General features: G+C 32.4%; 2 protein-coding genes across 4 annotated transcripts; both read right to left on the bottom strand.

Moving 5' to 3' along the window:
• Positions 1-7,116: 7,116 nt before the first annotated feature.
• On the bottom strand, positions 7,117-13,550 carry LOC145102173 (aspartic proteinase oryzasin-1-like). 3 transcript variants are annotated; one of them, XM_079039550.1, is made up of 14 exons: positions 13,434-13,550; positions 12,172-12,552; positions 11,600-11,660; positions 11,093-11,187; positions 10,899-11,011; positions 10,094-10,262; positions 9,923-9,962; positions 9,768-9,832; positions 9,540-9,653; positions 9,165-9,226; positions 7,930-8,086; positions 7,710-7,835; positions 7,520-7,608; positions 7,117-7,346 (listed from the first exon to the last, which is right to left on the bottom strand). In XM_079039550.1, exons 2-14 carry the CDS (start codon positions 12,544-12,546, stop codon positions 7,262-7,264), a joined length of 1,551 nt encoding a protein of 516 aa, XP_078895676.1. In that variant the 5' UTR covers positions 12,547-12,552; positions 13,434-13,550; the 3' UTR covers positions 7,117-7,261. The 3 variants fall into 3 exon arrangements, with proteins under 3 accessions (XP_078895676.1, XP_078895674.1, XP_078895675.1); XM_079039548.1 differs by having other exon boundaries at positions 9,165-9,229; XM_079039549.1 differs by lacking the exon at positions 13,434-13,550 and adding an exon at positions 12,777-12,799 and having other exon boundaries at positions 9,165-9,229.
• Positions 13,551-35,448: 21,898 nt separating this feature from the next.
• Positions 35,449-37,572, bottom strand: LOC145102174 (WRKY transcription factor 6-like). The gene is made up of 4 exons (XM_079039551.1): positions 37,231-37,572; positions 37,016-37,108; positions 36,490-36,924; positions 35,449-36,336 (listed from the first exon to the last, which is right to left on the bottom strand). The coding sequence occupies exons 1-4, from the start codon at positions 37,474-37,476 to the stop codon at positions 35,545-35,547; spliced, it is 1,566 nt and encodes a 521-aa protein (XP_078895677.1). The 5' UTR covers positions 37,477-37,572; the 3' UTR covers positions 35,449-35,544.
• Between the last annotated feature and the right edge of the window lie 34,517 nt (positions 37,573-72,089).

The following is a 72,089-nucleotide window of genomic DNA, read 5'->3' on the forward strand; positions in this document are numbered from 1 at the left end:
TCGGGCAGAAATTCGGTATTTCAGATAATCGGCGGACAAGTTGGGACCAGGGAGGTCTCGGCTACTTGTGGGAAGCAGCCAGGAGCCAGCGCGATGCTTCAGGCAGTAGTTGTGATTTGAGGTTTCATGTGGGAGTGGGTAACTGGTTGATTGGTAAATGCTTAGTCACTCGCAATGGGATTAAATAATCTCATAGTGATTGATTTGACCTTGTTGCTCAGCTCTCGTATGAGTCTAACCGTTGCAGGGATGAATATTCTAGTCGACGGATTATCTGAGCCTTCTATCGAGTATAAGTGTTATGTAGTTGTATATGGTCAGTAGCTTTGTTCCCTTTCAAGCAACGATGTGATCGGGGGTTGGAAGCATTTTGTTTGGTACAAAACTCTATGTGGTTGGCATGGTGTCAATTCGGTGTGGGAAGTCTGACAGGGAGTCAGACCATTGAGACTTTAGATTCAGATTCAGACAAGGAAGGATTGGTTTTTATTCAAGTGATTGAGGATTCATTCTTCACCGGTCTTAAAGAACTATTCTAAGGATGGTTTCAGTAGCTTTGGTCAGGTCATTGTATGATCAGGGTTAGAAGTGTTATGTTTGGTATGTTATTCATTGAGAGTTGGCATGGAGTTGTTCCAGCATGGACGGTCTGTCGGGGAGTCAGACCATTATAGATTTCAGGTCTCAGAAAGTAGAAGTGGTTTGCAAGGTCTAAAGGTTTGATTGTTGTCTTCGAGAAGGAAGTTTCGGTTTAGGTTTTGGTTGACTTGGGAAGATTGTTTTATGCGCAGAGTTTTCAATTGTGTTCCTCAGGTTGTTTGTTTTGTTATGAGTGTTAGTAAGGAGCAAATTTGAGGACGACATCCGATTTAAGTGGGGGAGAGTTGTAATGCCCGGAATCTAGATGGTTAACTGTTGAAAATAAGCCAGATTCAAGTTGAACTCAGCTAGTTGGAGGAGCCAAATCGGCGTGATGACGATGAAGAATCGTGTGGATTTAATGGGCCAGCTCGACGAGTTGAGGAGCTTCAACTCGACGAGTATAAGTTGTTTTGGTCGCGAAGTTTAATGAGACAACTCGGCGAGTTGGCAGCTGCAGAGGAAACCCTAGTTTTAGGGTTCAAGCCATATAAATATGTCATTATGTCCCATGCCCTAGCCTCCTTAGCTCAGAAACCCTAAAACCTAACCCTTGCCATCCTTGTGTGTTCTTGACCTTATAAAGATCATTTTTGGTAGCATGGATCCTTGAAAAGAAGAAGAGGAAGTTAGTGAAGAAGAGTTAGTGAAGCTTGAGCTTGAATATCCGAAACATCAACATTATTTAGCACTAATTTGAGGTATAAAGTTCAGAACTTGCCTTGTATTTGCTTAGATCTCTTCTTGCGTTAGATTGTATGTTTGTATCCATGATTGGCTGGACATTGGGGGTATAGGACGTCCCAAGTGTTTATTCTTTCAGATCTATGATCTTCATGAGCTCTTTTGGCATAAAGTTGCCAACTTTATGGGTTTGAGGGCTTCATGCATCCATTAAGTCTTTCATTTAGCTCTTTTTGAGCTTTTGAGATCCTTCTAGTCATGTTTAAGCGAAAGGTGGAAACTTTACGTGGGTATCTAGCATTATGGGGTCAGATCTGCATTTTGGGGTACTGTCTTTGATGATTAAGTGCTTAATGGTTAAGCCCTCAATCTTTTGAGTCTAGGGTTTGGGTTTGGACCCCTTTAGGTGGTTCCTAGGGGTAAAGTTGGAAACTTTACCCTTCTAGATCTCATATTGGTTTGAGATCTGAGTTGTGGATTCGTTTAAGTCGATAATGATTAACTTAATGTTTTAAGATGTGAGTTTCGGGCGAACTCGGCGAGGTTATGGAAAAACTCGGCAAGTTGGCTCGACTTTTCTCGACTTCACGGATTGTTAAGTGAACTCAACGTTTTGAAGGATAAACTCGGCGAGTTGGGTCAACTCAGGCTGTTGACTTTGGCTTTTGACTTTAGCCTTTGACAAAGTTATCCTAAGGGGTATTTGAGGTAATCGGATTTGTAATCAAGAAAATTATGGGCTTAGGATAAGACCCATATGAGGTGGGCCCGACTTGGAAAATTGGGCCATTAGTAGGCTTTTATGGATCTAGTAGTTTTTGGCATTTTGGGCTTGAGTTGTTAATGGGCCATCAGGATGCAAAGTGTTTGGACTAGAAAGAATGATTGGGCTATAAGGCAAGGCCATGTATGGGGTTTAGGCCCAATTTGGAAAATTGGGTCATTTGTTGATTAGTGGGCTTTTGGGTCTTTCCGATTGTAGTTTGGGTCATAAATTTGGTCGAGGCTAGGTAGGGGTAAAATGGTCTTTTTACCCCAAGTATGAAGTTGTGGTTATGGATTGGAAACCAATTGTTAATTGGGTGTTGCTTTGATCTGATAGTTCGAAGGAGTCGTTAGGGCAGCAGCTAGGGATTTCTTTCGGTGTGCTTCAGCATTCAAGGTAAGTTTCCTTACCGGGTTAGCGGGTCGAAAGCACCAATACCGGCCCATGTATATATTATGTTGTTAGTATGCTAGTTGTCTTTGTGACTCTTGCATGTGCTCGTGCTTATATGTTTTCCGGGCTAAGGCCCGATGTCAGGCGGGGCCTGATGGATATTTGTATGCTATGTATCTCTATGATTATTGCATGTGTATGTGTTTATTTCATATATGTTATTGTACATTGGGCGGGCCCCGTTTTACCAAGTTCAGCTCGATGTCGGGCGGGGCCCACTATATGTTTATTGTATGTATGGTGTGTGGTATTTAGGGAACCCACTAACCTTCGCGCTTACGATTTTCAGTTATGTTTCAGCTACTCCAATTTTCAAATGAAAGAGCTCGGGATGATCGCAGCGCATACATCCGTGTTTTCCACAATATGTGATCTTTGAAAAATAACTCTGATAAATGGTTATTTGAAATGCTTTTTTCAATGTTTGAACAACGTTATAATAGTGTTTTAATTATAATAAAAATGAAATTTTAACCCTTCATTTTTGGGATGTTTCAAAGGCGAACGTATGATTGTACACACTTATCAGTAGTTTAATGATTTCAGATTTTGCGATACTTTTCCTTATAACTCTCTCTGGTTTTGAATTATGGTGTACAAATAAAAGAGTTTTTCCTTGAACATTTATTTATGAAAATGTGTAACGTTTCTATTTTTAAAATAAAAGTTTTTTCTAAAAATAGGGACGTTATAAAAAATACTATACATAATGGTGATATCAATGTTACATTTTTGACTAACTTTTTCTCTTATATCAATCCATGTATGTTTATATTCATTTTTCATATCAAATTAATAATTCATTGATTCTTAGTTATTTAGGGATCTTTTTTAACAGTGGGACTACTTAATGTTAAAAGCTTTGAGATTCGAATTTCACCATTCTCTTTGGAAGTGTTTTAATCTCAAAGGATTATCACTAGGTTATCAAGATGGTGGTTTTGGTTATCAGTTTCGATAACCATTTATACTAATTTAGAAATAACTTTTAGATTCACTTTATTGTCTTTGTCACCTAACTATTTTATATAATAACCACATTTTTAATTTTATTTATTATAGTTAGGAGTGTAAACGAGACGAGACAACTCACGAGAAGTTTGAACCTTATTCGGAAAATACTCAAAATCGACTCGATTTTAATCGAGTCAAGCTCGAACTCGAGCTACTTGAGTACCTTATCGAGTTGAGCTCGAGTAGTGAATTATTCAGCTCAGAAACCCCACTAGCTTAATTGAGTATTGATCATATTACATTTGTACCTTTAATTTATTTTTAAATTAGTAAAACATTTCAATATTTTTAGCTTTTAGACACCGGTTAAGGATTAAGAATTTAAGTTGCATTTCAAAAGTTTTGAGAATGTTTCTTATGATGTTTTGGATGTATTTAAAATGCATGAAATAGATGACTATGGTACATTGACATTAGATGTTTTATTTTGAATTTTTTTGTTATTTTGAACAATTTAAAAGCATGTGAAATGTTTTTAATTCTTTATGCTTTTAAATTATTGTTTTTCTAATTTTTTTTTTAATTTTAACCGAGTTGAATCGAGCTTGATAGTATCGAGTATTTCACGAGTCGAGTCTGAGTTTCAAATTTAGGTTCGAGGCGAGTCCGAATCAATCGTCGAGCTTGATTATTTTAGGCGAGTCGAGCTTCGAGCTTGGCAATACTCGACTCGTTTATATTGTAATCGAGTCGAGCTCGAACTCGAGCTACTTGAGTACCTTATCGAGTTGAGCTCGAGTAGTGAATTACTCAGCTCAGAAACCCCACTAGCTTAATTGAGTATTGATCATATTACATTTGTACCTTTAATTTATTTTTAAATTAGTAAAACATTTCAATATTTTTAGCTTTTAGACACCGGTTAAGGATTAAAAATTTAAGTTGCATTTCAAAAGTTTTGAGAATGTTTCTTTTGATGTTTTGGATGTATTTAAAATGCATGAAATAGATGACTGATGGTACATTGACATTAGATGTTTTATTTTGAATTTTTTTGTTATTTTGAACAATTTAAAAGCATGTGAAATGTTTTTAATTCTTTATGCTTTTAAATTATTGTTTTTATAATTTTTTTTTTAATTTTAACCGAGTTGAATCGAGCTTGATAGTATCGAGTATTTCACGAGTCGAGTCTGAGTTTCAAATTTAGGTTCGAGGCGAGTCCGAATCAATCGTCGAGCTCGATTATTTTAGGCGAGTCGAGCTTCGAGCTTGGCAATACTCGACTCGTTTATATTGTAATTATAGTTTGGAAAATTTTATTCGGTTGTCTAGCTTCGACAAAAAATAATACAAAAAACAATATACTTTTACTATTTATTTAACAATCCGTAGAGGCCCGCAAATATGGATGACATGATGTATATGTAAATTGAAAGAAATATTGAGATGGGTGTGGTGATGATGTCAAGGAATACAGTTATGGTCCTTGTCCGATATGTGTGTCATTCTAAGCCGGTCAACTAGGTTTGATAAGAATTTGATCGATGATCATCCACTAAAAAGGTTCTTTGGCTATCACAAAGAAGGTAGATGATATCTCCAAATAGGTGGACAATGGTAGTTTTGAGGTCGTATCGATGATGTAACGTATGTTTTACAAATTGATAAGGAGGAAAAAGAAAATGAAACTAGTTTTGAGATTCTTCGACATATCCTTGAGTCTTTAGTAATGGACTTGTATGATGATGTCCCTCAAGGTCAAGCCAAAGAGGGTCTCCTTTGATTGGTGGGGATAGGTACAAATTAAAGACAGATGAGGCTGCCAATTAAGTATGGGTTCCAGGACATGACCTAAGGGGTTCAAGTGGAGGATGGTACTTGTGGGAGGCGTTTGTCTCGAAAATGGGGCGGGGATCTGTGTGTTGAGCCAAAGGATATGGTAGAGATCAAGGAAAAGAGGGGTAAACACTAAGGTGCTTCATTGGTATTAAAGACTGAATCTACTTGAAAGGGTTGAGTTGATACTGGTTGACTATCCATTGCTTGCAGTTCTGGTTAGGAGGTATACACGTTTACATAGGGTTATTGAGATACGTTAGGAGGTATATACACTTTCACATATAGTTGGATGTATGTTTATCAAGGTGGAGATTGTTAGTTAAATCTGACAAGCATATTATAGTGTAGGGACTGTTCGTGTAAATAATAAAAAGATGACAAATTTGACCAAAAAATAGTCCAACGGTACAGTTTTCTTGTCAATCTCAGTATCTTGTAGTGCTCTGGTACACTCACCATTGACGAAGAGATTAGAAATCCAGTCTTGTCAATATTCTTTTCTTAGCAATTTCTTCCTAAGTTACTGTTTTTGCTTCCGCATTGGCACAACAGTACATTGGATGATTTCACATTTCCATAAGGATCCTCCAAGACTTGTTGTTTTCGTGGATATGTGAAAGCTAGCTATCACGCTACCATAATATCAACCTGTAACGAAAAACAAAATTCAACTTTGTAACCGGGTAAATGATTCAAATAGACAACTTTCAAGATGCAATATCCTTTCCTATTATTCATTTACAGCCTTTTGTGCCACAAAGAGAAAATGATTACGATTTGTGTGATCCTTGCCTTGAGACTGGTTTCAAGTTTAAACGTATTTTGTATATAGACTAGACTAGTAAAGTACTATCTGCCTTATTGGATGGATGAAATAAATATCAATCCCATCAAATTTTATATTTTGGTACATGAAACAAAAAAAATTCTCTATAGCTATTGTAATGAATGTAGCCACGTGAGTAATAATGAACTAATTATGCTCCCACACAAGGCCTTTAGAAAACATCACTAAAACCAGTCTAGTAAGAAACAAATAGAAGTTGAAGTTAATAATAGTTTGTTTGTGAAGTAAACACTAGCTGCTAAGCAAAAATTCCTAAGCAAGTGCAACTTCATATACTAATGTACTTAGAAGAAGATCACTTATGAAGCAATATAAGCAATGTGCAAGACTTTAGTTTGTTTGTGTCAAGTGGCACTTGGAGTTCCCCCAAACACTTCAGTAGGAAATCCTAAATAAAACATCCCAATGAAGTGTTCGGAGGATCTCGGAGGTACACTTGACCTTTTCCTTCATATATAATTACTTGATATGTTTGATGAATACACATGCCATAGGTTCAGTCATATATATATCGAAAATGACCGAGAGAAGTGTCCCAATGAGGAACATGGATACATCAATAGCTTGAACATGGTTGGGATTGTGTCTCCGTTAAGATCTTCATCTTTTCTATTTCTCATAAAGGGAAAAAATCAGAAATTGACTAGTTATGATGAGCAGGTGACTTGACACATTGGTATATGATACTCTATTCATCATATACCCCTTATGCATGACTAGGTTCAGTTTGTGACTTGCATATTGGTATACGATTCCATATAAGGATCAAATATACCTCAACCCAAATAAATAAAAAGCAAAATATGATATTGCAAGGTGAGTTTACAAACCAGGGAAAATATTTTTTCATTAAGTCACGTTTTTATTCATTTACCTTGATTAACATGTGGGGATGAGTACTTGTGGTAAAAATTGTAAAGAAGTAAAGTAGTGAAGGAAATATTTTTTAAGCTTACAACGCAAGACCAATGTATTTACATTAAAAGCTCTTTTCAGCACATTACTAAAATTAAACATTACACTTTGTGTTACAAGACAACCAAAGAAAATAAGTTCACTCAAACTCCCATTTATAATTACGCAGCTTCTGCAAATCCAACTCTTGCATTACCATAATCAAATATAGTGTGGTATCGACGCATAAACACATCACCCAATATCCTGTTGTGTCACGTAAATCAACCAAAACCCATCAAATTTGAGTTTGTTACACAAGGCAAGATTGAACTGGACAAGCTTTGTAGGGTTATTTAATAAAGTGTCAAAAAAAACTACAGTATCAATCCAATACATGTCAAACACAGTCAAACAGAAAAAAAAAAATGTACACGTACCAGAGCGGGCCACGGGGAGGAGGAATGTCCATTGGAATGAAACCACTAATACACTCTGCGGCAGCACCCTCGCCAACCTTAAGTATGTACTGTTTTTAGACAAAAAAAATTACAAGGGTATTTACGACATTTGATTAATAGTCAAACAATCAACTGAAAGATAAAAATAAAAATAGGGGATAATATATACATCATCGGGTGAAAGTTGAAATTCTTTGCTACCAATGGTAAATGAAATAGTAGGCAGAAAAGCAAGTTTTCCACAATCAACTGTTGACTCTTCCATTGCTTTTGCACGTGGAACCTGGTTACATAGCTGCAATGTGAAGTCATCATATGGAAATCAACAACAAGTTACTTACAATAAAGAATATTAAAACTAAAACAACAAAAAAGAAAATACTACTTACATCGCTGCCTAATTTAAAAACGTTGTTGCGTGTTAGGTTGTCAGCAAGTTGGTTATGCCACCATTGCACTATAATCTCACATGCCATGCATGTGCGATTTTCCTGAAGTCCAGATGATACACCATCGCTCATGTCTACCACACTCTTAATGCCAATACTGAAAATATCATACAACATTCTTACAATTATAGATAAACGAAAACTATAAAAATGAAATTATGTAAAGCGCCAAAAACGTAACTTTAAAATATAGTAAGGAACGAAAATCACAACTTATAAAATACTAACAATTTAACTTTAAAATAATGAAGTATGAAAACTGTTAGATCAAAATATTTTCAGGGAAAAAAATGTAAATATGAAAATCTAATGAATAATCGCTATAAATAGATGTTTATTTTGCATCTTGTATTATATGCTGGAAAAGTGGTAATGTGATCTGGATTTAGTCATTTTTGGTATAGAAAAAATGAAACCAAATGAACAATAACTCTCCACCACAAACTTGGTAATTAATATGGTATTAGTTATGAGCTATATATTACATGAGTTTATTTTTAAATAGATATTAAATATAAAAATTTAAACATTTGAAAATTTGAATTTATAAGGAAAATAAGAAAAATATTGAATTATTAAACTTGAAATGTTTTTTTTTCTCTCTTTTAAATTTAAATAAATAAACAATGAAAATAATTAGGCTTTAATTGTTATGTAGAATATAACAAAATAAAAATAAAAAAACAATAAAATGACATTCAAAAAATTAATTTAAAATAACCACAACTCAAAATCAATAAAAACATAACATACGAAAAAAAATATTTTAAGAGGGTGTTTGAGAATACTTTTTAAATGATTTTTGTCTTTTAACTTTTTCTAAAAAATTAAAAAGATGTTTGGAAGATGGAAAAGTTTTTTTCAAAATAACTTTTGGTAAAGAAGAAAAGAGTGAGTTTTCAAAAGTTGTGACTTTTTGTAACTTTTGAACTTTTAAAGCTAAATTTTATTCAAAAGTCAAAAAATACTATCCAAACACTTTTTGAAAACAATTTTTAGTTTTTGTTTTTTTAAAAAAACTTTTACAAAAAGAACTTTTGGACTTAAAAAGTAATCCCAAACACCCCCTAAAATAGAAGATAATAATTTGTGAATTTATGATTATGAAGAAGTAAAAAAGAGGAAAGGGTAGAATTGTGACATCAAAAAGCAAAACTAGGGTTTAGAAAGCTGACTTGACCCTGCGGCGAGGAGGGCAAATTCCATGACGGGCACATACAGACCTGGGTTGTGCAACCTGCTTTTGTAGGAAAATTACACGAGAGGCAAGAATTAAGAAACTAATGGTGTATTTGGCTTAGCTTTTCAGGAGGCAAAAGTCCTTTTTGGAAAAGTCACAAAAAGTCAGGTTTTCCTACTTTTCCAAAAAGTTCATTTTTACTTGTATCCAAATCCAAAAGTAGCTTTTAAAATGCATTTGGCAAACATCTTTTGCTTTCTATATTTTCCTAAAAGGACTTTTGGCTTCTAAAAAGCTAAGCCAAACACCCCCTAAAACATGTAATCGATCAATTTTGAATGTGAGAATGAATTAATGGGTTGTTGTTTACGCTTGCAGTAAGCATATCAAAGAGTTGGCCTCCGAAATGTTTAACCACTGACTTGCACTCCTCGTTTAGAATTCCAGCAGCATTAATCGCAAGATTTATCTGATCGATCACACTCTGAACCCACCCAATAATCAAACATGAAATAAGCATACAAAACATAAACAATCTTCCAATTGACACAAAATGTACAAATTCCAAATTTTTCAATAAAATAAAAATTGTAGAGACCGTGGGACCCGCAATCAATGAAGTTCCCGAATCTGCAATCGCCGAACATCCGCTCTTACAAAACTCTACAAGAAAACACAGCTAGTCATGTCATCCAAGAAGATCCAACATCCAATGTATAATTAATAATTATATAAGGTTCATTGGTTGCATACCGGTAGGTTTCCCACCAATAAGTACATCTCCCATATCAAACTATCAAAGCATTAAAATAAAAATTCAAAATACATACATAAATATATATTCTAGATATAGGCCAGTTTATCGATTTCTTTGATGATTATAGTTTTATTGTTTAGCAATCTTTAAGGATTAGATAAACATACCTGCCAATAACCCTTTTGTGTGACAGGAACATAGGTATGTGGTCCCTTGTAATGTTTTGGATCAACTCCACCAAAGACGATTTCGCCCCCTTCACCTTCCTTTGATTTTCGATTCAACCAAAATGAAAATACACGCTCCTTAACTAGATGTTGATCGATCATGTTGTACCTGTACAAAATATATATGGAATATTGATTATTGATAGATTATACAAAAATAAATAAATAAATAAAAATTGCATTTTCCTCCAATCTTCTAAGTGGCATTTTCATTTCAAGTAAATTGGAAAAAAATAGCAACATACTTTGGTTTATTTGTTTATTATATCATCTTAGTTTCATTTATTTCTATTAGAATATTGTACTTTTAATTCTTTTCATACTGGAAAATTACAGAAAAAAAAACACATTATATTCTTGGCAATTTTGGAGTTTGACCACTTGTACTTTATTTTTTCCGATAACACCATAGAATTTTCAAGAAACTTTTCCAATTTAACCATTTTAACATGATGTAACATGTCAACATGGTTAATTTGGAGAATTACCACATAATAAAATTACTAGTGAAACCTCATGTAATGTCAAAATCGTACATCATATAACAAGTCAGAATGGTGAATTGGAAAAATGTATGAAACTTTTATGTTCTATAAAAAAGACATGTGTTGGGGGTATTCTGGTCATTTCTTAGTTAGGTCAGTTATAGCAATAATTCTCATCAGATCTAGAATACAACATGTAAATAAAATATGTTGCTATTTCTTGCATTTAGTAAAAAAAAAAAGTTATAAAACAAACATACCAAACTGGGACAGCATTTCCAACAGAGATTTCTTTGAATCCAAGCCCTAAAATACCATCAAACCTACCAGCCAAAAATGTGACACCAGGCTCTCTTGTTGCCTCGATGAACATCTAGTCAGATAACAAGATTTTAATTAAACACTGTCAAATTCAACTTTGAAAAGTGACTTGAGGGCAAAGTTGTCAATTCACCTGATCCTCAACAACTAGATCACCAATTTGAACATTGTCTTCACTAAAGTATCCAGATATTGATCCGGTACCATATTGAATTGCAGCAGGTTTCCCTGTAAGAATGGCAACCAATATTCTCATTGCTTTGTTAGTATCCAAGGGTAATTTGGACATCTTACAAATAATCAAACACTTCCATCAAAATCATGTAATTGGTCAAATCTCACAACTTAATTTCATGAAACAAAGAGTTTGTTTTTTCCCCCTTTTTTCACATTCAGCATTGTCAAAGTGTGGATAAATGATGTTTAAAAGATATTTGAGTATTGCACACATGGAGAAAGAAAATGAAAGTAAAAAATAAACAAGGTTAAATTTGTAAAAAGTTACAACGTAATGGGAAAGCCTCTTTTTCTTGAATCTTTTATGTTATCCATTATATATATTCAAGTCATATATTAACTCAAAAAAAATAGCACGTGGGTTAACAATAATAAGAAAAAGGATATTGAGTAACTCACTAACCATTGACTTTGTAGGTTTGTGACCGACTTGACCTATATTTAGCATGGACAAAGCAAGATACCTGCAAGATTAGCATAATCTTTAACACATTAATTTGTACCTTTATATTCGTTCATGTCTTATGTAGCATATAGTTACTGCAAAAAAGTTATTCTTCCAGTAGCCCTGATGTCATATGTAAATCAGGTATAAAGTAGCATATAGTTACTACAAAAAGGTTATTCTTCCAGCAACCCATTATGTCATATGTAAATTAGGTACACAGTAACTAATAGTTACTGCAAAAAAGTTATTCTTCTAGCAATCACCTAATGTCATATGTAAATCAGGTACACAGTATTAGTAGATAGTTACTGCAAAAAAGTTATTCTTCCAGATATGTAAATCAGGTACACGGTGGCATATAGTTACTACAAAAAGGTTATTCTTCCGGTAACCCTTATGTCATACGTAAACTTGGTACAAGTAGCGGAGATAACTAACACAAGGGTCCAATCCACAAATTAAAGCATTGACTCATATCATCTAATATTTTAGACACGTTTAACATATAATTAGGATGACAAGCTTACCGAAAACAAGCATTTTGATGATGGGACCCACAAGTTGGCGCTACCGGTGTCAAAGATCACTGTAAATTTTTGAGGTGGGGTGCCGATGCCAATCTCACCAAAATATTGAGCATCCATATAGTTCTTTAGTGACACGATATCAGGATCTTGGGTCCCACCCATGTTGTTTACACTTTGTGTATACTTCCTAATTGAGTCTTTTAAATATTCACTTTCTTGAAAACCGAGTCTTGAAGCAATCCGATTGGTTTCATCGATTTTGACTTTTTTCAATCCGATTCTAATAAGTCCGTCGTTTGATGTGGAAAAGGCCGGAGTACACAAAAGGATTGAGAAGAGCATGAAAAGTGATATTGGTTTCCATTTACTTCCCATGTTGACCTACAAGTCAACAAAAACTTGAAACTTGAAATAAATAATATGAGCTTCAATTATGACATGTGTAACGATGAATGTAAATAAGAAAACATTATAAAATCGGATCGATGTGAACAAGATATCATTCACAAACTATTTGTGCTTTTCAGGGATGAATAAATGTTGAGATGTTTTAACACTTAAATCAATTCATAAAACTTGATACAATCCAAGTATCTAATAATCACCTCCAAAGCATAGATTTTTACTGCCTGTAGAGTCAAACTTTGACTTATCAGTGTCAAAAAAGTAAAAATCATATAGAATCTTTCACCATTTTTAAGCAAGATTCTTGTAGAAAGACCATTTATGTAGAACGAGACCCATTTGTCAACTGGTTTAAAACTTGAAATAAACGCTTCAAGGAGACAAAATCTGAGCAGGGTGTGGCGTTTTAAACTTGAAGTAAAAAAGAATATTCATTTAAACCAAAAACATAACAAAAATTCCATTTTTAATCACAACAATCAAAACAATGAATAATTCATAGCAATAATCGGCAAAAAAAACTCAAAACAAGATTACCATTTCTGATCTTTTTGTGGGATTTAACTCAAATTCATTTGCATGCAACCTCAAGAACTCTCAATTCTTTATTAAAAAAAATAGAATACTCATATAATGCAATAAATTTTCGTGACACATACAACTGAAAACCCCATAAAGAAATTGCTATTCTTACTTATTTATGGAAATCTAAACTCAAATTGATCCAAAGCAACCTCAAGAATCTTAATTTCTAATGAGAAAAACATACAACATTAACAAAATGTAAAGATTGAACTAATTTCACTAAATCTTAGTGTCTACGAAACCTGAAAAACGCAAGGAAGTTAGGGTCATACCGATGAGCTGATAATCGACTCGAAATTGATGAATTTTAGAGAAAAAATTAGAGTGAATGTATATATAACAGACGCAATGCACTTCGCATTTCAATTCTCCACCGATGGATTAATCGGTTGCGTGGCATCATCCATGTATGGCGTGTATATGCGTGTCGCTCTCAGAATATCTTTTGCGGTTTGCCTAAAACATACCTTGTAGTATCAAAAGAAACAAATCTAGCCCTTTTTGTTTTTTTTGCCTGAATTCTTAAACTTGATATTGTCTATTAGCCATTTAGCATATACCAGATTTTAAGCAAATACATAACTATAATTTTCAATTTAGATATCTTAAATAAAAATTAATCGAAAATATACGATAGAAGTAATTGATAGATATCAACTATATTCGGATTATGTAAATGAGTATGAAATTATTGTGTTTATGAGTTAATTATGTTGATTCATTTGATGCCCAAGAAAACAAAAGTACATTCATTTTATCATACTTTAATAGAATTAAAATAGAAGCTTTAAATTCTATTGAAAATAGTATAACAATCCAATGTTACATTTGTTGGCTAATTATTTTTACCATAAAAAATGTTTCATATTCAGTTTTTATATCAAAATAATAATTTAATGATTCTCGGTTATCCATTTTCTATAAAATTTATTAAAAGCTTTAAGTGTTGTTTTATCTTTTTAGTAACTTAACTTTGATAAGACCATTATTTTTCTTCAAATTCATACTGACAAATTTATTTTCTTATAAGGAAAAAATATATGACAGCAAAGTTATTTCTTTTATAATTACTATAATAAAAGTTTGATTTTTTAATTAATATATACAAATTTAATAATTTTGTAACTAAGTCGATAAAATAAATAAATATATATATATATATATATATATATATATATATATATATATATATATAATTTCTTTTTTACTTCAATCTTAGTTTCTTTGTTTCTTTTCTACTTCAATCAAATGAGAACGATATATTACCAAACGAATACGACAAGAGCAGATATGTTCAAGTTTATAACAAACAAGGTCAGATATGACAGTACATATAAACATAGGGGGTGTAAATATAAAAACTTTAATTAAAACCTTAAACTTAACGTGTGCATGCATAGACGCAATGAGTGGAGCGTGACCATCACGCACAAGAAAAGATCGTTCGATCATGCAATAAACGGTGATTAAATCAGGAAAAGAGGGGTAAAAGACAAAGAAAAGGGTGATAAGGTTACAATATCGTGACAGAAAACGACATGCGACTAAGTTATAACTGTATCTTACGTTTTTTGCTTACGTGTCAGTAAAGGAAGACATGTCATTCACTTGTCACGCAACACCCACAATTGCTTTGTCTTCAAAGGCTTTGCATTCTTTTTGGTTTTGTTTTGTTATCTTTTATTTATTTGTGTGCCTTCCACGCGTAAACTATTATTGCGTAAAATAATAATTTATTTAATCAACAAAATTATACAATATATTAAATTTCTCTTTGTTTAGCTACAGTTAACATGGATTACTTTTGGCAGAGATGATCCTTTGGTGTTGCAGTTATTTTCCATTTTTTAAGGGTTATTTTATGTCATTTCATATATTGTTTTGTATACGTGTTGTACTTAATTGTTATTATTAATAGTAAATATATTTCAAAGGCTTTGCATTCAATGAATCCGTTTAACAAAATAACCATCCACTTCAATCTTTTAAAGAAAGCATGTTGAGACGTAGAGTGGGAGAAGAGTAATTTTCAATGTGGAGTGGAAGAAGAACAATTTTCAATTTTCAATGTAGGACAATATATTTTTTTATTAATAGTAAATATATTTCAATAATAGGGCTTAATGCTTTAAGACTGCAAAATGGGCTAATGATTAGGCCCCGATTAATCCCTTATTAATCTCCAATTACTTTATAGGTGTTGTCGGACCAACTAAAAGACATCCTTAGCTACAATTAACATGGGTTACTTTTGGCAGAAATGATCCTTTGGTGTTGCACCTATTTTCCATTTTTTTTAAGGGTTATTTTATGTCATTTCATATATTGTTTTGTATACGTGTTGTACTTAATTGTTATTATTAATAGTAAATATGTTTCAAAGGCTTTGCATTCAATGAATCCGTTTAACAAAATAACCATCCACTTCAATCTTTTAAAGAAGGTCCGTTGAGACGTAGAGTGGAGAAGAGCAATTTTCAATGTGGAGTGGAAGAAGAGCAATTTTCAATTTTCAATGTAGGACAATATATTTTTTTATTAATAGTAAATATATTTCAATAATAGGGCTTAACGCTTTAAGACCGCAAAATGGGCTAATGATTAGGCCCCGATTAATCCCTTATTAATCTCCAATTACTTTATACGTGTTGTCGGACCAACTAAAAGACGTCTAACAATTAATCACTGTTGCAATAAAAACTATTTGAGGAATAAGTAGGTTTTATTAATCATATTAACCTATTTTGTTATGATATTAGTTGTATTTACTAATTTTTGATATAATATTAGTTAATGATGTGTCTCTTGAGCCTAAGACTGGTGGGTGTGGCATTCAGTTTTCGTTCTGTAAACTCGGTGTTCAACCGGGCCTAGGCCTCGACGTGCCGAGTTCGGCTCGACAACTCGGTGAGGATGAACCAATGAGAGAGAGTTGTTTTTCTTTTTTTCTTTTAACCCATTATTATTAAACCTCTTCTCAAAAATTACCCTCTTTCCAAAAGATACCTAATTTCAAAAATATAACCGTTTTTTTTTTTAAATTTCAAATTTTAAACTCTCAATCTTCAACTATAAATACCCTCATCCTTATTTACTTTTCACCATATTCAAATCTTCTTAATTCTATTCTCTTAACTTTCTTATTTTTTTATTTTTTTCTACACCTCATCACAAAAAATGGCTATTGTTTGGTCGACCGAAGAAGAGATCTTACTTACTCGTTAATGGATTGATGTAGCAGAAGATCCACACCACATTGACTACCATTCGACTACTTTTTGGAGTAGAGTCGTCGACATATACAACTGTTAAGCCCTTCAACCATGATGAAAAAAATCTAATCTACGCCAAATGGAGAAATGTACACAAACTCGCAACTTGGTTTACTATTGTGTTTCGTAGGGTGATGCATGGTGCCGGAAATGGTGAAAATGAAAATACTTTGCTAAAGAATGCTCTTGAGGCTTACCATGTTCAAAGTGACAAAGATTTCGAGCTTGTTGAGTTTTGGTACATTGTGAGGGAGCCCCAAATGGCGTGATATTTGAATTTCTAGTGTGATGTTTCTGAATTTCTAGTGTTCTTGTGATATTTTTAATTTCTATGTTTTTTTTTTTGAATTTCTAGTGTGATTTTTTTTTTCTAAATTTCTAGTGTGATTTTTTTTATTTCTATGTTTTTTAATGGAAATTAAGTTTTTTAAAAAAATAATATGTTTGTAATATTTATTATTTAAATTAATTAAAGATAATATATATTTAGCATGACAAGTATGGTAACCTGCGCCTAACAAATGACAAGTTTTGGCTAAAGTGTGACAGAAATGACATGACGCCTACGTGGACCGCGGCAAGTGTGACACCACACTCACCAGCCTAAGAAACAACGGGAAACGTCCAAAAGCGTATCTTTGAGACCTAGCGGTCGCCCAGCCAATACTAGCGCCAACTGTCAAGAGGTCGTGTTCCACATCAACAAGCTCTTGCTTTGTTTCGGCTTCAGCTGGGTTGCGCTCTACGCCAATGAACCCGTGTGGGTTTAGTCTTTCAACGGACATTATCGCATTGCGACAAAAGGCAACACCTCCAAGCGACACGAGTAAACCAATCACAAGCCCTGACCAAGAGAAGCGCACAATCCTCTATCATCGTCACTTTCTCTAGAACATTTTATAATATATGTATCAAAGAACTCACCTTCCACAAACATAGACTCATCACTCCCAAAACCCACACTTTATTTAGGTTTGGCAAGATAAGAGATCATGATAGATTTCCCTTTTAGTAAAACAAATAAATATAAATCAATTGTATAATTTACATATTAAGAGTAACCACTACATAAACAAATAACCAAAATCCTCTTTGATATTTATATCTTTAGAAGATGATTCGGATATATTTTAATTATTATCGTGCAATGAGTGAGATGGAAAACGGGCAACAAGCTGTGTCGCTAAGTCTTTTTGAATGGTAAAGCTAATTCTTTTAAAGATTATATCCGAAGATCTTGGGGATATAACATTACTATGCATGATTCGTTGTACTCTTTTAAGAAGCTCTACCGCATCCGGTGCGAGGAAACCAAACGTATCAAATGCAAATGGTATGAACACGTGTTGATTTTCCATGCACGATTTCTCATGTTTGGTGACTTTGCCTGTAGCTGCTTTTAAAGCAGCATGTCCCACCATGAAACCCCTAACCCTCAGGCCCATGAGATGGGATACCCATGTAAGATCCACACATGCGTGTTTCCCTCCGACCCATCCAAAAATCAAAATGTCAGCGGGTCTGAGGGTTGACCTTCCTTCTGTCGAGTCAGTCAAGAAATTAACAGGTGCCTCTTTCTTAGCAGAAACCTCGACACACATAAATATGTCAAACAAAACATCCCTAACCATATCGTGCCTGTATTTGAACCCTGAGAGTTCTTTACAGTGAACTGCATGCTCTCCAAAAGAGTCCAAACATGCCTTGCGACACACAAAACATATCTCGTCAACTGGGAATATGGAAATCATGAGTCGATATTTGATAATATTACGATACTCCACGAGAGACATGTGTTGGCCAAGCCCATCTATAGGGATAGCCAGAAGAAAATCTTGAGCATGTGGTGCACGTAAGCACTGAAAAACCGCTTTCTGTTGAGCCATCATGTCGAGATGCACTTCCATATCTTGGACAATTTTACGAAAAAGGGCACTCGCCAATGTATTCTGGGATTTAGGGGGGGGGGGGGGGGGCGGTGTCTTTAGTAGTAAAATTGTTAAGATCAAAATTTGGAAGCTTGTTGCGAAGGGATGCCAATGCACAATCATAATCAGAATCTATACCATGTATACCGCTATCCCGTAAGATGTAGTCTTACAATACTCAAGATTGAGCCCTTGATCCATACCATACCATGTATACCGCTTTACGCAACATTTTATCCCTTTCGGTAAAGCAAAAGTTTAAATGGTTATAAAACAAAGTTTGTTTTCTTTATGCTTTTAGGACAAAATCAGTAATCTTTGGTTATACTTTCATTTAAGAAATTTATTCACACACATAAGATGTAATACTTTTATAAATAGTACGAATAAGCAAAACATATATTTTATATATATTTAAATCAATTTATTAAATAGAAAAAATCACCTCCCTTTAACAATACCTAAATCCTAGGTTTTATTCTGTTAACATTATATTCAACCTTGGTTTCACATCTCCGCCTACGAGGGTCATTACAAAAAGCAATCTCATTATCCCCAACTGCGATATAATACTAATAGTACGGGCCATGGGCTTATTAGTATAAGTGGGCTCATTCCATTAGTCAAGTTCCACCCAATCGTGTTGGAAAAACAATATGTGGTGAAAGAGGTGGACAAAGAAAAGGTTATTTTTAAATGGCTCAAAAAATGTCGAACCGGTTTTCTTTTAACCGGTTCAACTAAAATCGAATCCTTGATTAGAAATAGGTTTTGATAAAAATTAGAAACCGTTTTTTCTAAAAAAAAAAAATGAACCAAACTGTTTTCTTAACACAATTTCACTTAAAAAAACCCCCAAAAAACTGAACTGAGGTTTTCAAGAAACTGAACCCAATTTAAAACCGGTATTTGTTCACATATGTGAACCCATAGATGGTATCAATGGACTATGGGGCTATCCACAATATACACAAGTTCACTAAACCATATGGTGTATGTATGTTGTCACGATATGTTTTGTGCATTACTTATTTAAATCAATAGTTGTGCTGAAGGAAAAAGAAAGTATGTGATTGGACTAATTGTTGAATTGAAGAAGGGAAATATTTATTTTGTTTGATTTGGAATCACTAAAAATATGTATACATGGATGTTCTAAATTCAAAATAGCTAGATGTACATAAAATTTTCAACTTTATTGAAGTGTTCTGAAAAACTATATGATGGAAGTTAAGTTTACATCTTAAAGTAAGAGAAGATGAGTATTCTATTACATGTGTAATTTCATGGTAAATAAACTATTATATTTCTTAAAATAAGAAAAAAAAAAACGTAAAGTACGATAAAAAGATATCGGGACTAAATGGAGTATAAGATTTTAAGGGGAAATTTTATATATATCATTCTAAACTTTAAGTATTACGTCAATACTCTTATAAAATTTAAAAATTGCGTATACGTCATTATAAAACTTTAATATTTACCTATATCCAAACTTACATTTTAATTAAAATTAAACTAATATAATATTAAAAAAGTTATTTAAAATTCCAAATCACAAATGGTGTTACAAAAATACCCTTCTAAATACAAAATTTAGATTAAACCATTTAATTAGGATTAGGGATTTGAAAAGCTTCAAATCGTTTTCTTTTACTTCCTCTTTTTTATCCTACCATGGCTTTTGTTTTTCTCCCTTTATTCCCTGCAACGTCGTTCTTCTTAGTGAGTGGACAGTCACGGTGGCTTCGTTGCAACATGCAGTCACATCGCCCTAGGTAGAAGAAGAGAGGAAGTTCTTTGGGCACTCGTTATTAGATAGAGAAGTATCTGAACTTGTTGAATAATATTAGCACACTGAAGTGATTGCTCTGGCCAAATCAATTTGGATCAAATTCAAATCGTTAGTTTAGAACTGATTTTAGTGTATATGTGTAAAGTTCATTAGAAGTTTATTGTTTTTGGATCTTTGAAAAAAAATTGTGATTATTTTGTATTTAGAAAATTAACATTTGAGCAATTCAAGATATTAACAATATTTGCAAAAGTTTCAATGTTTAATGATAGTGTATATTAAAGTTAAGTAACATGTCTGGACATTAAACATTATGACCAAATTTACGTTAATATCATAGCCTTATCAGATCCTACGTCCGTACACAAGAATGGGTAACTTCTAGTTGCTTCTAGTGGTGACCCTCTTCCTAATCTAATCTATGTAATAAAAAAACATGAAACGCAAATTAAGCATGATTAATTTAGACAATGTAATTTGTTGAAAATCTATATAAATATCGAGTCCAGTGGTGATTGGTGTCTAACCTAATTGATAGAAGTTGTAAAGGTTATCTTTGCACTTATTATGCTTTTAATATAGGTAAATAAATTATTGTGATTTAGGTTTTTGCTATTACAATTTACACATGATTGTAACAAGATACGACATTACATGTTCTCTTCAGAGTAAGAAGATGCGAACTGATTGCATTCATAGAGACGAGATACATGATGAAGAAGACGATAGACGCACATTGAAGGCGGCGCCATAACTGATTAAAGAGATATACGTAATCTAGCAAGGAATATTTTTTTTTCAGAATCTATGGATTTAATTTGTAAAGGGTATTTTGACAAACTCATATATAATTTCAAAACTTAGTGAAGTTCTTTAATATAATCCTAATTAAAAAATGATTTTGAATGTAAATGCAATTTGTATAGTTTAGATGGATATCTACGTAATTTTAAAGTTTATAAGAATATTAACGTAATACTTAAAGTTTAGAGGATATATATGAAATTTCCCTACTTTTAATTTTTAATGTATCATGTTGAATCTGATATTTTCTCCCGTTTGAAGTTGATAAACTAAATGACATTTTACTTTGTGGGTTTGAGTTATCTTCTGTTCAGGGCACACAAAGAAAGCATCATGACGTAAATACCTAATACTTTAAACACATATTTGTTAATTTCTATTGGCTCTACGTTTGAATACGAAGACATCAACATCTTATGTATTTTAATTTCTAATGGGGTAGCGCCCCACCTCTAGCTAAGGTCGTTATATGTCAAAACGATACATCATAATGAACGAATTAATCACATTATGTCGCCCTCCGATAATAGTTTGAGATTAGGGTTATTAACAAAAAGGATCACTTTTAAGTTTAGAATAAAGAGATTTCACCAATTATTTATTTATTTTTTTACCGAAATAACCTATTTTGTAGGAACGAAGCATCATGGATCAAAATATATAATACATTAGTTTATTTTATGTGGAAATTGGGTCGGTATGTTTAAAATTATTGTATAGACAAAAAAAAAATTTCAACAAAAGTTGCAATGTATTTTGGATTGTAACTATTCCTAAATTAATATAATAAGTAAAATAAACATAATATTTTAAAATAGATTTTTAAAAACTTTTTTGTATATAACATTGAAGTTTTATTGGTCAAATTACCAATTTTGTTTAAAATCAGTAACTTTAATCTTTTTCTATATTATACTAATAATAAAATAACATATAATTGTCTGTCGTGTTTAAAAATCAGTTCTCGCAAAATTATTTCATTTTGAATTTGAATTGAATTTTATTCTTTGAAAGTGTTAAAAGACAAACATTATATATTTTAAAATAAAGTTAGTTGTTTAAACTTTAAACACTAATAAGATTTATATGCTTAAAAAAACACGAAATACATAAATTTAAAATAGTAAAATAAAGATTATTTTGAGGATATATATATATATATATATATATATATATATATATATATATATATATATAAATGTGAAGTGATTCGTACACAAAAGTTTTTTGTCATACACAACAATTCATGTATTATATAGTTGTACAATACCACATTTTAAAGCATCAATTGTTATGTACAGATCAGCTCGCTATCGAAATTAAACTTCAAAAAAGACAACTTTTTTACGAAAATTTAATTATAGGTTGTTGGGATTTTGTGAGGTATAATATTTTGAAACATATCTTTTATAAATTTACTTATTTTTTTATTATTAATGCTTTTAAAATATCAATGTTTAATTATGATTTTTAAATTATTAACTTATTCTATTAACTAATACCATAAAGTATTCTATGTTTAATGAAAATTTGGATATATATCACAGATTGCAAGTTAGTTGTTAGAACAAGTAGAATTTGCGTTGGAGATCTGGATACCAACATGGATCGTGTGAACAATTTCCGAACTGATATTTCTATCATATGCTTGAGTTACAAGAAATTCAGTCCAATATAATCCAAGAGGACACTTACGATTCTAGGCATAGAAATCGTAAGCCAAATTGCTAGAAAGATTATGTGAGTGTTTAAAGAAAAACGAGAGCTAATTTTCGTGTGTCTCTTCTAAAAGGAAAATTCGTTTATATATAGTAAACGAGATTAGAGTTTCATTAGGGTTGGACCGTCATCAATTGTTTTGCAAGCAAGTTAGGGTAATCTGAATTTTAATGAGGATTTAGGGTTTCCAAAACTTATGAGTTTCGTTAGTTTTATCATAATCACCCTTAAGAATCTAAATTTCTCACTATGTTCCCATATGTAAAATTCAGAGAGGTTTTGGGGCACTGCCCCTCTACCCCGCCCAGGGCTCTGCCCCTTGGACCCCGCTAGGGGCGATGCCCCTAGACCCCGCCAAAGGAGTGCCGACCCTTTGGAAACCCCGGACCCAGGGGCGCTGCCCCCGAACCCCCGACTTATCGTCGAACCGGCTTATAATTTTATCTTATATATGCGTGCACTCCGCACAAACCCGTACATATATTAGAGTACAAATTATTAAGCCCTTTAGCTCACATGTTAGTTCTAGTTACATAAAATTACATGGTGACACTAAAATCACCAACTAGTTATCCGAAATTACTATATTAATTTTTTATGTAATAAAACTCTTATAATTCTGGTACATATGCGAAAAACAGAACCATACATTACACACAAAAACTCTAATATTAAATTTTTTATTATTTAATTTTGTTATCAAGAAATATTAAAGACAATCATTATGACATAGATAACAATTTTCAAATTAGGGTAAAGATTTTTGTTTTAAAGTTTGAACGACAATTGATTCAAAATAAGTGGATTTAATTGATATGGATATAATAAGATGCCTTAGAAGTGTGCCATGTGGCAAATAATGATACTAGAAAATAGACGGGCGGCATATTAATGTTTCGTTTATTAGAAGAGGTATATATATATATATATATATATATATATATATATATATATATATATGTATATATATATATCCCTTTCATTTATATCAAATACTTTTAAAAAATCTCATTATACACGTATTCAAAATGACCAATTTGAAATGTCTAATATTACTCATTTTTAAATCAAATGTTATATTTTAAGCCATTGTATCTTACTATCTTATCTACTTCTCATTTAGTATAGATCCTTAAGTTTTTTTTATACATTTCAATAAGAAAATTTTGGGATGACATGGATACATGGTTTGGGAACTAGACCTAAATTGTGAGTTCCTTGTTAGTAGTATTAGGTACTTTATTGATTATTGGAAGTTCCTATGTGAATGTGTAGCACAAGGTGTAAGTATATCACTATAAAATCAATGTTCTTATGTGACATGTTTAGTAATATAGAATTCCAACTAAGAAAAATTTGGTAGCTAGACATGTTAATGTCTTGTAGTTTATGTTCTTCTTGTGATCTTCAACAAGAAGATGTAAATTATGTGTTTTTGTTTTCTGATGTGGTGATTCCATCATAGATGTGAATTGCTATGTGGGTAGATCTTAGTTTTCATTCTCATGTTAATATTGTTGAGCTAGTGTCATGGGTGGAAACAATATGTATTATAAATGTGAAGAGGGAAGCCTTTGAGGTGGTTATACTATTGGCTTTATGAATATTATGGAGATACATAAATAATGTTGTTTTTCTATCAGAATCTAGTATTTGAGAAAGTTTTAGTTAGCTTGTTTGATTTGTTGTCTAATAGACATAGAAAAGCTAGAATTACTTGGTCATTATGGTTACAAAACTCAATTCTATATATCTGTTGTATCTATTTGGCCCTAGCAACTTGCTAATGGCTTTTTATATTAAAATTTTAGTTTAAAAAAATCAATAAAAAACTAAACATCTTTTTTTTCTTCCAAATTTCTTAATTGTTCTTCAGATTTCAGAATTGTTCTTGATATTTCAGAATATTTTATACGTCTAATATCACTCATTTTACAATTAAAATGTTACTTTTAAGACTCTATATGTATCTACTTCTCATTTGCTTTAAACTTTTTGATATGTTTCAATAAAAAAATAAATTATTTTCTTAAATTTTTGGAATTGTTCATTGTGTTTCGAACTTTTTCTTGAAATTACGAAGTAAAATGTTTTTTTATCCGGATTTTGAAATAGTCCACTGTAACAACTAATGGCGTGGTTATACCAAGAAACCTACCACATTAAGATGATTTGTCATTTTCTTTGTTGAATCCATCTTCATAAATGAACGTCATCTCCAAATCTTTAATCCAAACCAAATACTCTTGTATTTTTTTTTCAGCACTTAACAAAGACAATAATTTGTCAACAAATAAGAAAACATCAATTGCAATCGTACCAACACCATCATCATTGACACCATATCGAAGTGTTTTTCACAACATCTCAATTCAAATGATACCTTTTCTCTAACATCTCAACACATACTTGACATGAATATCATTGATTTTGTAGGACCTAAATACACAAAATATATGCTGGTATAATATACCAACATGCTCAAATGTCATGCAACTACAACAGAATTCATGCTCGGTCCTATTAATTTTATATTGAAAGTTTAATAAAATGTGTAGTTTAAACATTTAAAATAAGAATATATGATATTGTTTGTGATGTAATATATTATCAAAATCATCATCGACATCATCCTCCTCTTCATTTTGATTAAAAGTATTATACAGGTTCAGTTTATTCTTCTCCTAAACAATGGTAACAACATCAAACAAATTTTCAACATTTTTGCTGATTTGAAAACAAGATATGACTGAATGTTTAATTTTCTTCTGTACCAAACGAAATAGAATGTGTATAGTGCTTATATGCATTGACTCCAATACTCAAATGTGAAGACATCCTACGATACTTATCATTGTCCTTAAGATCAAATACACTTTGGTTGTGTATCTGCTTTTCCATAGCCCCTTTAAAAGCAATCTTGAAATTGACCAAATTACTACCATCAATATTATAAGTTTGGAATGGAGCAATTGAACTCTCATAACATGAAGTTGTTCACATTAATCCTGCCATTGCTATGTGTTCAAAATATACATGAATATGAAAGTGTCTTAATTAAAACATATGAATAACCATTTGTTATCCTTCAACTTTAATTCGTTAATGAACATGTTTCATCATATCCTCCCTCAAGATGAACTTGATCAAGCTTGGAGTTCTATATAAGGGAATTGAATTTCCTCTTAAATTTAGCACTGTTATATCATCCCAACATACCTAAATAATTAAAAATTAAGGTTAAATATTTTTTAAAAATTCTAAATAGAATTATGTAACATAAAATGTGATTCATATAAGAAAACATTCATTTATATACATAGATCAAACAGAAAAATGGTAATTTAATACCTTATTTTGTTGCTTCGATGTAACATGCCATATATATAGACGATGATTGGACTAATCAAATACATTTTCAATCGCTTTCTTCATCGTTGCATCCTAATATGGTAACACTAAAACATGTTTCTTAAAAGCTCAACTTAAAGATTCTAATAATCACACATAATATTCCATATCCTCATGAATTAAAAGTCCAACTCCAAAAGTAACATATCTCTTATGATTATCAGTCCCCCGTAAATGGAACAAACAAAATATCATACATAAAACATACACAATAGACAAAATTATGAAAAATGTGTAAAGAGAGTATAAAATAACTCAATCAAATAACATTGCATATCCGTTTTGAAAGTAGGATCAAATGAAAGAATGTCACCAAACTCTTTATAATGTAGCTTTCAAGTTTTATCCCCCAAAAATATAGCTTCCAGCCTCTTGACATTAGTTTTATACTCAAAATAAAAGTTACTAACATGCTTCATTTTATCTTTCATATTATCAATTAGATATTTTGCATCAGTGCCACCAATATGATAATGCAAGTCACATGCAAATTTTTTGAAATCATTGACATAACCATAATGGTAATTGTAACCTCAATATAATCCATCAACTAGCCTACATGCTATGATACACTTATATTCTGACTTGACATCTTAAATATGGAATTTGTTTGTATATATAATCAAATTTGTTTAGTGAGATACAAATGAATATTCTCCCTCGTGTAAAGTTGATGATCATGTCTCTTATCTACATCATAAAGTTTAAATTATGTTGGATCGATTATGATTCTACACTTAATACCAACATGACATCTATAATGATGCATATTAACTCTTTTTTTTGACATATTGTTAGAACCCAAAGTATCAACAGAGCAGTGTTTGGATCCCTTTGATGATTACATACAAAATATATCAATGTTGTGTAACCATTGATATTCTTCAGAGTTGATTTCCTAACATTAAAACCACTTTCAACCATGTAATAATAATACTTAGCCTTGAGATGTTCATAAGATGGATATGTAGCCCACAAAATAGGTCTTACCATCTGGAATTAGGGTATCCAATGAATATGGCCACCAGGAGATTGATATTGGTTACTACTAGATGATTTATCAATAATATTATTACTGAATAATACAATACACAAAATACCCAAAACATAGTGAATACTAGAATTAACAACAATTGATATTAGATAATAGTTAAACAAATAGATGACATGTACCCTTTGGAGTATGTGGACGTTTACAATCACTAAAAGGATCCTCTTCAGCTGTATGTGAAACGTCCCCATATACTAGTAAAATTTTTATTTTTTAAAACACCCAAAAGCGAACAACTGATTGTTTCCAACACCAAGAAATGTAAAAAATATTCTCAAACATCAGAGTAAATCAAGTAAAAAGTGTGGAACAATTTTCAGGGGATGCTGAGCGGTCATGTCGGACCCTTCCCTTTGGAACCAGACATACCAGAAACATTTAAACCACAAAACCGTGAGCACAAAGCTTATGGAGTTCCCCAAAATACCTCATACCATACATAACATAACAGATCTATCTCAACCCCAAGTGAATGCTATGGGCCAAATCATAGTCTTATCATCACTTTCTACTATGGCCCAAATCATGTTCTTTATTTGTACAATAAGTAAAAAATACTAATAATTGTGTTAACTTATACAAGTTAAAATCTTTGAAAATCATGAGTGCTTCTTTCTTGTTCTATAAAAAACACGAATCCAAAATGAAGGTTTGTATATTCTTAATCATTTTTCTCTCCATATTAATCTACAAACTCTAGCAATATGATCTAGATATGTAAACCATCTATAATAAGTATAATTAAGTATCATTAATGAGAAAACTCTTGATTTGTAGTAACTAATTAGTTGAAAATTAATATATAACTTAAAAACTCCTTAATTGTAATGATTAATTAGTTGAAAGTTGAAAAGTTAGAGTTTCAAATCAATAAGTATATATATATATATATATATATATATATATATATATATACACACACACACACACAGAGAGAGAGAGAGAGAGTTAGGTTCATATATATTCTATAATTATTGTGTGAACTTATGACTCGTTCTCACCCAATCATTTGATAAGGGTACGATGGTAATTTGACATATGAATTAATTAATTAATTTTAAATAGTGATCCTATATTTACGTTAATTGAGATTAAAAAGGGATTTGATTTCAAAACTACCAAATATAAAATAAGCCTAATTTTGGAGGTTCAATTGCGGTAAATTGATTCATGCATATTACTCATCATAGTCTTTCCATCTCGTCTTCGTCCTCATCACTATCGCTGATGTTTCAAACCTCTTCGTCTCCAACTCCAATGACCAGAGATACGTCTATTTCCTAACAGATAACCTCCAGAAAGCAATCTTCACCACCAGTAAAGGTCCGCCATTAGCACCTTCTGTTTTGGTCACCATCCTACATTCTCTAGGTATGTTTTTTACATACGATTTTATTCATCTTCTTTCTTTCTCCCATCTTCATCTACGATGAATCCAAAATCTAATCGATTAAACCTTGAGTTTTTTTACTGTATTGTTCCATAGAAAAGCCCTAAAACCATAGTTATTCTAATGTCTCCTACTTCACTTTTAATATCTTTTTTTTTATTCCAATAAAGAAAAGCTTGGAGCTTGATTAGGTGTTTGTTTTAACTGTGTCAATTTCAAGAATCTTGGATTTTCTTGTTAATATGATGAAGGTGTGACATAAAAGAGTTATTCCTAGGTGTTTGCTTTATTGGTATTTAACAGAGAAATGATTGACTAAGGATTAAGTATGGTTTTTTTAATCTGACATTTGTGGTTGATTATATATTTGGTTTTGAATTGCTTAAGTGTCATATTATTTAAGAGTGAACCAAATTGGTTTATTATAAAGTTTCATTCTTAAAGAATGGTATATATATGTAATAATCAATATTCATATAATAAAAAAACACATGCTTAAAGCATGCTTACTTTTGTATAATATAACAGTGGATTATGAAAACTGGTTCCATGCTTATTTATGTTTAATATCAATTGTAGAATACAGATTTATGAAATTGATTATACAATAAGATATATAAAAATGGATTCTTAACTACTTTGTTTTACTTTTGTAGTTGCAGATGTAACACAAGAAACACCACAACAAGCATCAATAGATTTACAAGCAGAACCTCTATAACAACTGTCATTGAAAGAATTGTTTAAACAAGAAGAACAACAAATAAAAATTCAAGGGGAATAAAACTTGTGTTTTGAAAACAGTAATTTTGTTTGTTTTTGTTTTATTTAATGTATTTGGTTTTTGAAACTAATAGAATGATAGATGTTGATAACCTTTATATAATATTATTTCTGAAAATGAAAATATGAAATTGGTATGATTTAAAATTCATTCTTGAAGCATAATAATTTGATTTTTGTACATTCATTCTTGAAGAACCTTAGATGTGATAACATGGTTATTAGAATAAATATAACCAAAGATATATTCTTCCAAAATAAGCATAACCATACACATGCTTGAAGAATGTGATATGTATATAAATATAAAGAATAGAAATAGTGTTCATATTTTCATAGAATGCTTTGTCAAATTCTATTTTTTTTTTATTTTTTATATTATTCTCTTAAGAATATGTCAACTTTGCAATAATAATAATTGTTACTTTGATGCAAATTACTATTATTAACAAATATGCATGCATATTCTTTAAGAATATTAATTCTCAAACAATCATTTGATTACATTCATATTCTTTTAAGAATGAAAGGACACGTTCAATGATCTTAAAGTGCTTTTATTTAAAAAAAAAATTGTTAGCTTATATGAAATTATTAAAAATATAAATCCCTAAATAATAACAACTTCCTTACTTTGTGCTGAATAAGAATGTCTATAATGCCCTCAGGAACAAGTATAAAGCAATGTTACTATGTGATGTATGACACGGTAACTACGGTATACCACATCAATCTTATTCATTAAGAATTATAATCCGACGGTCCAAATCTAGTCATACATTCACACAATAACTGTAATTCATATTTAATCCTAACCCTATATATATATATATATATATATATATATATATATATATATATATATATATATATATATATATATATATATTAGGTGAATGCCCGCGCGTTGCGCAGAAATACCTATATAGTGGAAGTCTTTACAAATATATGATTTTTTGAATATAACAATAACGTTGTTGTTAAATTTGATATAATAATTTGCATATACTAAATTGATATAATATATTGATTATTTTGAATTATATGATCATATATACATTTATTATAATTTCATAATCTCAATCGTTTGAGTGACTTCTACCCACGACTTACACATGAATAAAATTAAATATAATATATGATTTGATGTTATTTATAGTTGTTTTTATTGTTAATTAATTTTTTAAAATTTATTTGCTTAATGTTTTAATTTCTATCATTATAATTATTTAAAACATCAAACAATGTTTTTTATTTTAAAGCTAACAATATAATCATTTATATAGAGTTGTTTTTAACTATTGTTATTGTAAGTTATTTTAAGCTACTTATTTGGAAACTTTTAACGATTATAAAAATATATTTAAGAAATATTTTAGTTAAATTGAAATTACAATTTAGTTTTTGCTTTTATCACTACAATTTATCACTTTTAACTATTTACAAAATATTCTTTAGTTTTTTTAAATGGATCTGAAATTTATATTTGAGTTGACATTGTAATGCGCAGAAACACCTATATAGTTGAAGTCTTTACAAATATATATTTTTTAAAATATATATAACACTAACGTTGTTGTTAAATTTGATATAATAATTCGTATATTAATTTGATATAATATATTGATTATTTTCAATTATATGATAATATATAAATCTATTATAGCGTTATAATCTCAATCGTTTGAATGACTTCTACTCGCGAGTTACACATCAATAAAATTAAATATTATATATGGTTTAATATTATTTATAGTTGTTATTTTTAACTAATTTTTTAAAATTTATTTGCTTGATGTTTTAATTTCTATTATTATAATTATTTAAAACATCAAACATTATTTTTTGATTTTAAAGGTAACAATATAATCATTTATATAGAGTTATTTTTAACTATTGTTATTATAAGTTATTTTAAGCTACTTATTTGAAAAGTTTTAACGATTATATAAATATATTTAGGAAATATTTTAGCTAAACTAATATTACAATTTAGTTTTTGCATTTATCACTATAATTTATCACTTCTAACTATTTACAAAATATTATTTGGTTTTTTTAGTGGAACTGAACATTATATTTAAGTTGACACTGTAATGTTATATTTAAATTAACAATTTAAGTATTTTGTCTAAACTGTTCAAAAATTACAACTTTAAAATGATAATGGTTTACATGCAACAACATTTTAAATCTAATAAATTAAGTATAATATGTTAAAATTTAAAGACATAATTTTATAAATAGAAGTAAAGATATTATTTTAAAATTGAAATTTACTCTATTTATGATTACACTTTAGCTTTGATATCTATTTAACATTATTAACCAACTTACAATCATTATTAGAAATACACTATAATTTATCATTTTTAACTATTTATAAAATAATCTTTGGGTTGTTTAAGTTAAATAAAATTTATATTTAAGTTGAGCCTATAATGTTATATTTTAATTAATAATTTAAGTATTTTATACAAATTGTTCAAAAATTATACCTTTAAAATGATAATGGTTTACATCCAACAATATATTAAAACTAATAAATTAAGTATAATATGTTAAAAGTTAAAAAGCATAATTTTATAAGTAGAATTAAAGATATTATTTTAATATTGAAATTTAGTTTATATATGAATACACTTTAGATTTGATATTTATTTAACCTAATTACCAAATTATAATTATTATTATAAAGAAATTGAAAAGTCATGGGAGTTTCAAATGAATGTGGTGAAAGAAAAAAAGAATGGGGGTTTCAAATGCATGAGATTCAAGAAAAAATGCTAGGTTTATAAGTATGTATGATATATATATATATATATATATATATATATATATATATATATGTGTATATATCATACTATACAATACTTAGAGACATTTTTTCTATCACAATAATCATTTAAAACTTCTATGTCTTTTCATATTTCTTTCTAATAATGATTCCATAATATCTATTAAAACCTACATAACTTTTCACTAGCATCTAATTAACAACTATCACTCAATAGTTTTTTAACTTATGGTACTTAATGGTTCTTATGACACCAATTGATTAACATTGAGATATATATAGTTCACAATGATAGATTTTTATTAGAATGGTTTAAAGAGTTGTGTGAGTGGTTGAAAGGTAGATTAGAAACTCCATACAAAAAGATTGTTGATTTTATGATCCAAAAATAATATGATTCAAAAAATGTATAAACAGAAAATATTATGATCATTAATATTCTTCTTATTTAAAATTTTATAATTGTTAAACATTAAAAACTCAAACTTATATTTAGTTTAAAAAATCAAAAAGATAAAAAAAATCAAAAAAATCCCTACTATCTTCAAGTATGTAGTAAAGATATTAAAAAAAAGTAAATCACACAATTCGTCCCTGGTCCAAATGTTAAACTGCACGTTCTGTCCCTATTTTCAAAAATTAACTTGAAACGTCCCTGTATTATCTTTTTTCACTCGGGTTGTCCCTATGGACATGAAATGACTATTTTGCCCTTAATAATTTCTTTTTTAAATTTTCTTTTGTTAATTTATAATTTTTAGATTAAAAAAACAAAAAGAAAAAAATCACTACCCAAGAATACCCTAACTCCTTCCTTGATTTCCTTCTGCCCATTCCTTTCCCTCTTTGTCATTTGCCTCCATCCCCGTTCAAAACCCTAGACCCACATGCATCTCCGTTTGAAATACGAGAATCTGAGGTACAGAGAGGTGCAAGCGACGATGATTCAGTTGATGGTGAACACTAGATGGTTCGACGATGGCGGTACATTTCGAAGACATGATCATCTTCTTCGAGTTTGCTTCTCATTTGGGAGTTGAAGCCATGTCCATGATTGCTCTACATTTTAAAGCAGACCGCCTGAAGTTAATCCCAACCCTCTCTTTCTCGATTCTAGTTCACTACAGATCAAGATTAGAGAACTACCTCTTTAATTTGGACTTTATTTATCTCAGTGAAGTGAAGTGAGACAATGAATTGCAGGTTATGGTGTAATAAATTATCGAACAAGAGACAATGGTGATGGTGATTGCAGAGTTGGTGGTTCCACTGGAGACTGTAGTGATGAGGCGGCGTTGGTGGTTCCACCGAAGGCTGTAATGATGACGATCCTCCATATCCTGAAATTGTCTACAACTCTGTCACCAGAGATTGCGATTACATCTGGTAGTTATAGTGGTTGGAAAATGGTATTATTCATTTGCTATAGATGTACCTGCGAGGTATGGAGTATCACTTTAGAGGGTGGTGGTATACGAAGGTGGTATTTTGGTGGTGATGATGGTGGGTCGAGATTCTACAAGTGGTGTTTGAAGTGATCATAGGTGGGTTTTACGGAGGAGGTTGTTGGAGGTGATGTTGCTGGTTAGGTGGTTAATGGAGGTTCATGATTAGTTTTTGGCTAGTGTCTGTACAAGAGGGTGGCGATGTGAAGTAGGTGGTGGTTTGTGGTTCTTTTCCGGCACATGTATCATAAGGAGGAGGTGAAATGGGTGCCTCGATGGACGGAGGGTGGTGGTCTTGAGCTTTGAACCAGGGAGTGGAGTGGAGTGAAATGAGGGTAGATTTTCCGATGGCGGCTCAGATTTCTGGTGATCTTGGTGGTGGTTAAGTGTTCTTCAATAAGAGAGAGAGAGAGAAAGAGAAAGAGAGAGCGAAAGAGAGAGAGAGAGAGAGAGAGAGAGAGAGAAAGAGAGAAAAGAAAGAAAGAAAGAGAGGGAGAGAGAGAGAGAGAGACATAGAGAGATTAGGTGGACCTATAATTTTATTTAAATATTTTTAATAATTAAAAATAATAAAAAATGATAAAAATAAATTAAAAATAAAATTGCAAATGGCATTATAATCATTTTATGTCTCGCAAAGGATTAATCGTATAAATTTAAACTAATGAGTGATGAAACGTACAAAGTTTAATTAAATAAGAGATGATCCGACTTAGTTTTTGAAAATAAGGACTGAACGTGCAATTTAGCATTTGGACTGGGGACAAATCATGTAATTTACTCTAAAAAAACAAAAATAATAAAAAAAAAAATTAAAAACATTAAAACCGAGCATACATCTATTTAAAAATTTTGATTTTTCTTAATAAAAAACAAAAAAATAATAATAATAAAACAAAAAAAACAAAATAAATGAAAGAGAAAAAAACTAATTTAAATGATGTTCCATGGACGTTTATCACACATTATTATTCCCTCCGGTCCGTATTACGTTTCATGCACATGTGTAGTGTGCGAACGCGTCACGACCAAGTAAATGAGTTTGATGTGTCCTTGACAAAATACTTGCTATAGAACAGTTATCGCGGTTCCTACCAAATTTTGGATTACTATCGGATATATATATATATATATATATATATATATATATATATATATATATATATATATATATATATATATATATGAGCTGTAAATAGACGAAAACAACTAATTACGTGTCAAACGAACCAACCAACCAATTTGGCCGAAGTTGTTGACTCCCATATCTTTAAACCTTTTGTTTTTCGTAAAAAGAACATGTGACCATTGAACTTCTTCCAAGTCGTTTTTGTTTCTTGTGGTGTTTTTCAACTTGGGGTCCTTCAACTTTGGCCTATACAATCAATGAAGAAAAGGGACCTTTTATTTCTCCTATAACAAGTCCCTTTTTCCAAGTCCAAACATTAGTTATCCAATTACGAATAACACTTTTAATTCCAACTTGGTGTCATTTAAAATAAGTTGAGCGACATTTCTGACCGTCACTGACCAACCATTCACATAGCTAACTTACCAAAAATAATTTGTAAAAATGCATGAGAAGAAAAAGAAAGATGATCTCAAAACTCGAACTTCATTAAAAACCTAACTTGTGAACTTTCACTTCAATACTATTTATAAACATCCATGCATGTAGCAAAGTAGTGTTATTCACCTATGACCTATCACATTACTTATTATGCAGTCCATAAATAAGATGTTTTGTTTTGATGAGATCTAGCTTTTCTTTATATATATTCCTGATCAATTTCCATTCGTGCATTGTTTTACATAAATGCATGAATATATAAACGATAAATATTAATGTTTTTACGTGGAAAAAGTAAAACAATAACGTTATTACAAAATCATAAAAAAGGGTAATTAACATTAATAAGTACTTGTACATATCCCGAAAAAATTGTAACTAAAAGAAGAAAAGAATTTTTTTTTCAACTATGCAATGTTCAATTCCCATAGTGATTGCTATCCTTGTGATTGTTGGTGGTGGTGTGCGATGTAGTAGTGGTGGTAGTGGTATTGCCACCACTCATGATAGAGGAGATTGCCGCCGCTAGAGCAGCCGTGAAGTTTGGATCGGCGGTGATGGCTGCAGTAGCAGCACTAAGAGAATCACTAAACGATGTGTTCACTTGTCCCTTGAATTGTGGTGGTGTCACATGGTGAGCTCGTAGTTGATTAGACTCCATATCATGCGATAACTGAAGACCAGAGAATCTTGATTGGTTATAAACCCCAACATCACCATTTCCAGGGATCGATTGTAACGGAATTGCCATTCCTGGTTGGAAATTTTGCGATGACATATGGTGTGGAACTTGAAATTGATTCGAATTATTAATTCTTTGGTATTGATTCGGGTTATGTGTTAGGTCTAAAGTAATGGTTGGAAATGGTGCAGATGCAGATATGGTCGCTATACTTGATGCATTTGGTAGAATCGATCGAGCTAACACATTTTGATTCATCAAACCATCGGCACTAGATATTGAACCGGAAAGTAACATGCTAGCTGCCGCCGATGTGGTGGAGGCCATGGCCAACGCTGCTGGTGGTAGAGGGTGGTTGTGGGTGCCTTCATAGGTGGTTATTAAAATCGTCTGATCGTCAACACATCTTTGAACTTGCTTTCTCACCGGACAACCAACCGCCATTGTACAACGATAGTATGCACGTGGACATGGGTTCCCTTTCGCCATTTTTTGTCCGTACTTTCTCCATTGACAACCATCGGTGATCTAGAATGATATCATTAAGAACTTGATTAATTATCATGAAAATTCAAAAACTTGAAAACATTAGAGAATCTCATTGAAATGGGTTCAGGGTTCAAAAACATTGAAAGGAAACCCTAATTCCGAAAAGAATATAAATTTGGATCTAATTATTACCATAGGTGCTTCTGATCGAGCTCGTACGGATACACGAGCTTTTCGCATGGTGGGGTCATTAGCTTGCTCGATGTTCTTGGTGGTGTTCAATTTAGGGATCTTGTTAGAAACCCAAGTGTCTGAATCTGGGGTGTTCTCTCGACCTGTTCTCTTTCCATTTTTTGATAATTCGATTGCGTTCAAAGTGGAGCCTGATTGAGTTCTTTCTTCTGATGATGAAGAATCATGAGAAGTTGGAGGTAAATGATTGAGTTGTTGAGGAACTGGTTTTTGATCTTGAAGAACGATTTGTTTTGATGAATTTTGTTGTTTTTGTATTTCGTTTGCGATATGCATTTGCAAAGCCGTGTAGTTATTGCTAACTTGTGATAACATCCCTCTTAACCTTTGATTCTCCGTGTTCATTTTCTCTAGCTCAACTTGTAATATTGTTAACTGAAAGTCAATTCAAGAAAATTAAATTAGAGAGAATATGTAGAAAAAAATATATTTTTTTTAAGATCTCAATTCATTTGGTGATCCATACCTTGTTCTTAGCTTGTTTATCATCACCGGATGATGAAACTCCATCATCCACAGATGATTGATCACTATTAGTCGTATGCAGATGCAAACCTGTCTATAATCACGAATCAAAGTTACATAATTAGATCAAAGATTTCAATAAAACTTATATATGTTATATAATGGAAGCTTTTCATGAATACAAACAAATAGATCGATCAAAGAATTTACACTTACGTTTACATCTAATTCAGTCGCATGAGAAATATTCTCTTTCTTGACAACAATCTGATCATCATTTGACTTGGACGTAGAGAAGAAGTCGACCTCACTCAAGACTTTCCGATTAGAATTCTTCTCATCGGTCATCTTCGGAGACACGCCGGAAAACATGGCAGGCTTCACCGGAAAATTCCAACGTGGAGATAACAATTCAAGAGGCTCAGAAGTATCCAGGGTTAATCCCCATCCAGCTTTGCCCATATAAAATCAAGAAACAAAAGGTGAATTCCAGAGAGAGATAAAGGGTACGTGTTTATGTGAATGTAATTGGTTTCTGCAAGTGTTTGAATGGTGGAAGGAAGAAGGATATAAATAAAGAAAACAAGAGAAGGTTAAAGACCAAAAGTTTGACTTTTTCGTTTTCTTATTTAGAGTGTGTGACTGTGTGTCTCTGTGGGACCCAAAAGAGAGCAAGTCTTTGGCAAAGCTGACGACCACGTTTACAGATCTCAATTGTGGACTTTTGACTCCTTCCCCATCAGCTTCCGGTAGCTGGTAAACGCTCTCTTTAATTTTTTTTTTTCTTTTTTTCTATTAATTATTTTTCTTATTTATTTATATTTATTTGAAAATGTAAAAATGGAAACCTCTTTTGTAAACACTCTTCCCATTTATACACCAAATATTTCTTGTATGTGATTATCTATCCACGTATTGTAAGTATAACAATTATTTTTTAAAAGATTTTTATGATGAAATTTACGTCTGTTATGATCCTTGTGAGTAAATTTGTTGTCTAATGTGTACGCAATAAGATTGTATTCTAGAACTTAAATAACAAATTCATAACAGTTGTTTTATATATAGAATATAACATTTATTAAACAACTTTGAATAAATTTATTAAATATAAAATAAAGTCATTGTACATCTAGTTTCATTAACAAAAACCAATTGGTCATTTGTTTTATTTTACATTAAGTATCATTTATTTGTAAAAATACATCAAGTAGGATAATGTGAGTTTAATTACTTAAAAGCAATTGTACTTTCTGTCGAGTTAGCATCATACATTTATATAATGACACTTAATTAGGATGGGCGAAATATATTTTGGCAAGAGATAAGAAAAAATAATAATTAAAAAAAAAAAGACCCGTCAATATCTAACTCCATGATTAGCTTCCAAACTTCAAGGTAAACCCTTCTTGTTATCGAGACAAGAAAAGAACATATATACCTTAATTTAATTAATCTTTCTATGTGACATTAACTAGGTGATAGACATATATCAACACGGGATCGAAGATATTGATTTTAGAATTAGGTTTCTAAAAACCATAACTTCCATTGCTTATAAATTGTAGTTATACTACACAATTATGTTAAAAAAAACAATTTTGATGGTAGGTTAATCTTTTAGATTTGGTGGGTGTTTAGATAATCAATGGAAATCATACCAAAAAAAACCATTTCAAAATACGTGTCACCAATGTTTTAATAATCGGTTACCAATGTTTTAAAAATCGGTTTTTTAGTTGAACCGATATGGTGACCGGTTTACGGTTTAACCGGTTTCTATAGTTTTTATGTTTTTTTTTTCTATTTTCCTACACATACATACATATATAAACCATGAATTTGATGTCTACAAATTCAAACATTAAAAATACACATAAAAATAAGTTGTAGATGAATCCAAATACATTAAAATAACACATAATCATAAGTTTAGTGTTTTACATCAATCCATATACGTCAAAAAGAAAATAAAGTATAATGCTGTAACAAAATATAGTTTTAAATGAATACAAACACATCAAAAAACTTTATAATATTTATCATATGTTTTTATTTAGAGAAAACTAAATAGATATGAAAAAATAAACACCAAAGTTTATTATGTAAATTGTTCTTTTTCATGTGTGTTTATTCGGTTTAACCGGTTCAACCAGTTTATTTTGACCGGTTCAACCGGTTTTTTCTAAGAACCGGCCAATTCAATCCGGTTCAGAAATCAATGCAAAACCGATGATAGTTGAACTGCTCCCTCCCCCGATTCCCGGTCCAACCGGTTTGACCGGTCGGTTCAAACCGGTTTTTAAAACATTGCGTGTCATCGCAAACATCATTCATGACAAATTCTTATAACAATTTTATATTTCTATCATGCATCAGCATATTTGATGTTTAACATTGGTTAGGCGAATTTAACAGAATAATCCTCCATTTTGTTAAGTGTATGTTAGATGGACCATGCAGACTTAGATTATGCCTCGGTCTAAGTATCAGAGTCAGATGAGTGTTACGATACTTGAAGGATACTTTCGAGGTTGTGTTATGCTTTAGAAGAAAATGGATAGTCTTGGAAGGTTTTGCTAATGTTGATTCGGGGGTTGTATGGATTTGGGAAAGAGCATAACCAGGTATGTAATCACAATCGAAGGTACATCAGTCAATTAGATATCTAGGTTACAAAACAGTGTTGCTCTTTTAACCATAGAAACAGGATACATGGTGATTATAGAATCAAGCAAAGAGTTTATATAGTTGAAGAACTTCCTATTTTAACTTGGGATGCAACATGCGACTGTGTATTGCATTGTGACAATCAGAGTGCAATCTACTTGGCAAAGAATCAGGTATTTCACATTTAGATGAAACACATTCATATGAGCTACCACATTATCTGAGAACTGATAAATGATGGGACTCTTAATATGGGGAAAATCTTTGGTACGAAGAATCCAACAATTATGTTTACCAACGTGGTGACTATAAAAAGGTTAAAGTTGTGCATGTCTTCAACTGACCTTCCAGGAACTTGAATAAAAAGAATGAAATAGATAGAGATGGAGGTTATATGGTTCTATTTTGGATGATATCGGATATGTTCATCATCCTAACAATCAGATTGTAATCCACTTGGCAAAGAATCTGGTATTTCACATTTAGACGAAACACATTCATATCAGGTACCATGTTATCTGAGAACTGATAAATGATGAAACTCTCAATATGAAGAAAATCCATGGTACGAAAAATTCCACAAACATGTTTACCAACGTGGTAACTATAAGAAAGTTGAACGTTGTTTAAGCAACAAGCAGTCATCAGTGCTCAAGTAGCAAGGCTCAGTCCGAAATTTTATCAGCTCACTTCAACTGACAAAAGTTGGCTCGGTTTTCTTGGAGAGCAAGTTTGAGTCACAAGGTTAGTTTGCCAGATTATTCAAACTTTCAGGATTAGCCTTTATTGATACTTGTAGGTCAACTGACTAATATTTATATTCATGAATTCATGATGCATAGTATCGAATCCTTATAATTTTACGGCAGAATCAATAAAACTATATCTTGTGTTTGCCGTGGAAATAGCCAATCATCCCGATCATGTGAACCATATACTTTGTCATAGATTTTTGAGGGTTACAGACTTAGAGTAGGCTTTGGTCCTTTAGGTTAAAAGTTCCTAAAGATCTAATTTAATCATCCTACAAAAGTTTATAAAAGTACATATACAAAAATAATAAATGATTACACCAAATTACTAATCTATATATCGTTATAACATGCTAGGATTTGGCCACACATACCCTTGTTTCGTTGTTCTGGCTTTTGCAAGTTTTCTGAAGCTGATGCTTGTTTTCTGGAGAGTTTTCCATTGAGGAAATAAAAAAAATAAAAAAATGCAGTATGGTCGTGTGGTGGGGATAAGTCTCCCGGACCGGATGGTTTCACTTCTAAATTTCTCAAAAAATACTAGGATTTATTAAAAGATGATATCGTGATGATGGTTAAATACTTTGAAGTAGAAAACAAGCTTACTAATGGATGCAACTCTTTGTTTATTTCTCTGGCCGCCAAGTCCAAAGACCCAATTCACTTCGGGGATGTCAGACTTATAAGCTTGATTGGATCCCTATACAAAATCATCGCAGGAAGGAATATTCTCGAGGGTCTGATGGTGGTCAATGAGCTCTGCTCCTGGGCAAAAGCGAAGGGAAGAAAGATGCTCCTTTTCAAGGAGGATTTTAACAAAGCATTTGATTATGTGAATTAGGTATTTCTTGACTCAATTATGGAACAAAAGTGTTTTGGGAATAAATAGCAAAATTGGATTCGTAATTGTTTGGAATCGGGAAGAGCATCGGTAATTATCAATGGAAGCCCGACAAGTGAATTATCAATGGCAAAAGGGGTGAGACAAGGCGAACCACTTTCCCCATTCCTCTTCATCATTGCGATGGAAGGGTTACACTTGGCGATGAAGACAACAATTGAAAAAGGATTTTTTTGACAGGATAAATTTCCCAAACTCTAACATTTGTTTGTCTCATCTATTTTATGCAAACGAGACATTATTCATTGGAGAATGGTCGAGGCGTAACATTGCTAATTTGGCAAGGATCTTGAGATGCTTTTATGTTTCGTCCGGTTTGAAAGTTAACTTTAGCAATTGTAAAGTGTTTGGAGTTGGAGCGTCCCCTAGTGAAGTATCAAATTTGTCTGCTCCCCTTGGTTGTGACCTATCATCTCTCCCGTTCACTTACCTCGACATTCATGTGGGAGAAAACATGAACTTGAAGAGTGCTTGGAGGCCGATTATTGAAAAATTCAATTCCAAACTCTCGTCTTGGAAAGCAAAATTGCTTAGCTTTGGAGGTAGAGTAACTCTAGCAAAGACGGTTCTTGGTAACTCCCACTTATTTTATGTCAATCTTTGTTGCTCCTAAAGTAGTCATTAATACCCTAGAGAAAATTAGAAGGAGATTTATTTGTAGTAGTAAACTCGAAAGAAAAAGTATTAGTTGGGCTGCATGGGAAACACTTATAGCTCCAAAAGGGGTAGGTGGTATTGGACTAGGTTCCATCAAAGGCCTCAACATTTCTTTGTTAGCCAAGTGGATGTGGCGCTTGAAATCAGATCATTCTGTCATGTAGGCGAAAGTCATTCGGTGTATTCATGGCTTAGATGGAAGACATTGGTCTAGTTTTTCCAATAGATCTAGCACTCGTGTTTGGAGGAATATAGTCAGAATTCATCCTTCTCCAAAGAATTTCAATATTGACTCTAATGAAATTATACACTGGGACTCAATAAAATGCCGTTGGGCTTTCGGTTTCGTGATCAACAATCGCTTCTCTGTGAACTCGTTACGTGAACGGATCGAATTAGCGGGTCACGTAGTTAGCGATGAACCATTCGAGTGGTGTAAGGAGGTACTGTTTAAGATTCTATGCTTCATATGACGAGTGAATATGGGTAGAATCCCATCATCAGTTGAGTACAAACTTAGGGGGGTAACAGTTACATCGATAACATGTGGCTCATGTAACCTTGTGGAGGAGTCAAGCGACCACATTTTTCTCTTATGCCCATTAGTGAAGGTTGTTATGGACTCGATCCTATCTTGGTGTGAAATCTCGCACGGTGGTTTTAAATTGGTGAAGGATATGCTACTTTACGTATCGCGATGGTCTCGATGCAAAAAGAAAAGAAGTTTGTTGAATGTGATCTTATGTGGGATTTTGTGGTGTATTTGGATTGATAGAAACAAAAGGGTTTTCAAAAACATACCATTCGTTCCGGCGAATACTGTGAAAAGAATAAAGTCGACAACATTCATTTGGTGCAAACATAAGGGGTCGTTTAAAAACATTGACCGAAGAGTTTGGAATTTATGTCATTTTCTTTGCTTGTAATTTCTCTTGTTTTACCTTTTCTTGTTTTGTACTTTTTCCCCTCGCATCCTCTTGAGGTGAGTGTTTTAATATATTTGCTGTTTAAAAAAAAATGAAAAGAATAAATAATAAATGTGAAAAGTAGATAAAAAAAAATTCCTATAAACATAAAATCTCAGTATCTTAATTGTAAAATATATGTGAATGGCCAGTATTACAACAAATGCTTTAAATTAGTCGTCGGCATGTAATTAAGTGTACATGTTGGTTTTCAAAATCAGTCGTTCATTGTATTGAATCTGCCGTCTATTAAAGAAAGGAATGGACTTTAGTAACGATATCGTTTTCACTAGTTAGGCATGCAATAAATATTGTGGACGCTCATATAACAATTGAAATAGTATCTCCTCTAAAGCGTAATTGTGCTTTCTTTTTTCATGAGCCCGTGACATTTAGAACGTTTAAGCAGAAACGTGATTTACAAGAAACACGAACTCACGATTATAGGAATTTGAGACATGTGATCCCACGTACATGTATTACTAAAATGATACGTAAAAGAAATCTATTGTATGTTAGGTTTTGTTTCGTATGAATTTTGTAACTTTTGTCTAGAAAAAGAAAATATCGATCAAAAGTTTGTCAAACTTGTATACCGGGTGTGATGGACTTTTGATACAAGTGGAAAAGTGTGTGCATGAAGAAGACATGTTGGTTATATACGTCAAATCAATGAACAAATTCATTTGTTTTGATTATAAAGCAAATAAAATAATTCAACCTTTAATAAAGGCCGACATGCATATTCCTTTTTTCATCTTACTACTTAATTAGCATATGGTTTTTGATTTTTCTCTAAAGAAAAACTTTAAAATAACGAAGTTTTATAAACACAAACCAAAACAGTTTGTTGTTATTGCTATCCATATGTCCGATTACAAATTTAAGTTATTGCGTATTGTCTTGTATATTTGATTACAACTTTACATTAAAAAGGACCTAAAAGTGTTCATAGCATATTATATTAGTAAACCTAGGCGAGAGTGTGTCTTATATATATATATATATATATATATATATATATATATATATATATATATATATATATATATATATATATATATATATATATATATATATATATATATATAATATATATATATATATATATATATATATATATATATATATATATATATATATTATATATATATATATATATATATATATATATATATATATATATATATATATATGTGTTGTCATGTTTTCATTGGTTCAAATATGTGTTGCCCTAATCATTCATTTTTCATATAACTCTTCCCTATATATATATATATATATATATATATATATATATATATATATATATATATATATATAAATGAAGCATTTTTCCTTTCACCATATTCATTTGAAACTCCCATTACTTTTCAATTTATTTTTAATAATGATTATAAATTGGTTAATAAGGTAAAATAAATATAAAACCTAAAGTGTAATCATATATAAACTAAATTTCAATATTAAAAGAATATATTTTCTTCTACTTATAAAGATATGCTTTTAACTTTTAGCATATTATACTTAATTTATTAGGCCTGATATGTTGTTGTATGTAAACCATTATCATTTTAAAGCTACAACTTTTGAACAATTTGTATAAAATACTTAAATTGTTAATTTAAATATAATCTTACATGATCAACTTAAATATAAATTTTAGTTCAACTTAAACAACCCAAAGAATATTTTGTGAATAGTTAAACGTGATAAATTATAGTGTATTTCTAATAATGATTATAAATTGGTTAATAAGGTTAAATAAGTATCAAACCTAAAGTGTAATCGTAAATAAACTAAATTTCAATATTAAAATAATATTTTTACTTCTACTTATAAAATTATGTCTTTAACGTTTAACATATTATACTTAATTTATTATATTTAATATATTGTTGTATGTAAATCATTATCAGCTTAAAGCTACAACTTTTGAACTATTTGAAAAAAATACTTAAATTGTTAATTTAAATATAACATTACAGGGTCAACTTCAATATAAATTTCAGTTTCACTTAAAAAACCCAAAGAATATTTTATGAATAGTTAAAAGTGATAAATTGTAGTGCTAAATACAAAAACTAAATTGTAATATCAATTTAACTAAAATATTTTTAAAGATATTTTTATAATCGTTAAAAGTTTTCAAATAAGTAGCTTAAAATAACTTACAATAACAATATTTAAATACAACTAGATAAATGATTATATTGTTACCTTTAAAATAAATAAAAAAACTGCTTGATATTTTAAATAATTACAATGATAGAAATTAAAACATCAAACAAATAAATTTTAAAAAATTAATTAACAATAACAACAACTATAAATAACTTCAAACCATATATTATATTTAATTTTATTCACTAGTAACCCGCGGGTAGAGGTCATTCAAAAGATTAAGATTATGTAGTTTTAATAGATGTATATATTATCATATAATTTAAAATAGTCAATATATTATATCAACTTAGTATACAAATTATTATATCAAATTCAACAATATTATTGTTATATTTAAAAAAAACATATATTTGTAAAGATTTCAGCTATATACATGCTTCTGCGCAACGCACGGGCATTCGCCTAGTATTTTATAAAGCAATCATTTTTCCTTGAACCTTATGCATTTGAAACTCCCAAGGCTATTCAACTTATATTTTTACTCAAATCATATTCATTTGAAACCTCCTATTTAAATGATTATCACTCAAAAGTCTCTTAATAATTATTAACTATTCAAAAGTTTTATAACTTATATAATATGTTTAATAACCAATTAATGGATAGTCACTATAAAAGGCCAATCTCTTGGAGTAGAAACACAAATACAAATCACATACAAAATTCACAAACAAAACAAGCTTAAATGTTTTTGTGTTGGTTTGAGGGCTTTGGACCATTTTCGAGCCATGTTATTATGTTAAAGTTTTTAATTTGTAAGTTTGTTATATACTAATCCTTATATATATATATATATATATATATATATATATATATATATATATATATATATATATATATAGGGAAAAGTTCAATAGAGAACCATAATTATGGGTTCTTCAAGGAACCAAATCTTTTTTTCCATTTCTAGAGCTTATTCTTTATCGAAAAAAAATCAAAAAATATCTAAATTCATATATTAACATTGTAATTGTGAAAAATATTTTTCGGATTCACCGTGTGAATCCGGATTCACGTTGTGAATTTTCGAAGATTTACATTGTGAATTTGACGTAAAAAAATTGAATTTTATATCATTGGAAAAAGAATAAAAAGTTATGAACTTCTGTATTTTTAGTTTTTTTTTTATAAAAAATAAGTTCTAAAAGTTGAAAAAAAGATTGGTTCCTTGGTTAATTATGGGTCTCTATTAAACCTCACCCAATATATATATATATATATATATATATATATATATATATATATATATATATATATATATATATATATATATATATATATATATATATTTCTTGGTTTGAGTATTCTTTTAAGACAATCATTGTTGTCATGGTTGAAATTTAAATGTAAATTAGATTAGATTAATATTATCAATCATACGTTATGGAATGCGATATAAATAGTATTTTATTAGAAATTATATATATGTTTGTATATTTGTGTTGCTTCAAAGAAATAATTAATTAAAATCATGGATATGTCATATTATCAATGTAAGTCTCTTTTAAAATGCAAATTGTCTATCTTATCACTTTGTATCTTAGTATATGTTTAACATTTTAGTTATAATAGTAAGTGCTTTTTAAAACTTTTCTTTCACTTAATAATAATAATAATAAATGGTAAATTAGAAAAATCATGGATATTTTATATTATCCATGAAAATCTCTTTTGAAATGTAAATTGTCAATCTTATCACTTTATTATTAGTATATATTTCATATTTGAGTAATAATATTTAGTGTTTCTTAAAAATCTTCTTTAAATTATTAATAATAATAAGTGGTTTAAGTTAATAAACAATATTTTTAAATGATAATAATATTAAATAAATATCAATCCTTAAGTGTAATCATATATAAACTAAATTCAATAATAAGATAATATCTTTACTTTTATTTATAAAGTTATGTCTTTAACTTTTAACATATTTATTAATTTTAAAATGTTATTGTATGTAAACCATTATTATTTTAAAGCTACAACTTTTGAACAGTTTGTATAAAATACTTAAATTGTTAATTTAAATATAACATTGCATTGTCAACTTAAATAAAAAATTTAGTTAAACTTACACAACGCAAAAATTATTTTGTAAATAGTTAAAAGTGACAAATTGTAGCGTCTTTCTAATAATGATTATAAGTTGGTTAATAAAATTAAATAAAGACAAAACTGCACAAATGGTCCTTGTGGTTTGTCAAAAATTGCCACTTTGGTCCAAAAAGGTTTGGACTGGCACCAGAGGTCCAAACTTTTCAGTTTTTTGCAAGTTTGGTCCAATTTACTATTAACTTTTTCATAATGACGATTTTGCCCTTATTTTTTTCTTTTTCATTTTTTTTATTATTTAAAGATTTTTTCAGATTAAAAGAAAAATGAAAATTTTCCTTTTCTATTTAATTTATATAATTTTTATAACAGAAAAAATAGAAAATAAAAATGCAATATCTCTCTCCCCCCTCTCTCTCTCTCTCTCTCTCTCTCTCTTTCTTTCGCTCTCTCTCTCTCTCTCTCTCTCGGGTGAAACTTGCCTAAGTCTCCGGTCATCAAAGAGGAGGCAATTTCCCTTCATTGTCGATTAGCAAACCCCAAACCCCTCTTTCGATTTATGTGATCCCTTTTGATATCTACAACCCTGTAGATGACCAAAGCGGAGATGAAGGCCACCGAAAAAGGCACAACCATCATCCTCTTTATTTTTCCTTTCTTTCCACTCATCGATACCTGCCAAACACCCAACGATCGACTGCTAATACGGGTGGATCCTTCTGATTTGTTGGTCGTCATCGATGAGGAGTAAAACCACAAAGGAATTCATCGGAGACCGGTTGTCCCCCTCACTCTTTCTCACTATTTCTGACTCGGAAACCATCATCTCCACATGCCTCCTGCTGTGTTTCCCCGAATTAGGTTCACCCTCTCCATCTCTTCAACATAAACAATAAAGATGGAGATGAGTAGAAAGAAATGGGAATGGAGCAGTTTTTGTACCACCATTTCTCCAGCGAACCCTAACCTTAACGCCTCCACCACCGTTTGGAAACCCTAACCCTAGCGTCGTCAAACCCTAAACCACCGATTGGAGTAACGAATCTAGGGTTTCTGTAATTCGTAGATCGTTTTCGCCATCGAAGAAGGATAGAGACGAAGAGAGAAGAAGGCGAAGCTAGGTTTCTGAAAACGAAAAGTCTTGAGCTAAGGTTTCTTAATGCAACGGCAGCGGCGAAGTCGACAATCCTCGATTTGTGTTGAACACATATTCATCCCAAGTTGTCGCCCTCTATCTCTTCCTCTCTCTCTCTCTCTGTGATGGCTTCGTTTACATGTTGCCTGAAAAAAAATGCTATGCTGGCGGTGGTGTTAAACTGGTTGTGATGGTGCTCGGCTAGTGGCAATGGTTTCCGAGGAGTGGTGTTAGCCGATGGTGGTTATGTTATATTCCTTTTTATAAAAAAAATCAGAGAAGTAGAGAGAGAGAAAGAGAGAGAGAGAGAGAGAGAGAGAGAGAGAGGGGGGGAGATAGGAAGAGAAAATGGGTTGAAGTTTTCTTTTACATTTTTATTTTAATATATTTAAATAAATAAATAAACATAAAAAAATAAAGTAAGGGCAAAATGGTCATTATAAAAAAGTTCAAAGCAAATTGGACCAAAGTGGCAACAAAATCAAAATTTTGGACCACTGGTGCTAGTCGAAACATTTTTGGACCAAAGTAGCAATTTTCGACATACCACAGGGACCATTTGTGCAGTTTTGTCTTAAATAAATATGAAACCTAAAGTGTAATCATAAATAATATAAATTTTAATCTTAAAATAATATCTTTACTTCTACTTATAAAGTTATATCTTTAATTTTTAACATATTATACTTAATTTATTAGATTTAATATGTTGGTATATGTAACCATTATCAGTTTAAAGCTACAACTTTTGAACAGTTTGGATAAAAATACTTAAATTGTTAATTTAAATATAATATTAAATGGTCAACTTTAATATAAATTTCAGTTTCACTTAAAAATATCAAATAGTATTTTGTGAATAGTTAAAAGTGATAAATTGTAGTGTTAAATGCAAAAACTAAATTGTAATCTCAATTTAACTAAAATATTTCCTAAAGATATTTTTATAATCATTAAAATTTTCAAATAAATAGCTTAAAATAACTTATAATAACAATAGTTAAAACTAACTTTATATAAAACGGTATATTATTATCTTTAAAAACAAAAAAAATAATTTTTTATGTTTTAAATAATTACAATGATAGTAATTAAAACATTAAACAAATGAATTTTAAAAAATTAGTTAAAAATAACAAATAATATTAAACCATATATATATATTTTCATTTATGAGTAACCCGTGGGTAGAGATCATTCAAACGATAGAAATTATGTAGCTTTAATAGATGTATATATTATAATATAATTCAAAATAATCAATATATTATATCAATTTCGTATACGAATTATTATATCAAATTTTAAAACAATGTTAATGTTATATTTAAGAAAAAATATATTTGTAAAGATTTAACTATATAGATGTTTCAGCGCAACGCGCGGGCATTCGTCTAGTATATATATAAAAGAATGATCATTTGAGAACTCATAGTTTCCCGAAAACCTAAGAACTAAAAGTGGACCTTTGGATTAAAAAAATTAAGGGCTAAGATCTTTTATGACAGTTTTGTAAATAAATGGGAAAAAACATAGGAGGGTATCTCAAAAGAATAACATAAGGACATTTTAGGGATTTAGAAATTATCCCCCAAATAAACATATGATATCCCTAATTAGCATCTTTCTATCGCTCATTCCCTTTTCTCGATTTTTCACTGACTCCATCGACCTCCTCCCTAATTCCATCGGCAACTCACTCCGTCTCCAACGCCCACCCCTGCCTGTATCAACGACCAGCACAATCTATGATTCGTTTTTGTCGATCATCTCGACTCCATTGAAGATGCAGCCTTTTCTCATTCATCCATACGTCTGTAGAAGACCACTCATACATCGACCTACCATTCTCTTCACCGAAGAACCTCCAGCCTCCCTTTCCTCTCTGTCAACCATTGATAATTCATCATTAATCAAAAAAAAATCGATTAAGCTCATGGATCGCAAATACACACCTAGCTGGGAATCGATTTCTTCAAAATCGATTGTCGATAGAGCTTTGGTATCGATATTCTAGTCATGATATCAAGAATTTAAGGCTTAAATCATTAAAGGTAATCTAAAATCGATTCATTTATGGATTTTTCTCTCATTTATTGAGTCAACCAGTCACATACCCTGCGGTCTATTTTTCTCTTCTTTACTTCTTCCTCTTAGTTTCTGTCTCTTATTTGATTCTGTTTATGGCTGATTTATAGGTCTTGATGGATAGCTATAACCACTTTCTGGAATGTATGAAGAGGAGCAGTTATGTAAGCCCTAAAGTTTCTTATGAAACAGCAACTGCTTTGCAGGTACGGTTAGATGATTTTTTAATAAATTCAACTATATATCTAAGAAACTAATATCTCACACTTTGATAAAACTATTACAAAAAAAGATTTGTTAATTCCTTGTATTTCTTCTTGCATTTGCTGATTTGCTCTTGATATTAATCTTGATGCTCCAAAATTAGAGTTCCTATAAGATTAAATGCCTCATCAAAGTATAACAGTCATTTTCTTTTGGATTTTGGTCATTTTACATTAAGGAAATAGTTGCATTTTATTTAATCTTTGTGATATTTTCTGTTACATCATTGATTTCTGATTTCAAATTTTTTTGAGTTTTGGTCTCATTAATTTAAGGTATGTGTTCACATACCTTAAATTAGAGTAACAGAGGATGCAAAAAGTTGTGCTACCACAGAGCTCTAAATCTTTTGTTGGCAATTGGTACCTTACACTCACAGATTTCCTACACAATTCACCAAGTTTCGCCTGCAATTCTCTAAATCACAAACAAGTAAAGCTTTGACGTAATCTGAATACATTTTTTAGGCAAATCTCTGGAATTCCATCCATCTAGGTCTAATTAATCGGTATCCACAGTTCCTCATATTCTATGTTATGCATCTTTCCTATTTAATTCTTGATTGGTGTGTATTTATTTAAATTTGTTTTTTTACTCATTTTTCATCAGGTGAAGCTTTTGCCTCACAATCTGAGTACGCAAAGGCACTTGAAGCTGCACTAAGCATATCGCCCTTACATAGTGTATATTTGTTCTATTTTCCTAGTTATATATATATATATATATATATATATATATATATATATGTATGTATTCTCTATTGCTTCAAGATATCAACATTTTAGAGCCTATGTTTTTGATAATTTATTCAGATAAACTATGTAATCATATTGGCCTACTCAATTACATTTTTCCGGACCTGTTTTACCTTTGGAAATATAGTAGTTGGTGACTTGTTTCTTTGCTTTAATGAGTTTATCTGCTGTTTATGGTCAAAAATTCTTTTGTGCAAGTATTTATTGAACATCTGGATCATAATAAGTGGAAGCAGAAAATCATTATAAGAATCAGATATCGTTACTAAATGATCAAATAAACATGAATCAAAAAAATATTTTGGTTTTGGAAGGTAAAATAACCCTGATGTTTCTTGTTATTTTTTCCATTATGAAATCATGTTTTTTTTTTGTTTCTTTCATCAAGAAGATATTGTTGAATCTTTAATTTTCATAATACATTAGGAAACAAAGAAAATGAGGATCATGTTGTTGCTACAGGTGTTGTAAAGGTATGTCAACATTCAATGTTTTGTTGGTAATCAAGAATTGTTTTTCACTAGGTTTTATTAAAGAGTTCATTGATATGTGTTATTTTTCATCTAAATTTTTATAGTGAAGATATCCTAAAATCAATGAAGACTTCCAATCCAATGACCTGTGAATTACTCCGATATGTTCAAAGGTAGAGAATGAGAGAATGTGATGTTCAAAAATTGAAGATTTTTAAGGTATGTTAGTTTCTTAAATTTTGATATGAATTCTTCTTTGATTGTGACAAATACTGCTTATTCGTGTTTAATTTTCATAATTTGAAGATTTTCTTTGATTGAAAAATCTTTAATTTGGTGAATTTTTCTCAAAACAGTTAATAATTTTTTTAGCTTAAACTACTCTACTTTATTTGTAATCTCAACCAAGAAACCTGTAAAAGTTGAATAGTTTATATAATGGTTTATAGAAGTTGGGTGGTTTTAGTAACTACATCATCATTTGATAGTATTTAGTTTATTTAAGACTTTTTTTAGGCACTTGAGAACAAACACTAGAAACTGATTATTGAAATAATATAAGGGTATATAATTAATTTCATTTTTTGTTTTTTTTGCCAGATTAAAGTAGGCGGCCCCGAGTAGAAGAAACGGTATTATGAATAGAAGTTTTCAACTAAAACTATTAAGGAGATGGATGCAATAAGGAGAGATATTGTAAGTCTCTAAAATTGTTAAAACCTACACCATTTATTTACTATTTTATGATGTAAAATCATTGTAGGCATCATATAAAATCCTTGTTATATTGTTACCTTATTATTTAAAATTATTTGATACAATTCTTTATAGGTTTTAAAATATACAGAAAGCCTATTGGGTGATGCACTATTAATATGAAGGTGTTGGTTCATGCATGTGGTAATTTTTCCTCGTTAAGGTGTTTATTATTGTTTTTGCCTTTTCAATCGGACATATTTGCATTGTATAAGGTTTTGTTATGTTTTTTTTTCATTTTTTATTCCAAACTTTTTTTTTTTCAGGTTTTATATTTACCATTATGCATCATTTGCTTCCGATCTCAAGGATCTTAATAAGTTAAATATAATCTTTGAGCTAGGTTCGCCTTTTAAACCGTTTAATCAACTACTAGGGGGTTTTCCTACTGCAAGGTTAATTTCTTCCTTTTATCTTTTACACTTCCCTTTTTTTTCAAGATTATTCTATACTTTATATTTTCTAACTTTGTTTATTGCTTTATTTTTTACCTTGAAAATAATTGTAGTGCACATGCACTTTTAGAACAATATAGAAAATTAGTGACAGATCCAAACTCGCCAATTGTTGATTTTTATCCAATAGGTATGAAAAAAATGAGCATTTTTGTACTTTATAAATAGGTTTGATTTTAAACTTACATTTCATAATTTTTTTTGTTCATCAGATTTTGAAGTAGACATGAATGGCAAGTGGTTTGCATGGCAGGTTTGTTATTACAATATTTTTAAGATGGTCATGAAAATAATGCTATTAGTCTAGTAATCTATTTTTTTAATTAAAACAAAATACAACTTGCAACCTTTCTGATTGTTTTATTTTTTTACTAAAAAAAAAGTTTGGAAATTTGTTAAAAATTAGGACTTAATGGGAAAAAAACTTTCTTTCATTGGCCTTTTGTATTATTATATTAAGTACTTTATGAATTAAGTCATAAAGACACACGCATATCTATCTTATGGATTAAGTTTGGCTCTCATTAAGTCAACTAAGTAAAAAATAAAATAAAAAAGACTCATATATAACTTATTACACGTGATTCACATATGAATCACATGTAATTCACATATAAATCACAAATGAAGCACATATGAATTACATGTGATTCACATGTAAATCACAAACGAATCACATATGAACTACATGTGATTCACATGTAATTTAAATATGAATTACATGTGATTCACATGTAATTCACATATGATTCACTTGTGATTCACATGTAAATCATAAGTGAATCACATATGAATTACATGTGATTCACATGTAATCTAATTTTTTTAATTAAAATAAAATACAACTTGCAACCTTTCTGACTGTTTTATTATTTTACTCAAAAAAAGTTTAGAAATTTGTTAAAATTAGGACTTAATGGGAAAAAAAAGTTTCTTTCATTGTCCTTTTGTATTATTGTATCAAGTTCTTTCTGAATTACGTCATAAAGACACACACATATCTATCTTATGGAATTAAGTTTGGTTCTCATTACGTCAATTAAGTAAAAAATAAAATTAAAAAGACTCATATATAACTTATCAAATACATTTATTACTTGTGATTCACATATGAATCACATGTAAATCACAAGTGAAGCACATATGAATTACATGTTATTCACATGTAAATTACAAATGAATCACATATGAATTACATGTGATTCACATGTAATTTACATATCAATTACATGTGATTCATATGTAAATCACATGTAATTCACATATGATCCACTTGTGATTCACATGTAAATCACAAGTGAATCACATATGAATTACATGTGATTCACATGTAAATAACATGTAATTCACATATGATTTACATATGACGGTTGTGGTGGTAGGGATGGAGGCAGAGGAGAAAGCAACGGGCGGCGCTATATAATCATTTATGATTATAATATGTCTGTGGTGCTGGTACGCCGGAGGGGTTAGTGCGGCAAATGTGAAATATGTGGCTGAGCTTGAATCTCAAGATATGTATTTTATTTTTCATCTCAGCGGAAATTATATATATATATATATATATATATATATATATATATATATATATATATATATATATATATGGTTAGATTGTTTTGTTTTCACTATCTATTGTGTGCATGTATGACTGATTTTGGACCAATCATTTTAGTTATTTTATGAAAGTAATTAATGCATATTACATGATGAAGATATAATGAATATTAATTACATCTTCAGCATTTAATATGCATTAATTACTTTCTTAAAATAACTAAAATGATTGGTCCAGAATCAGTCATACATGCACACAATAGAATCAATCATACATGCATACAATAGATAGTGAAAACATTTGAACCTAACTCTCTCTCTCTCTCTCTCTATATATATATATATATATATATATATATATATATATATATATATATATGGGGACAGTTCAAATAAAAACAGTAAATAGTGTGAGAACGTAAAACCACTTTTTTATGTTATTATTCTGCAATGAATTTTGTATCGACAACTTTATGTCATTATTCAGCAAAGAATAAATGAATAGTCAAAGGTTAAAATTAAAATTAGAATTTACTACAAAAATGCACATACGTAGGTTTATAATAGAATAATAACATTGTAATGAATATATTGATGGGTTTTATGCATAAGAAACAATCCTATGTGTTCATACAAACCCTAATGCTTGGATCTAGGTTTCTCTGTTGTACATCCTTTGAATCCAACACTAATAAACTTAGATCTATCATATTATAAACTGAATTAGGGTTTAGAGAATTACCTTTGATTGTTATATAGCAATAACAATCAATTCCTTTCTTGGATTGGCTTTAGAAAGCTTAGTGCCTCAAGTGTTGCACCTCTAATGGAATCACAAACACCTTATGCAACTTGGATGAAGAGGAGAAGAAGAGAGGCTGCCAAAAACGACTAAAAACCCTAGAGAATCAGTTGTTCACGTTTTTGGGGCCTAAGGGGTCCTTTATATACTTGTGTGGGCTGCTAGGGTTTCAGTCAAAACCCTAATGGACAGCTTAAACTCTAAGCAACCCATGGAACCTTCTGGATAAGGCCATGGACGAAAATATGATGGGCTTCCATCATAATTTCGTTCACCCCTTACTCTTTTAGCATTCCTTAGCCCAATAACTCAATTATCCAATAATTGTAGTCCAGTCCCCTAAATTTAATTAATCTGTTTTAGCCACAAAATTAACTCTTAATTAATTCTTGACTAATATTAATTAAACAATATGATTTCTCCTTTAATATATTATTCTCATAATATATTAATAAATCATATTTAAACCTCTCTCTCCTTAATTCATCCTACATATTGCTATGGTGAAGGCAACCCAAAAGAACCATGCTCATAATCGGGTCAAGTACATACCAAAATAGTTATGGACTTAGATACTAATCCAACAGTCTCCCACTTGGATAAGTCTAATAACTATTTTTCCATATGACTTCAGAACCTAATCAGCAATCGTAGCTTTCAAAAGCCGCTGTCAACTCTGATTTATCAGATAGCGTGTCCTCTAGATAAGGGATTATATATTCCTCCATTCTCAAGATATCGTATAGACAAAAGACATGAATTTTTAATCATTCTCTCTATACTGTTTCCCGACTTCTGATTTATGACGACTGACAACAGACTACAATTGAACACATCAACTTAGTACCAGCTTGGCCAAGCGCTTAGGTGTCATCATTAAATCATCGAGAGGCCCACATATATCGCTTTTATCCCACTTTGGATAAAAGGAATGGATAAACTTCGACTCAAATGCTCGCTTGAATTTACTGATCGAATCACACACAACAATAAGTTTTATAACACCAAGTTACTGGTGTGTTTACTTATTATCAATGTGCAACCGACCAACAAATAACAACTCACATGTCTCGGTTTTAAGAATATATAATATTATCGTCTCACTAATCACTCGTGATAAATCCATGAAGTGATCCAAGTGAGCGTGGGTTTAATCCAATACTCTAATCTTATCAAAGCACTCATGAACTCTGCAGCAGACTTGTGCTATGTATAAACACTTCAGACAATCTACAGACAGATTCATGACAGTCTTTATTCGTACCTACTCCCAACGTATGACTGACTGTGGATGTTTGAATAACCTAGTTATTCTGGAAGTCAAAACATGCAAACTGAAACATAATAATAATACTTAATCCTATATGGCCTCAAACTTGTGAGAGTAAATAAAACACTTCTATTTAACCATCATATTGATTACTTATTATTATTGTTTACTGTTTCAGAAAATCAACTTATTACTCAAATTACAACAATAGCTGTCCCATGCATAAAGCATGCACACTATGTTTCCTATGGTCCTTACTTTGTGAAATAGATCAACTGAAAAACCTTTTCAATGATGCTCATTTCACAATTCCCAATCCTTATCATTAGTGTAAGAACACAAGGTTCTTTGCTACTATTAGAATATGCTAGATTCTAACATCTTATGCAACGATCCTTTCATAAAGTCATAGCACAAAAGTCACCAAGACTTGGCTAATGAAATTACAAAGTACTCTCTCAGAAATTGTTGCAAGACAATTCCATAGACGCGAAGTCTCACATTCAAAGTACATTCCTTTGAACATCCTTCTTGCATAAAAGTTTCTAATCTAGACATAGACTCTCAACATCCAACTTCCAATATGGAAACATTTCCATATTTGCCAAATGACAACTCATTCTTAATAGAATCTTATCTATTCATAATAATGTCAATATGGTCCATCCAATACCATACTTCCAACTACTCACAAGCGACCAATCTTCAACGAACTTGGATCGTCCTTTGATAGTTGTTTAATTATTTTAGTCAAAACTAATTCTAATCCTTTTTCCCACTTAATGCGCTAGACATTTGGAAAATTTTAGAATGGTCAAATATTATAATATTTGCAGTCGATCCTATACCCGAAGCGTATGGGACACGATGCATAATGTCTTACATAAAGATATGATACTTTACCAATCTATTGCCATAATATTTTATGTGTCATGTTCTCACAATTCGAACTATGAAGAGGGATGCCGTAATCATAATCGAATTTTAAGAACACACAATGTATCCTTTGACTGAAAATATTAAAATTTCTCAATCTAAGCTTTAGATTTTGAAACGAAGTATAATATTCTCTCCCTTAATCATAGCTAAACAACTTTTCAACCCACGCTACTTTGCAAATTGAATCTTTGTTTTTCTATAACTAATATTGCTAACTTGCAATACTCGCCGTAATAAGCATAACACTTATGCTCCCACTATCATGATGATTATTATCATATAAGCATAACACTAATGCTCCCATTAGCTTTGACATGTATTCAGAAAACAAATGAACTTTCAGAAAACAATGCCTATTGAATTTCTGAAATTCATATTTCTAATACCAGATGCTTCGATAATCCTTTATCTAGGCTTCTTAACCTTATACACCTTTGTCTTAGATAGCTCATATGTGTGTTTAAATAAGTTCTAAATGTTCAAACTAATTGCCAAATCTCACAATTCGAACTATGGAAAGGGATGTCGTAACCATAATCGAATTTTGAGAATACAATTTTCACAATCGCTATCTTTTTAAAATCTCTTTTAGTGAAAGCATTTCCTCACAGTCATTTTCATGAAGGAGAGAATCTTATGACACTTAGATTTTATGGTGTATGAGTTCCTATCCATGTGAATTTTCCAAAACCAAGGTTTGCGACAAATCCAAACTCATATGGACTGAACTTTCTTAATCTTGATTTCTTGCCTTATGGTAACACGAGTGCCCACCATGTCTTCCAAGTAGTTTAGTAACTTGTCCTTACATATCAATGTACTTTCCATCGACTAAGTCTCTAGTATGCATTCAAATGAGAACTCATAGAACTCACATACGCAATTAACTCAATTGGAATGGCACAAAAACAAAATAATGTCAGCACGATAGGTTGCAAACCTCAAGTCGTGTGCTAGTGATGATCGATAAGGTATATTCTTGATTTGTTCTTGAAACCTTTCAAGACCATTAAGACTCCCACTGACTCCTTGACATATAAGATTCTCTTGTCAAGAAACATTTCTTGACAAAGCAAATATTCAAGAGTTTGTGTAGTTCTTATCAAGACAAAACACTTCACAAATTGGTCCTAGTTGGTCTTTGTCTTATCCAAGACATCACAACTTACCAATTTCTAATGTGCAAGAATAAGAAAACTTTTCCAAATTCCACATTTGATGAGTGTTAGAAACCTACTTAAGACTTGTCACTCAATGTCACAATCTTGGAGCATGACTCTAAGACTTGATATTGGAACGAAGTATGATTGACTCTTTGATTTAACCATTTCTACAATTCTCGATTCCTCTTCTTAGACATGCAAATGCACTAAGACTCACTTAGAGGATCAATTGAGATATGGTTCTTAATCATTAAGACTTCATCATAAAACACAATAAAAGGTACTCTCCCTTCTTCTTAGAATGGAGAAACTTTTATCTTTCTGCCTTCTTGATTCTTCTTATTCGTTCTGCTATTGATTGAAACTATTTCAGTTAACTCAGAATTATACTCAATCTTATAAGTATAACCATATTTACTAAGCTTTAGTAAATCATGACGAATATCTTTGTCACTCTTGTGGTAGACTTGATCAACGTACGACCTAGTGTACTCGATCTCCTAGTCCTTCAATTGACACTTTGTCAAAGAATTAGTCTAAATTTCCCAAATGTGAAAGTTTTTCATTCATCATACAATACACGTTGCATGATTCCAAGTTTCTGTCCAATTGAAATTTGGGCGATGAGAAACTCTCCCTATTTGGTAAACTTTTGATATTTCCACAAATAACATAATTAAGAATCAAATCCATTTTGCTAATAATAGAAGTACACAAACATCAATTTTTCATATATTTCATTGCAAGGATAAACAAATAAGATAAAAACCAAAAATTTATTTTATTCATAAAAACAGCGGAAAACATGTCCTTACAATGCAAAATTCAAATGAAAAACTATGTAATCATATACTCCTAACAAATCTATCATAACTTCCTAAGCTCAAAATCTGATCTTCGAATTCATGCGATCGAAATCCATTTCTTCGTGATCAGACTCATCTTGCTCTTCCATCAAACTTCCTCTCTTTTCTCTAATCCTGCAAAACATGAAAATGTAATCTTATCACATTATGAATAAAGAATAGGAATTTAAATGGAGTTAGATAGTGGATTTTATACCTGAAGTAGAGCCATACTTATCGACTCTCTTATCTCTTAGATTCTTCAGGTCCTTCGGGCAGCTTCGTATCCATTTCCCCTTCTCTTGGCAGCAGGAACAGGTGGTGTCCATGGAAGCATGGTTGGTTGAGTTATCAGACAAATATGCTCCATTACTTCGCCAAATCATTTCTGATTCAGCAGCAATAAGCATGTAAGTCAAGTCAATGAGGGTTGCGTCAAGTTTCATCATATAATACTCTCTAATGAACTTATCATATGATTCAGGGAGTGACTGAAGAACCCAGTCCACAACCAACTTATTTCAGATAGACGCACCCAACATAATCAACTGATCAATGTGTGATTTCATCCTTAGGATGTGAGCACACATGGGTTTGCCATCTTGATGTTCCATTTCCAATATGGACTCGGTGATCTTGAACCTTTCAAATCTTCGATCAATAGGGTTAGGGAGAACAACGGGAGGAAGAGGAGGAAGTGAAATCAAGCTAGTCCACAGTGATCCTTCACTATGAATCAAGCTTTCACTTTCATTAGGAAAACTTTTTCCTTGGGATTCGGGAATACCACGGTTAGAGTCATACATCTACAAAACGGGAGAAAATTCAAGTTAAGATGATTGAGTCCTTAATAAAACACCCAAATGAGTTATTAAGGCTAGGATCCAACACAATATTCTACAACCTAGAAAAGGGATGCCGTAATCTAGTTGCAAAATATTTGAAGGTAGGTAAATGACGATTTACCAATTTCCACCATGAAAAACGAAAAGGAAGATTAAGTTTTAAATGAATTGAAACTCCTAGATCTTTTGAGATTCATTGAACTTTTCAATGGCATGTTTAATCTCGATTATGCCCTACTATTTGTGACTGGGATGCCGAGGATCACAAATAAGGTGTGAATAACCATACGAATCACGTGGTGCACCAAATGCTACTATCACCTAATCAATGTGCCGGTTAGCCACACACGCTCCATTGATCTATGACAAACATCGAGTCACCCATCGCTACCAATGTCATCCCCAAATTAGTGTGCCGGTTAACCACACACGCTCCACTAACGTTTGACAGGGGTACGAAGTGTAATTCTATGGATTAGCATACAATTTCACATTTTTTCTTAAAGTAACTATGATTTGGGAATTTGAAAAAGCATTTCGTTACTTTGTACTTCATTATACTTATAATGGAAGGTTTCTGTCCTATCCTACCCGTTCGGTTAACGACCCTCCACTAGTCAAGAGTGCGGTGGGTAAGAGTGGATACCCATTCAATCGCCATTTTATAGGCAATTTCCTTAAACACCCCTTATAGACCAGCTTCGTGAATGAGGCCTACTAACGGTAAGACTGACTGATTACTCATACATATATAATATTAGACTTTTAATGTTATATATAGTATAGGTGGTTTAATTTAGTGAATTATACTTTTAATTTAATTAAATGTAAACCAAAAGTTTATGGATTTATTAAATCACTTTTAATTATACACGTTAATTAATTAATAAAACCATAAGGGTGAGATTTGAACTTTTCAAATTACTAGGGTTTTAGAATTTAACATTTCAAAATTAAACTTTCAGTCAAATTTTAAATTTCAAAACTTGAGGGCAAGATTTGAAACATTTCAAAACATTAGGGATCAAATAACAAATAATTCAAATTAAACAATTAATTTCATAATTATCTATATTTGACCTAATCTTATTTTAGTCATTAGATAATTACCAAATAACTTTAAATAATCCATATTTATCACAGAAACAACCAGTATTTAAAAGATTTGAAATTATCTATTGTTTTGGCAAGGATAATCACTAATTTAAGATAAAAATCGGATTTTAACTTCAAAAAACGAATTAGGCATCAAATCCAAGTCAAAACAGCAATTAAAACCCGAAATTCCCTCTGTCTGACCCCTGGACTCGCCGAGTCAGACAGACTCGCCGAGTTCATCCACTGACTCGCCGAGTCAGGTCGGGCAGAGGCCAAAAAATCGTTTTTTAGTAAATAATTCAACATAGCATCACATACAACTGAAACCAATCAAGGCTCTGATACCACTGATGGGTTTTATGCATAAGAAACAATCCTATGTGCTCATACAAACCCTAATGCTTGGATCTAGGTTTCTCTGTTGTACATGCTTTGAATCCAAGACTAATAAACTTAGATCTATCATATTATAAACTGAATTAGGGTTCAGATAATTACCTTTGATTGTTATATAGCAATAACAATCAATTCCTTTCTTGGATTGGCTTTAGAAAGCTTAGTGCCTCAAGTGTTGCACCTCTAATGGAATCACAAACACCTTATGCAACTTGGATGAAGAGGAGAAGAAGAGAGGCTGCCAAAAACGACTAGAAACCCTAGAGAATCAGTTGTTCACGTTTTTGGGGCCTAAGGGGTCCTTTATATACTTGTGTGGGCTGCTAGGGTTTCAGTCAAAACCCTAATGGACAGCTTAAACTCTAAGCAGCCCATGGAACCTTCTGGATAAGGCCATGGATGAAAATATGATGGGCTTCCATCATAATTTCGTTCACCCCTTACTCCTTTAGCATTCCTTAGCCCAATAATTCAATTATCCAATAATTGCAGTCCAGTCCCCTAAATTTAATTAATCTCTTTTAGCCACAAAATTAACTCTTAATTAATTCTTGACTAATATTAATTAAACAATATGATTTCTCCTTTAATATATTATTCTCATAATATATTAATAAATCATATTTAAACCTCTCTCTCCTTAATTCATCCTACATATTGCTATGGTGAAGGCAACCCAAAAGGACCATGCTCATAATCGGGTCAAGTACATACCAAAATAGTTATGGACTTAGACACTAATCCAACATATATGACTAATCGAAAGTTAATATTTATATTAGAATTACTTCAACAATACACATATACAAAAAAATCATTACAAAATAATAACATAAACATAGTGTTTTTACGTTCTCACACTATTTACTGTTTTTATTTGAACTTACTTCTATATATATATATATATATATATATATATATATATATATATATATATATATATATATACATATCAAACGGTTCAGTCCGGGTATCTGCAGATACCTAAATATCAAAACCAAAAACTGACCCGTTGATATCCTACTTTTTTGGTTTTGGATTGGCCGGTTTGGCTTGGTTTTTCGGTTCTACGGTTTTTTTGCACACTCCTACTCCCAAGTACATTGAGGAAACTCACCTCACAGTCTGAAAAGATAGCAAAAAAGAACGTTCTTCTCAATGTCGACTCTACATGTCACCTATACAACAAACAGTGGCCTAGACTCAAATCGTAACTCAAAATACCCAAAATGCCCCCAAGTCAAACTTGGTCAAACCCCAGGTCAAAGGTCAAAGTCAAAAAGTCAAGGAGAGGTTAAATTGGTTGAGTACACCCCCATGTACTCAGCTACTACATTATGCATAGTTGCATCTCATTCAAAACTACAATACTCTAACCTAGTACACGCAACGTAACCATTGGTACGCCCAATATACATCGTCTGAATCCAAATCTTGATATTAAGAACTTAATCCTTAAAGGCCTCACGTCCAATCTCAGATCTAGACCCATAACATCATTCTAAGTCATAAAGTTTCCACCTTCATGACTTTCCATGGCTAGACAAGTTCCAAAAGCTAAAACCCTAACTTAATAATCCATTAAGGCATCATAACTCTTGCATGGAAGGGATATAAAGACCAAGATCCCATTCTTATGATTCCTAACACCTAAAAACATCTAAAAGAACAGCTCTTCTGGTTAGAGTAACCGATACCCATGAACACCAAGCTTATGGGACCAAAATGAACACAAACTCAAAGCTAACAAGATCTAAGCAAATACTTCATCAAGTTTCATACTTTATACATCCAAAGGATGTTTGAGGGTGAAACATTTATGGATCCAAAGCCTTAAGCTTCCAAGATGATTTCCTTTCCTTCTCCTTCCTTCAAGAACACCAAAAATGCACTCTTAAGCTATAAAAGGCTCACACAAAGGATTAGGGTTTGTTAGGGACGAATTAGGAGATGGAGGCTGATGAATGAATTAAGGGGTCTCAATGAGATAATGATGCTTAAATAGGGCGTAAACCCTAAAAATCAGGGTTTGGGCATCAGCCACATACTCCCTGTGCACATACGAGTATGCCTAGCATACTAGGTTAATCACATGTCCCTCTTAAATTTTACATTATCAAGCATACATATCTATATTACATGTAAAATCATTGGCACCCTGCCATCATGCTCCTACTTACTCTCAGCTACCAACTCCCAACCATCATATAACCACCGACTATCAGCCGTCCACAACCATACCAAGGCTATCTATTACTAATGTTGATATGTTGCCTTATGAATGCTTAATCATACATAAGTAGTACATAAGATAAACAGTCAAACAAAATGATCCTACCCGAGAGCAATAAATCAAACAAGAACCATGCAGTAAGGACTAGGCCAGAGTTCTTAAGCTATTCAATTTAAACTACGTACAATCCATACGAATTCACTTAGCAATCAACCACTACTACCAATACCAAACCATTCATGACACATAACAGTATCATACAAACAATCAATGACATACATAACTAAGACTACCTAGTCTTCTAGAATACTAATACCCTAACAATACCTATATCCTATCATACAAAGGATTTACAATGACATACAAAAGCGGCCTCTATAGAAGGATCAACTAACACAACCACCTAAAATAACAAACAGAGGTCAAACCTCAATCTATGGTCAAATCCCTTAACGTTTGACGATAAGTCAAACTAGTCAAAAGCCAACAGTCAACTGGTCAAAGTTAGTGGTCAACATTCAACGCGTCGTGACCGCCAGGTGCCAAAAAAATCACGGCATCATACCCATATTCGCGACACCAACCTTCCTTGGTCGCGTCACGATTTTCGAGAGGTTACTTCTTTTATTAACCATATAATCCCCTAAGAATAAGGCTCTAACTTTCCAAATCACAACAAAATAATGTCTTAATGCATAAAGTTTCCAACTTTATGCATTTACATGCCTCAAACACACCTTTCTCTAACCTAGATCTAAAATCGGACTAAAATGCTATAAACTTTATGGATAGGTAAAATGGAAGGTTGAATATGTACTCAAAACATAACCAAGGGTTCAAAACATCATCCAAAACCACCTTTCATCCTGGAGTTACCTAATGTAACATCCCGAGTTTAGGTGTGTCTCTTAAACCCTTCTCCTTTTCCCAAGTTGTTAAGTTAAGCCCCTTAAATGAAATGCTAGGAAAGCGAGTATGTTGAGCGTACTGAAGAGTACGCTGCGCATACTCGCGCGCTTAATTTGGATGCGGACTCGCCTAGGTATGCTGGGCGTGCACAGGGTTACGCTGGGCATAGCGAGCCTAGATGTAAACCCTAATTTATGGCTTGTGCACTATAAAAGGAATGCTAAGGCCTTATCCTCAGCCACCATTTCAGAGAGTGAAACCCTAATAGAAAGTCCTCCTTCGTTTCTAGCTAGTGTGTTGGTGTTCTAAGCTTCAAAGTGTCATTTCAAGGTGGTGAAAGAGAAGATGAGGCCATTTTGGAAGCTAGGAGTTGGTGGACAAGAGTAGATCCAAGCTTTTCAGAGGTTGAAGCTTCTTTCTGAGGTAAAAAGCTCAAAACTTTCCTTGTCATTTGTGTTATGTGCTTCTTGGACCAATTTTTAGGGTTTTTGGTCCCAAGGTGGAGACTTTATGAGCAAATGGTCTCCATTGGCTTGTATGTACCATATTCCAGGACTATAGGAGTTGTATGTTCATAAAAATGCAATCTTGGAAGTGAATATTGAGCCATGCATGAGATCTAGACCTTTTGAGGAAGAAGGAAATGTGTTAGAGTGTGTAGGGGCATTTACTGTGACAACCCAAAAAAATTTCCGTTAGTTTTACCGTCGAAATTAATCACGTCAAAAATGAGCCAAATTTATCCCGAAAATATTTTTGACCGGATTTAAACCCGTTAGAATATTTTAAATAATATTCGTCAAGCGAACCAAAATTAAGGCGGTATAATTTTAAAATTTGTCGTGATTAATAATAGTTGTGAAAAACCCCGTTCGTGGTTGGTGTCAGGTGAACCCTAGTCAGGTCATAAACTCCACCCTATATAAGGGTGGAGTGGGTTTCATTCCCACCTTAGACTCTCTCTCTCTCTACTTTCTCTCTCAACAAAATGGGTTTTGGTCAAAAATCGCCCCTTCGAGCTCAAATCGGTAAGTTAACCTTCCTAGCTCGTTGTTTATCTTATCTAGCTTGCAAATTCGTGGCTTAATCATCCAAAAACCCCCCAAGAACATGATTTTACGGTCTTGGGAGCCTCCCAAAACCGTAAACCCCTTTGAAGAGGGTTTTAATGCTCAAAAACCCTTCCAAACCACTTCTAATGCTTAGCAATGACTTAGAGGCTTACCCAAAAGGACTTAGAACACCAAAAACTTGCATTTTGGGGGAGTAAACATGAGTTTACGGTCTAAGAACATCCTTAGACCGTAGACCCATATTCATAGACCATAAACACCTTTTAAGGTGTTAAACTACCCCTCAAACACCTCCAAAAGCTTCCACGAGTGCCTAGAGCCTTGTAATCCTTCATTTGATGCACCAAAACATAGGATTCATGGACAAAATGAGTTTACTACCGTAAACCCATGTGTTTAAGGTAGTAAAATCCCCAAGAACATCTTCTTAGACCGTAAACACCTTTCCAAGGTGTTTAAGTGCCCTAAACACCTTCCTAAGCTCCTAAAAGTGACTAGAACCTTACATGCATGAGTTAGAACCACCAAACAACAAAAGAAATGGCCAAGCATGAGTTTACGACCATAAACTCATGTGTTTACGGCCGTAAACTCCTCAAGGAGTGTCAATGGACTGTAAACTCCTCAAATGGTCCATTTTGAAGCCTTAAACTCTTCATAAGCCCTAGAATTGAACCTAGCCTAGTTCCACAAGTGTTATAAGACCTTAATGCATCAAAGAACACACCACCCATGAGTTTACGGCCGTAAACTCATGGGGATAAGGTCTTAGGGCCATAAACTCTATAAAGAGTTTACTCTATAAAGAGTTTACTCTTGAAGAGTAAACTCCCTATCTAGGCCATACACACCCTTAGATGTTACCCGGGACACTCCTAGCGCTTGACCAAAGTGTTTTCCGCATTTTAGGATGCGTATACGTGTTTAATTAGTATTATATTTACTAATTGTATGTAAACATATGTCATCATATGTTAATAGGTCACTAAGTGTGTTCAAGTCTTTACTTGACACCGAGCACCCAACCGGCACTTTCGTTCGATCCGCTTACAACAGGTGAGTTCATACCCCTGAATTAACCTTTTAAATGTTTTTACATGCTTTTATGGGGGGATACAAGTTAAAACATGCCAGTTATCATATCAATCACATGTGATTCATAACCCACATGCACAAGGATTTATTACACTGTCAACTGTTTTACCAAGTATGATATTGTAAATGGTTTTCCAAAACGTCTTTACTCATTCAAATCTTTTCTCAAATTGTCTCTCGCGCTGTATGTTTTACTTCAAATTCAGTTACAACGGTATTTTAAACAAAGGTTTTCTTTACTTATATTGTTTTATCAAAGTTATAATCAAAACTTGTTTATGAAAGATTTTCAAGGGTTTCTAAAGGTTTTCAAACTTATTTTACAAAGGAATACCAAGTCATGATTTTCGTAAGTGTAAAGGTTTTCCAAAATTTTCATCAAAGTTTTCTCCCATGTTTTTATACTCCTACTTTGTTAGGTACTACTGCTTCGTTATGCTTCTACTTAGTTAATGTTCCTACTTATTTAAATGCTACTACTTTGTTAAACGCTTCTACTTTGTGAAACGCTTCTACTTCGTGAAACGCTTCTACTTTGTTAACGCTTCTACTTCGTTAAACGTTTCTACTTAGTTAAATGTATGTCTGTGCTTGTATAGTTATATAAATAATGTTTAAAGGACTTAGGAAGGCTAGTTCGCCCTATTTCTTTTTCCTCGTTTGGATGTGGTCTGGTGGGATCGGATATCCGTCCGAAGGTTGTTTAATCATTAATTATATATTATGTATACGTGTATAGATATATAGGTTTACATCAGCTAGTTCCTTTCCCTTGGGTAGCAAGGGCATCCTCCTACTCATCGCTCATAGATCAGGGACACTAGTAACTATTATAGGAATAGTTAGGAAGCTCTATTCACTCCTCCTCGTACGCGAATTCCAAAAGAGTCAGTTCAGTTGTGAGTTTCTATTATTAGTCCAACACTTACATCAGAATTCACTTTACGAGATGCATCTTCAAGACACGAATATCCCCGTCGTCGAGTTGGTGACCAGAGTCTCTGTAGGGAAAGCGGGCATTGTGTGTATAGATCTATACGGGACTGACACCCCCGCACCCTGACTGCTAGTTACAGTCCACGGCCTACCAAGCCAAGGGGTGACAAATGTCATATTTACACCGACGCTTGCAGGGCGTCAAGTACTCTAGTGTCGAACAATATGGTTAGGAGTATCTCCATGTTTACCTTATAATTCATGACCTTAAGGTAACGATAATTAACACTGTATGCTGGAAACACACTCTTAGAATTTCTCTTTGTTTTAGACCTTGCTAGTCATATCGTACATTTGATATCGTCTGGGGTCTGTGTCTCCTTTTGTTAGACTGAGCCAGGTGTGTCGTTCATTCGATACTCTCCTGGAGTCTATGATTTCTTTTGCCTTAGTCAGCAGTATTTTACTGCTGAGGCATATGTTATTTTCCCTATTGTTTATCCTCCTACTTACTTTAAAATCAAATACCGTATTTTGGTAATGATAGTATTTCAGGGAAAATTACTCTTTAAAACATAACTCTGTCGAGTCTTGGTAGAAGACTGCTTTTATTAAGAAAATATAGGATTTTCTGGAAAGGACTCTAATACACTGTTGATTCTAAACTACTGCTTTTATAAAGTTATTTTGAATAAAACGCTTACTTACACAAATGACACTAAATACTTATGAACTCACCAGCATTTATAAAAATGTTGATACTCGCTTTCAAAATAACTTGTATTCTCAGGTCAGCAATAGACAGGTACATCCCAGGAGCTTTTGGTGCAGACAGTTTAGTACCAAGCTGCACCTACATTATTACTTGTATTACTTTGATGTTCTATGCAATGTAAATTATGTAAAACTATTACTATTAATGCAATGGTTGTTGTACTTTGATTACTATACTGCATATGTTGTGATACTTGACATGACGTCATCCACCCCAAAACGTTTCCACCGTTCCGGTTTTGGGGTGTGACATTTACTGCCATGCAAAGGCTTAAAGGTTCTGACTTTATGGGATAAGAGGCTTAGGGAAAGTCATATCTGAAAGTTAAATGATTGTCTTAACCGTTTAAGACCAAAATCCAAGGAAAGGTTGAAACTGAGACTTACGCTGGGCATAACTCTCAATACGCGCGGCATAAGGGGTTGAGACCCTGATTGTGGTTCACCGGCGTACTCCCCGCATACAGAGAAGGTACGTGTCGTGTACTGCCTCCTGTTGACTTCTGTTGACTTTTAAGGTTTTGGTCAACCTTTGGACTTTTGGGTCAGGGAGGGGTAAAATGGTCTTTTACCCTTCTGTGGAATTGTAGGAGTGGATTTAATCAAGCCTTTGAGAGCCATTATTTATTTGAGGGTGTTGTTTATGTGTTTAGGCGGGGGCTAGACCAGTGTGTTCGTGTGCGCAATTATCTGAGATACCTGAGGTGAGTATTCTCACTATACATTACCTAGAGTGGTATTATGTGTAGACTGAAGGGTCTTGTATGCTATGTGTATGTTTGAGATTATGTGTATTTTGGTTGCATGTATGCGGTATGTTGTATAGACCGGACCGGAGGTTCCAACGATATAGACCGAACCGAAGGGTCCCACGATACAGACTGGATCGAAGGGTCCGACGAGCTATGACCGGACCAGAGGGTCCAACGAGCTACGGGACTGGAGGGTCCCACTGAGACACATCGATCGGAGGGTCGTACTGTAGCCTCGAGTGGCGTATGTGTTGTATGTGGTATTTTGGGGAACTCACTAAGCCTTTGTACTTACAGTGTTTGTGTGATGTGTTTCAGGTACCAGTGAGGATCGCAGGAAGGCGCCGGCATGACCAGTACACACTATCAGAGTTTCATATATTTGATCTTGGGATGTGATTTTATGGATTTGTTATCTGATACATTGAGAATTGGGAATTTTTATGAATGAAATTGCATTATTAAAAGTGAAAAATTGTTTTGAAATTTACATTGTTAAAAGTTGGTATCAGAGCCTTGGTTTGAGGGATTTGGATGCACCTTCGGACGTGTCTGAACTCTAACTGAGGATTTGAGAAAGTTTTTAATAAAATAAACAATTTTTCTAGAGAAGTAAAAGAGAAAAATAGGAGGAAGCGGTGTGTACGGTCAGCCAGTGCCCGAACGGTGATTTCCTAAAATACCCTTGCATTATATGTTATGAGATATGATTATGATATGATATGCATGTTAGAGTAGGCTAGGTATTCATATTAGGATTAGAGTGGCCTGATTTGTGATGCCTTAGCCTAGGAAGATTTCTACTGCTATTAGATGCTTGAGAGTGAGTAGGTAGCAGTGAGGAGCTTATGAGATGTCTACCGAAGGGTAGCCTATGCTAGCGAGATGTAGAGTACTTGTGATATGGGATCCAAGGAGGAGGACTTGGGGTGAATACTGATGCGGTGTGGACGGTAGTATAAGGGCCCGCACTACCGAAGACACCGTATCAGTGTGCAGTCGAAGTAAGAATCCTTAGGGTACTAGAAACCAATTAGAGTTGAGTTATCGAGTGCGAGTATGCTCGAGCGGATCTCTGATATTTTGTGTTGTATTTCAGAGAGACATCATGGTTGGGACACGCCTCACACGTGAGAGCAGTGGTGTTAGTGATGAGGAAATCCGCAGGTTGATTCATGAGGAGGTGGCTACTGCCATCCGAGCCGAGATACCGGAGATGTTTAGGTCTATCAAGACCACTCTGATCGAGACTTTTGACGAGCATTACGCTGCTCTTACTGATGCTGTTGTTGCTGCAGCCACCACAGCCGTCGCTGCTGCGAGGCCGCAAGGGGTGACTCGTTGCTGTACCGGGAGTTTAGCGACACGAAGCCACAAGAGTTCGACGGGATATAGGATCCGATCGCTGTGATGAGATGGATTTATGATATTAAGGGATGTTTCTATACCTGCTCGTGTCCGGGGCATTTGACAGTTCGGTTTGCACTGAACCAGCTTCGCTTGGGGGCAAAGGACTGGTGGAAGTTTGTGACGATAGACTTCACTACGGCAGAGCTTACTGCAGTGACCTGCGAGAGGTTCACCGCGATGTTCCGAGATGAGTATGTTCCCCTTGTGGAGAGGGAACGTATAGCCCAAGAGATCTTGTCCCTCAAGCAGGGAACTGAGTCTGTTACGGTGATTACGAGGATGTTTCATGAGAGGGCGTTGTTTTGCCCTGAGCATGTGTCGACTGAGCATGCACGTATGAGTCGGTACTTGAGCATATTGAAGAGGGATATGCATGAGTTCGTGGTTAACTCATCATACATGACATTTGCCGAGCTCCAGGAAAACGCCTGGAAGAGAGAGATTGAGCTGGAGACACAGATCAAGGAGGAGGCCGAGTCTCAGAGGAGGGACAGGCGACCGGCACAGGCGCAACCGGCAGCCAAGTGGGCAAAGCCCGCTGATTCGAGATCTGGGGGTCCGAAGGGCCGCACTTGTGGGAAGTGATGCAAGAGCCATGAGGGAGTGTGCAGAGTTGGGGTGTGTTACAAGTGTGGGAAGGAGGGGCACTATGCGAGGGATTGTCCCCAGGGATTCATGGTTTTCTTCCATTTCAACCAGACCGGCCATCGGAAGGCCGAGTGCCCACAGCTGCGGCAGGGATCGGCACAGGGATCTGCACCTGCTGCCTGAGCTACTGAGGCCCGGCCAGTGAAGTCCGAGGCACCAAAGGCTCGCGAGAGAGCCTTCCAATTGACAGCGGAGGAGGTCCGCGCAGCTCCCGATGTCG

Source organism: Lactuca serriola, chromosome 4, assembly GCF_051521515.1.
Source record: "Lactuca serriola cultivar US96UC23 chromosome 4, Lser_US96UC23_V15, whole genome shotgun sequence".
Lineage (NCBI taxonomy): Eukaryota > Viridiplantae > Streptophyta > Magnoliopsida > Asterales > Asteraceae > Lactuca > Lactuca serriola.

Bases quoted from the DNA above. Each gene is read 5' to 3' on its own strand.
- LOC145102173 (XM_079039548.1), bottom strand. From the start codon at position 12,546: ATGGGAAGTAAATGGAAACCAATATCACTTTTCATGCTCTTCTCAATC. The intron at 11,661-12,171 runs GTAAGCTTGTCA...CTAATCTTGCAG, and splicing joins CATCAAAATGCTTGTTTTCG to GTATCTTGCTTTGTCCATGC. The intron at 7,836-7,929 runs GTAAGTAGTATT...TTCACATTGCAG, and splicing joins TTTTTAAATTAGGCAGCGAT to CTATGTAACCAGGTTCCACG.
- LOC145102174 (XM_079039551.1), bottom strand. From the start codon at position 37,476: ATGGGCAAAGCTGGATGGGGATTAACCCTGGATACTTCTGAGCCTCTT. The intron at 36,925-37,015 runs GTATGGATCACC...ATTGACTTTCAG, and splicing joins ATAAACAAGCTAAGAACAAG to TTAACAATATTACAAGTTGA. The intron at 36,337-36,489 runs GTAATAATTAGA...ATATCATTCTAG, and splicing joins CTCGATCAGAAGCACCTATG to ATCACCGATGGTTGTCAATG.